Here is a 68,852-nt window from a genome sequence, read left to right on the forward strand (position 1 = left end):
TTTTGACCGTGGAAACGTTTTTGGAACGTGAATATGTATAAAGCAGTACTGTGCTTGATTTCTCTTGTATCGCAACCAGACAAAGAAAAAGTATAAAGCTTTACAAAACAAGGTATAGATTCATATCAAAGCCTTTGTGCTACACTTTTGTGGAAATGGGGGAGAACGGAAAATGATTTCATGGATCTGAGCTAACATGAACAAACAATGAACTAACGTTAACAAAGATGAGTAATATAATAAAAACAAATGCATTATTGCTCATTGTTTGCATTAACCAATGTAAAATGGAATCTTATTCTAAAGTGTTACCAATATATATATATATATATATATATATATATATATATATATATACACACACATAATGACATATACATAAATTCAGAATTGAGAAATGTAATTTTAACTTCAAATTTTTTAAAGAATACTTCTCGTTATAATGTATAAAAATCAACAACATTTGATCTAATTTTCATGATGAGATTGACTGCACTGCACTGACTTTATTATCTGGCCTTTCACAAGCCGGCGTGTTGTCAGTTTTATAGCATGTAAAGCATCTTATAGGGTCTATTTAAGTGGCTGGCAGATAGTTAAAGTGAACACAGCTGGGTCTCCTTTAACCATGCATGTTAAAGGCCCGTCTAGCCTTCTTAAACATCCAAAATGCCATTTCTGTACCAGTGCACCCACAAGCCCATGAGTGATGGATGCACTCACTGTGAACATGTTGCCCCCTCTTATGTTTCGGAGCCTGGACAATATCACGCTCCCCAGATTGCACAGCGCATCGATCCAGTCCTTCCACAACAACACTACATTAAGTGGTGAATTTATAACAGCTTGATGAACCAGAGAGGTCAAAAAAGAAGTGATTTAGGTGATTAGGAGGGGATTCCAGTTCTTTGAAGTGCCCCCTCGGGCCTGTATATAGATGAAACTATGATAGGCTCTTAATTAGCAGGAAATCGCAAATAAGGAAAGAGCTATTTGGGGGAACTCCCTGCGATCCCACAACAGAGAGCTTCAAAAAATACATTATAGCTACAATTACATACAGCACATTCAATACATTTCTCACTAAAGCAAGGTGCTGACCCGTATTTGTGTCATTAATTCTGGTACTACATGCTTTGAAATATAGCAGCAAGCCATCGCTGAGAGTTTTCCCTTTGAAAGCAACCACAGACAGGGTAATAATAGGTTTATCAGGAGCATAAACAGTCTCTCCGGGCAACAGGTTTTACCGGCACAGGATATGAGGGAATGACAGAGCTCTGCCGAACAAACCCTGTAGATAGCTTTGAAAAGATCTACTTTGAAGCAAGAAAACGGCACACTTCTGACACAGTAAAAGAATACAGAAAATAGACTATGTGGTCTCACTTTATTGTACAATTATCACTATTAGTTAACTATTAACTATGACTTTTGCCTCAATAAACTCCTTATTACTGCTTATTAATAGTTACTATGGGTAGTTGTTAAGTTTATGTATTGGGTATTAAGGGATGTGAAACATGGCCAAGCAGAATAAGGCATTAATATGTGCTTTATAAGTACTAATAAACGGTTAACATATAGTACATAAAAATATGCATTCTAATAAGCAACTAGTTAATAGTGAGAATTGGACACTAAACTAAAGTGTTACCGATTATATACGATAGCCCACAGTTAGCTTTAAATCCATGTCTTCAGGTGTATTTCTTTGGCATTGCAAAAAGCGAAGGTAATATTAGCCTAAAACAGGTCCTACTGGACCCATCTGAATTACTTTGTAGCTGCAGGCATGTCTCATAGGGAGGAAAATGATAATGCAATGAGCTCAAAGTTGTAATACTCTACTGTCCTGCCTTCTCATACGCAGTCCTATTGTATTCTGTTCTTGCCGTCTGTTAGTGCGTGTCCTAATTCACAGATTTGTATTCAAATTACCCCAGAATGGTAACTAGAACACAGTAGAAATTGTAAACTGATATACACCAGAAAAAAAAGCTTGAACACCCTTTGTAGTATTAGAAAAATTCTGTAGATTAATGCTGTCTTAAAGTATAGAACAATTTTTCAAGTCTATAACAGGTCAGAAACAAACACATTGGTACAGGGATTCTATCAAATTGGCATATTAATATTAGCTAATATTCTGTCATACTCTGCTGCATGATGGGTTATGATAATTTATGTCAATGTCATTGTCATTGCCCAAAAAAAATGGTTTTACCTTGGTATCATTTTCAGAAAACAAAACAAAAGGGCCTAGCCTAGTATTCAGATGGTATTTTTGTGCATTCAGAGAACTTCAGGTTAGAACATTTCCGTCACAAATAATGCAGGACAACTTAGAATATGACGGAAAATAAATACTGCAGATGAGTGTGAGCAGCTGGTTGGTTCCTGGTGGTCCATAGTCTACCAGCTATCATAGCTAGAAACTATCGCTAGAAACCAGCAATCATGCAGCTACAATAATATTAATGAATATATATTTAGTAAGCTAATAGCCTACCATATGTTGATTACCAAAAACAGGACGTTTGGTCACCCTAATAATACTCTAGAGATTTTCATTGATACCATGCTAGCTTTACTCTTGAATCGTCATCCCGAATCGTATAGTCAATAATAGTAGTGAATGGGAAAAATACAAAAGGTCTTTGCAAATCGACCGAATCATTCAAAGGAACCGGCTCAAATAAACAACTCGCGAATCGGACCCCACTAGCGCTGCAGGTGCGAGAGATGTGGTGTTTTTGCTTCTTTAGATGCGCACTGCTAGGTATAAATTAATATGACATGAATCCATGCAAGGAGCATAACATCTGGTTTGTAATATTGAATATGTGTCGTAATTAGTTATTCCTTAGACTCGGTGTTAGATCCGTTTAGAAAGAAAATATGTGACATGCTATCATATCGCAAAACAACTGAGGGTACTTACAAGTTCTTCTTTGTCTTTTCGGTCTGTTTATGCAATGCAACAGAAAATCCAAATAAACTGCCTTTGGTTTTTCCTTCTTTGATGACCGGGAACTGCACGTCAATGTTAAATCCAGTGTTCGTTTGAATCGCGTAGATTACGAATACGCACCAGTGCAGAGACTTTCCAGCCATATTTAATATTCCCTTCTCTCTCTCTTCCACTAGCACAACCAAAGCCAATAAGAGTGAGTTGGTCAATCACGCGCCATAGGTAAGCGTCTCCTTTCACTCTCTGGCGCTGAGTTGTAAGGTGTTTCTGACTGTGCTCTGTTCCCCGCCTCCACACACACACACACACACACACACACACACACACACACTCACCCTTACGAATTCCGACCTGCCGCTGCCCACCACACTTTACCAGTGCTGGCTGCTTCCACAAATAGAGGACTAAAAAAGAAATGTTCCACAACCCTGATAAGGAGTAAGAGTCCTAACACATCTCTCTCTCTCTCTCTCTCTCTCTCTCTCTCTCTCTCTCTCTCTCTCTCTCTCTCTCTCTCTCTCTCTCTCTCTCTCTCTCTCTCTCTCTCTCTCTCTCGCTCTCTCTCTCTCTCTCTCTCTCTCTCTCTCTCTCTCTCTCTCTCTCTCTCTCTCTCTCTCTCACACACACACATGCATCTTCACTTGTTGCTGCACCAAGTTTTACCATGGTGTGGTAAACATCTCAAGAGAACATGTCCAAGTCACATTTCATAATTTCCATGACAATTAAGCATATTCCTTAATATAATATGACAATTATTTTTTTACCCACAAAAAATCAGTAAGCTATAAAATCAGCACAATAAATACTGTTATATCAAATGATATATGATCATATAATGATATAGGCCTATGATATATGATATACTATGATATATCAAAATAATCAGATTTCTATATTTAGAATCAATATAGAATTTAAAACATTGTTGACATTACGCTAATGACATTTTTTATATTTTTCAGCAATGATTTAATGTGAAAATGCTAATAACATATTACAGTGGAATTTTCAAGCAAATTAGATACAGTTTTGATTTGTCTTTGGCACAAACTTAAAGGGGGGGTGAAATGCTGTTTCATGCATACTGATCTTTTTACACTGTTAAAGACTTGGAATCCCATACTAAACATAGACAAAGTTTCAAAAGTTAAGGTGGACGTTTGATGGGAGAATTTCTTTGTCAAAAATACTACTTCCGGTTAGTCATAAGTTTCGGCAAGTTTTTTTGAGATCATGCGTCCCCATTGACGTTAATGGGGGCGGAATTTCCTTGTATGGGCCTTACGGACAATTCTACCGGAAGCGCGTGAGAGAGAGAGAGGGAGAGAGCGAAAGTAACAGGCTACGCCCATTAAAGCGCTGGCTCGTAGGCTGCTGGACAGGTGATGTGCACATAACAATGTCACCAAAAAAGTGCGTTTTTGGTTGCCAGACCAAGACAGTCCTGCACAGATTCCCCAAAAACCCCGCGGTAAGGCAACAGTGGATGTAATTTGCTTTTCCGGATCAGCAACTGAGTTGCGCGAATGTTTATATCTGTTCGCTGCATTTCGGTGCCGACTGTTTCATAAACAAGGCCCAGCTCGACGCCGGATTTTCCCAATCGCCTAATGCTGAATGATGGAGCAGTCCGAACGTTAGAACCGCAGGCGGTGAGTGAGACTGCTTCAAATGTCAAATCTTCAAATGTTTTTTTTAGTCCGCTTACTGTCTACACAAACCACGCGTAAACACACAAACACACGTGCACAACTGCACTTCCCACATGTACACCTTCAAAGACAAAAATACGACGATATAATTCAAGTATAAATATGTAAATAACACAAGCCGCTAAGCATATTATATAGTTAGTGTATAACTTGTACCACATACAGACGTCCTGCTCTAGTCGTTTTTGCTGCTGCTCCTGTTCAACTGCAGCCTCTGGGTCTGATTCCGGATCATAGATGTATGGCTGTATCTGATTAAAAGCCATATTTTTATTTTGAATAAAGTTTTTTTCCCGCTGTTAGGGATGACACAGCTTTACGACGCACTCGACTCAACATAGCAGCAGCGAGCACACGTCATTATTTAGCTCCGCTCACACGACACGCCCCCACCCACTCTGCTTTTTTCGGAAAGACTCGGAACAGCGCATCTTTCTTATATAATTATTAAAAAAATAAAGACTTTTCGGAGATATGCAGGATGCAATGCTACTCTATAGGTACTCAAGATTGACATGACACTGACTGAAACTGAGTGTTTCACCCCCCCTTTAACAAAAATATATCCCTCTTAAAACATATTACATATATATCCCTATCAAAAATGTTTGAATTTTTTCCCCCCAGAAAGAAGTGAGATTCAATGTAGTTTCACTGAAGAGTAACCTGTTGAATATCAGCCTGCTCGTAGTAAGTGTTAATTCAGCTCCTCGTGAGAATGGAGACTCTTGACTCCCTCAGATGAGCTGATTGGACTGAAGTGTCGTCACACAAGAGTCCTGATAAGAGTAATACTCATACCAGACCATGACTTGACCCAGGTCATCACAACATGAATTGACTGAATGTAGATCGGGGAGGCGGCAGACTGAAATGACTCAACATTCAAATAACATCACCAGAGATTTTCATCTTAGTGTTATGATTACGTTTGCCTGCTTGTGTGTTTGGGACAAGGCTTGATTCCACTTGTGTCAGGGATGTTAAAACGCCACCACCCTCTCACTCTGATGTGCCTTGTCATGCCTTGGAGTTTCTCCTCCCTTTTCCAGGGAGGTGGGGGATGGAGGTGCGGATGGCTTTGGGGGGGAAGAATTCACCCCATGAACTGAAATAATAGCTTTGTAGATAGCAGATCACAGGAAAATGACAGACGGTCCCAGCTTCTGTATCAGGGAGGGAAGACTCCAGCTCGTGGGAAAACAGCAGCAGATTCAAGTCCCCAAGCAGATCCGAATCTATTACAAAAGGCATGGACTTTTTTTTTTTTTTTTTTTGATTTGCTACTAAATTTACATTCCCTGTAGATGTGCTTTTTGGATTATCCTTAAGCCTTGAACTGTATGCCCATGAAAGTCATTAGACTGTTTTAGAATTATCCATATAGGGTAATACAATGAAAACAAGCAAAATGGAAATGGCAAAGTACAGTTGGTGCCCGGTAATGGCAAAGGCCAAGTTGATCACACTACAGAAATCCTCCTCAGCTCCAGAAAATGTGTTTGGGGTAAAGATTTTCATATCAAACAGGTTTTAAAAGGGTCCTATTATGCTTTTTTATTGCTGAGCATGAAAAAGATCTGCAAGGTTACAAAGCTCAAAGGCCGCTCCAAAGGGAGATTAATTATTTAAGAGAATCCCCTTTTCAAGAACTACAACAAATGGCTCGTTTAGACTACAACACGATTTTTGCGGATCTTATGAAGTCACAATGCCCCCCCCCACACACACACACAAATACACACAAACACACACACACACACACACACACACACACACACACACACACACACACACACACACACACACACACACACAGAGAATACACAAAAAGGGAACAAGGCCTGGCTAAGCTTCATTAGAGAAGACAGTGTTGTCGCTATGTCAAAATTTTTCCAAACACTGTAAAAAATTATATGTTCAATTAGGTATGACAGAATATGTTTTTACATTGTTTTAACTCTTAAAAATAAGTTAAGAAATGTTAACGTTTTTTAATAAGTTATACAAGATGTAACTCATTTTTTTAAAGTCATTCTAAGTTCAAATAACTTAAACATGCAAATTGATAGTACTTAAACATTTCATGCTGTGATTTTTAACAGTGTAAGACTGACAAACTTTGTTGTTAAAATTTATTTCAAATGTATTTCCTTAACATGATAACCAACATTTATCTGTCCTCAGCACATTTTATGGAGGACAGTGTATTTTCTGTTGCTTTTGTAAGATCACGCTTTTGTATGATTCGCTGATCCTTAGGAAAAGTAACTATGGTTTTGTGATTGTTTACGGTTTGTATTACCTATAGTTTTCTGACCAATATTACCATTAAATAACATTGTATCTACTGGATACCACTGATACCACTGGATAACATTGTATCTATAATATATAAGAAAATAACACTAAAATGAAATCTGTTCTGCACGACACTCTAGTTCGTTAACATTGTCAGGGTCTGAATCCAGCTAAAATTGATTTGAAATTGACCATCCATATTCATATTTACACTAGAGCAGAACTTGCAGTTATGGAGAGGAGGGACTGGAGGGACTTTCCCAAATGGGCTAAGCACTGCCAATCACAAAACACTAAGACAGCTAACCAATCACAGCACATTTCGTATTTTGGAAAGAAGGGGCTTCATCGAAATCTGCGTGTGTTAGAGACACATTGGGGAGAGAGGTGCTATAATAATGTAAAATATGTAAAAAATAATGCATTTTTATAACAATCGAGCATGAAAACATATTATAGTACACCCCAAAAACAAAATCAAGACTTCGTAAAAGGGTAAAGCAAATTTTTAAACGATATCTCTATCATTATCTTTAAAGTTATAGACCTATAGACATTATGAATTGTGTATAATGAGATTGTGTTGGGAAAATCTAGACCAGACCCGAGCAATATCTAAAATATCCTTGAAACTTGGGACTTGAGAGTCACTACCTAGCAACAATAGGGTGACCAAACGTCCTGTTTTCACATGTCCAAGTCCTGTCCTTATTAATGAGCCAGCAACGTTTCCATTGGCAAGGACCACTCACATTGAATCTTGTTTTAGCAACTGATTGCCTCCATTTTCCCCTCATAAACTGGATCCTCCAGCTTTGCATTTCCAGTGTCTTTGTCAGTAAAGCATACAGGCTTGTCTCAATACACTCCCTCCAGCTCTCCACTGCACCTGAAGCGACCACACATATATATATATATATGTCTCAGTCTATTCAGCCTGACAGATGATGTTACCTGCTTTACTGAGAGCTCTGTAAATCTAGTAGGGGTCTGTTCTCTCTATGGACAGATATTACTCTTGTACATGACAAGAACATTTTTGCATATGCATAAAGGGAATGCTGAGCTGGATCTGTGAGTGTGAATATTACACAGCAAATGAGACACATAGCTTGTGAATTCATAGATGGTAGAGATAAAAAAGTGGGATATTAGTAGCAATATGTTAATAGGTTTACTGTAAATTTCTATAGGTCTCAATTCGGTGTACATTAAGAGTGCTGTAACAATAGACATGTCAGTTGTATTGTTTCCCAGGCCCAGACCCTGAGTAAACCAACACCAGTCCGACTGCTCTCTGGAAACAAAGCCCCCTAGTACCCTAGGGTTTACCACAGTCTAACCACAGTACATACTTGTATGTAATGCGTAATATACCCTAAAGCTCCCTTATTTCTCATTTAATGTCTCTTATTAACTCAAACTTGTTATATCTAAAGCGACGTTCTATTGCCAACTAATTAAAGAATCAATTTCCCCTTAAAATAAAAATATGCAAATTGTACACAAAAGTAGAAATTTGGAAGAATTTTCATGCAATTTCATGCAACAAAGATTTTTAAAAGTGATCATTGATCAAATGAACATTTTAGTGGAACGTAAGTAGGTGGTACGAAAAATGTACAAATGAGATAATGCAAATTAGCACCAGTTTGCCAAATAGTTTCAAATTGCCATGAGTGTTGATGGTCTAACTCTAATCTAAATTAATTTCATAAAAACTAAAATTGTATTTCCTTTCCCCCCCCTCATTCTGACATCAAGAACATATGGTTCTTGAAATTTGGTTTCACAATAATGGTTCATTTTACATCAATTGTTCTAGTGTTCTGCTAATAAAAGTCAAAAAACAAGCAGCACAAATGCGCAATTACAGTTGAAATATATTAGGAAATATATTTGTTCTCACATTTGACATAACACAGCATGAAATATAATTAATATTATATAATCATATGATCTTAGAACACCATGAGGGTGATTAAATAACCCCAGATACTTGGGGTGAACTGTTCCTTTAAATACTACAAATAAGAGAGATACATGACTAGAGGGCGGCCCAAACATCTTCTAGACTGAATGACAATGCATAGACGTTACCTAAGGGCCATTTCTCCGTTTAGTCACTTAAGATAAATGAAGCTGAGAAGGAGAAATCTGATCTCTGATCACTTTAAGGCTTGTTATGTTCTAGTCTTGGCATAGTCCTGTTGACCTTTAAACCCCGTGGCCCATGTCTATTTCTTCAGGTCTTTAAGGGTTATCAGTTGTTAATCCGTTTTAGACTTTGTTAGTTGGCGTAAACAGGGTGGATAAACACTACCCAAACAAAAGAGTATGAATACAGACAAAAGCAGTTAAGTCAGAGCAATTATTCATTGTCACAGTAAATATGCGAGCTAACAATAGAGTGTGTTAGTGCCCACCCACTTTTTCAGCGCTGCTGTTTTTTTCTTCTTTGTTTATTAGTCTTCATTAAAGAGCGATGAACAAAGCCAATCAGCTACAAGAAGAATTATAACACTACAAATTATTTGAAGCGAATTTTTTTTTTAAATCTGCTAAAAAACAAAACAAAGGTACAAGACTGTGTTACCAGCTTTAGTGAGTGAAAGAATTACAATCGCATGAAGCATCATAAAGGGATGCTGTGTTAATTGCATTAAATATTTTTAACTATGAATATAGTTAATTCAGAAAGTCCTAATTTGTGTCTCTATATATAATTATATACATATATAATATAATACATACATACATTCTTTAGAAATGTTGGCTCATATTGATAGGATAGCATCTTGCAGTTGATTTGTGGGATGCACATCCAGGGCACAAAGCTCCCGTTCCACCACATCCCAAAGATGCTCTATTGGGTTGACATCTGGTGACTGTGGGGGCCATTTTAGTACAGTGAACTCATTGTCATGTTCAAACCAATTTGAAATGATTGGAGCTTTGTGACATGGTGCATTATCCTGCTGGAAGTAGCCACCAGAGGCCATGTCGTGAGGTTTTGAGTAAAAACCTTTTACTCAAAGCAAGGGCATTGAAGATGAAACGTAGCTGGGTCTTTCAGCATGACAATGATCCCAAACACACTGCCTGGGCAACGAAGGTGTGACTTCATAAGACGTATTTCAAGGTCCTCAACCCCATAGAACATCTTTGAAAGGAATCTGTGTTGCCCATGACAGCCCCAAAACATCACTCTAGAGGAGATCTGAATGGATAAATGGGCGAAACTACCAGCAACAGTGTAAAAACCTTGTGGGGACTAAGAGAAAACGTTTGAGTTTGGGTATATAACAAAGTATTGAGATGAACTTTTGTTATTGACCAAATACTTATTTTCCACCATAATTTGCAAATAAATTCTTTAAAAATCAGCCAATGTGATTTTCTGGATTTTTTTTTCATACTGTCTCATAGTTGAAGTGTACCTATTATTTATATATATGAGCAGGTCTGACAGCTTCGCAGTGATTGTGAACAAGTCCCTAAAGGTCCTGTTCACCTCTAAAAGGATGTTAATAAAACAACAAAAGACAAAGAGAATATCACTCACTGTTCTTGAATAAAAGTAGTAATACAGTAGCTTTTAATTAATGTATCTTGTATATTGAAGACTGTGTAGGTTTAAATTTAGTCTACATTTATTCATTCAATTTCATACTTAGATGCTACTGTACAGCTCTGAGCTGCCACTGTAAATCTTTATTTGATTTTATATTATACAATAAGAATGTGTACAAGGTTTTTTTTAAGTAAAGTAAAGTTTAAGTAAGGTTTTTCAAGTATTTTAAGTAAAATAAAGAAAGAGTATTACTAATAACTTTCTGTCCACGTCGCCTAAGAACAGAATAAAAAAGAAGCAAAAAAACTAACCATGGTTAAAAACCGAGATACTGTATGTATTGAACATGTACTAACTGTATTGTTGCATCCCCAATAAATATATAATTTATCTACATATAACATATTTTTCTTAAATATATTGCATGTGTGTGTATTTAAATAGAAATAATAATTATGACTAACTAATAACTAATTTATAAAGTACTAATAAATACACAGTACACACGCATATATTATGTAAACACAAACTTTTATTTTGGATGTGATTTATCGATTGCCTAGCACTAAAACATATCAGTACTGTGAAAGAGTGGGGAGATCGACTCGACGTCATTCGCAGTGCTTCAACGGAGTGGGCGGAGCTAAAGAGATATTTTGGAGCATGTTGCTTTTTATGACTTTGTGATCTGTGTCATTTTTGCACAGCATTATTGTTAATGACAAAGCCCTGTTGGTCAAAACGTTGCAATAAATTGGATCAGTTAAAATCAGTGCGCGGACATCACATTAGTTTTTGCTTTAATGTAGTTTTTCACCAGGAATTCAGTTATTTTAAAATGTTGAAATAATGTAGGCTGACTGCAAATATCATCGATTTACAACTTCATAGCTCACAGTAGGTCAGTCTTTAAATGTTTATATGTTTTTGTTCAAAATTATCGATAAAATGAATGGAGTTTTTACTTCCTGAACCCAACTGTTGCACTCTGTATCTAGTAAAAGAAAGACAGACCGCATTTTCCTCAAGCAATAGTAAAGCAAACATTGTCTATATCCATGGAAGAGCAAATAATCCTACTGATAAAACATTACTTGAACATGATCTCCTTGACCTCAGCTCAGATATTCAGAAGCAAACCAATAATAAAGTGAACTGAATCCATTATTGTGCAGATTCACTGAGCAAGTCTGCAGTGTGTAACGCTTTCAGAATTTCGGCCAGTGGATTCACTCCTGTCCGCACCTAGATGACAAGGCCTGCCGTTGTCATGGAGACCCTGGTTGCTATGTGCTCTCCAAATGTGTGTCAGGGGAGGATGACACTGAGTTCTTTTAAAGCCCTGCCAGGTTTTCCAGCTCTAGTGTGACCTTTACCGCTTCACTGTACTGTATCAGAAAAACGTTACATTATGGCAACTTCTGGATTAAAAAAGCACCAGACAGGACAATGTAATAATCCTTGTTTGTGAGTTTTTATGGCCTAAATTGGTTGTTTTAAGATTGTTGCTGAAGGACAATAAATTACGGGCCAGATTTACAAAAAAGAGCAAATTAGCATTAGAGCACAATTTCAAAAAAGCACAGATGGGAATGGAAAGTTCTGTGCATGACCTATTGACAACACACATTAAAGAACACAGACGAAGCCAGATCATTTACATAATGACCAACACAATCTACCAAGAGCAGCGAAATAAATCGTCTGATTAAAGACATGCTTTTGTGGAGGCGGTACATAATATTGCACATACCTGTAAATCGACTAGCGCAAACCTTAGTAAATCACCATGCGTGATTCCTTTAAATACTCTCCTCCCATAAAATCCAAGAGCTTTCTGCCAAGAGACTGGATCTAAAACCACCAGATGACACAGATTACAGAAAACTATAGTTGTCCGGTTCCATTCACAGCAGGGCTTCGCCGAAAATGCAGTTGCGAATCATGCACATTTTATAGAATGCTGTTGTCCGTGCTGCAAACTCCCATATATAGAAATTATTATTTGAAAAATATAATTTATGTGTAGCCAGTATGCCCCTCCCCAGTGCAGACCCCTGCGCTTCAGCCCATGGAAGTCTGTGTGTTAATGCGCCTCTTACCCTGTCCACCCTTTTCAAAGGACAGGTGTGTCACATTTTTTACAAATGACCCATGAAAGTAATGCTTGTACACTTAAGACAGTATGTTTCTCAGCTCCAGTCAGTCTGGGACAAACAAAGAGCTCAGTCCTTTAAGGTCAAGCTCGTCTAATATCTCCACCAAGTTCTCCAAACAGGACTGCAAATACAATGACTGGTTTCCTGAATATTCACCCCGACTGCCAATGGTACACCAGTCAGCCATTCCAACACCAAATTTATGCCATTGATTGAGTCAGTGATCAAATCCATGATCGTGCCGTTGTTAGCTCCACACTTGAGCAACTTTACAGGAACTGAGAATTTGATACCTCACAATTAATAAGTGCACAACCATCATTTATTATGAGCTCTCATGGTTATGTTGGTTATACAGCTCCTGTTCTGGCACGTCTAATCCCCGTCTTCCGGCTTAGTTTATGCTTTTATTTGCGAACAAAAAGGCAGTAAAGTAATGGCAAAGTACAAACCACAAAAAATGTTAGCAGTGTTTTCAGAGCTTTGAAGCTTTCTTGGTGTTCTGCACTGGGAAGATAATTCTCTGTTTGGAAAATAGTTTGTGCTTTTGGTTCAAACATTCTTTATCAGATATTGTTTAAGACAATCAAAGAGAACTGCTCTCGTTTTCCTCTTTGACAAACTGTCCGGACCAACTTACAAAAAGAAAAATTATATTTTATATATATATATATATTAGTGTTGTAGTACTCGAGATCGGTCTCGAGACCACTTTTTAAAGGTCTTGGTCTCGTCTCGGTATCGACCGCATTTTTACTCGGTCTTGACTCGGTCTCGGCCCTTCAAAGTCTTGGTCTTGGTCTTGTCTTGGTCTCGGCCCTTCAAAGTCTTGGTCTTGTCTTGGTCTCGGTTTAGGTGGTCTTGACTACAACACTAATATATATATATATATATATATTAGGTTAACAGCTGCCCTAGCTTTTTCCCACTGGCTGTGAGCTACATGTGTTTAACATATCAGATATTGGACAATAGGGACCTGTTATGTGATACATGTTGTGAGAACTGTGTGAGGAAATCACATCACAGAGTTTTAGCCCTCTTTCCGTACTTTTACGACTCTAACACCCTGTCTGTGTGATCAATGCTCTGTGGGTCGTCGGTTAGAGAAGGACAGAAGTTTAGAAACCGTGAAAGACATGATCTCATGCAAAATTTGACATAATCTAATGATGTAATCTGCTAAAGCCTCAAAGACCCTGAGATAATACAATCAAATAATACAAATATATTTAATTTATTACATGTAAGTACAATGTAAAAACATGTATGTACACAAAAGTGCATTTTATCAAACTATTAATTTAAAGACACATAACATAATGTAGTGGAACTGAATTTAAACAAAAAAAAAGTATTTCATAATGAATTCTTGTTTTTATCATTTCATATGGAATTAATGAGTGGGTGTTTGAGTCATCCTATTTATTTTGATCATTTAAAAAAGATTTGGATCTAATTTAGAATTTAAATTAGAGGTCATTGAGTTTATTTGAAGGGCACTGCTAGAGACTGTATATTAATATAAACCTGAAGGTCATCGTCTGCTGTTTATGACAACAAAGGCAACTGAGGAGATTTTGTCTGACCTTCAATTGGAGAAGAAAAAAAAAACAGTGATGAGATGCAAAACTGTTGGTTTCTTTGCAGTCTCACATTTATAAGGACATTTTCTTGAAGCAGACTCCAGTCACTTATGCAGTTAGATTTGATTTGCTTAAATTCCTTAAAAGGTTCATGAACTGGCTTTTAAAAAAATGTTATACTGTTGTCTGAGGTTAACTTATAATAATTTTTTATGATTTTGCATAAGTTAATGAGCTTCAGCTCCTTTGTCTAGACATGTGGGAATTGTTTTAAAAGAGGCAACCGGAGTGAATTGCCAACAGGGCTCACAAAACATCTTTATCAAACAAACACAATGATTTATCTCTCATCCAACCGCAATTGATTGGAATGTTATTTTTTATTACTTTTTTATTACATGCAACACACACACACATACACACACTAAGTACGTTGCAGACAGCATGATCAAAACTTTCGCAAAAAGTTTTTCGTTCAAATATCAAGTCAAGAGAGTGAACAGACTTACGTTTTGGCAGGCCCGTCCTGACAAGGCAAGGAAACCAAGCAATTGCTTGGGGCCCCGAGCTGGCCTGGGGCCCCAAGACAATGACAGGTTAAGATTAAAATGCAAACTGTGTGAGCGCCCCTTTGATAGTCAATGCAGTAAAGTGCAACGACACTGTTATCGGGATCCCCCTCAAAAGGGGCCCTCTCAGTAGTCGCTGACAGCAGCCAGCCAACCACGTGATTGCTGCTGCCGCAAAATACAAAACCTCCTCGGCAATCATGAAGCGGAATTATGCTTCAGGAAGCCAGAAAAAAGAGAAAGCAATAGGAGAATAAAAAAAAAACAAGATAGTGGTAAGTGATAAATTACAGTGGATAAAATAGCTCTACTTGCAGCAGGTAGGCTAGCAAAAATATGTTTATGTTAGCTAACGTTAACGGCCTGACGGCAAATGCGGCTTGTAATGAACAGCTAGTTCAACTTTTTTTTCGAACGGACGAAATGTGGTTACATACTGAAATATGTTTTTTAACGGGATAAGGAAGATGTAGATCTGTTCCAGAATCAGTTTTTATCGTATTTAATGACATGACATTGCTATAGCTTTGTAATAAGTTCTGATGAAAGTGGCATAGCATGCTATAATAACAATTATTTATGCTATGCATACATAACCTGGAATACCAATATAGCATGCTATATTAACTATTATTATAAACATTATTTAATGAGAAAGAGGCAGAGGAACATTATTTTTTTCATAGCATATCTTAATGTGCTAGTACGGGTTGTGACAGTTTATGAAAAATGACATTATTTTTTATAAGTTACCAATGGATCTTGAACAGTTACTGTATTCTGTGTTGTGATTTTTACACTGTTACATTTTAAAGTACAGTATCAGGACAACCCACGTTTTATTAGTACTGTTTATTAACTATTTAACAAGGTATTACATTCATCTGTTGCAACTTTATAATAACCATTCAGAAAATGTTTATAGACAGTTTACAAACCAAACACAGGAGCAGCAGTGCATTATTTATCATTTGCGCATGCACTGTAAACAATTATTAAAGAAATAAGTAACCTACACTGTAAAAAAAATATTTAGAAAAAAAAGTTACCTGGTTGCCTTAAAATTTTGAGTTAATACAATGACATTTTTTTGAGATTAGACAACCTTTATTAAAATAATATTTTTAAAAGACTTTGTAAGCATATTGGGTAATTGTGAGTGTTTTATTTCTGATGATGCAGTGAAACATGCCAAATTCATGATTTATCAAATTTTTTATGTGGTTCAGATACAAAAATATTTTGAGTTTCTATTTATTAAACACATTTCCTTCATTGTATCAACTAAAATTTTTATTTTCTATAAACTCAAAATTGTAAGGTTACTCACTTTTTTAAGTTAAACCAACAAAAACCAACCAAAATTTTTTACAGTGTAGTTGCCTTAAAATTTTGAGTTCATTGAAATAAAAAATTGAGTTAATGAGATTGAAAATGTTTGAGAATTGACAACCTTTATTCAAATATTAAACGATTTTGTAAGCATATGGGTAATTGTGTGTTTTACCGTATATGTGATGGCGCAGTGAAACATGCCAAATAGTGCTATTTTCTTGTTTTATCACAGTTTTTATGTGGTTTAGATACAATAATATTTGGAGTTTCTATTTATTAAACCAATTTCCTTAATTGTATCAACTCAAATTTTTAATTTCAATAAACTCAAAATTTTAAGGCAACCAGGTTACTTGCTTTTTTAAGTTAAACCAACAATATTTTTTACAGTGTGGGAAAGCAGCTGCAAATCTCACCTCAACTGGTTTGTGTCGGGTAGTAAATGTCATGGGTTAGAGTAAAAAAAAAAAAAAGGTTCAACATACATGGAACATAAAAGCAGATATTTGGCCTTGATTTGAAGTGAGACCATTCCATATTCATTTCTTTAGTGCTGGAGGTAAAATGAGTAGATTTAAGGTCTGGAAAAGCCTAAGGTTTTTGAAGTGTGTTTAACAAAGAAAGACAGAAAGAGTTGAGTGTTAGAGCGAGTCGTTGTTCTCTTTGAAGAGAACGGCGCTCCACAAACCTACTTGTTTCACACTCAATTGAATCTCTCTTACAGATCATTACATGGCCATTTATTAGCACAGCAGACCACAGGCCAAAGCCTGGAACAACAGCAAACACAACAGGGCCGTCTGGGAGGCCAGACCTTATACACTCGGCAAACAACACATTTCATTATTTTGTTTTTTTAGTAAAATGTCTATAAATGTCAAATTTGCTTAAAATCATTGCTCATTTTATTGACAAAATCAGCAACCAATATTCTTATTCTTATTTCCCAATACTGTTTATTTCCTTCATGTCTTAAAATTAAACCTCAACAAAATATTCTAACTGCCATCTTACATTTTTCATATCTACTTCATATTTTATTCTACACAAAGGTTTATTATTGGAATCAATGAATCCATGAAGGACCTTTAACATCCATGGAACCTTTCTATTGTATTAAATAATTCTTTAGATTATTAAAATGTTCCTTCACACCAGACAAACATGGTTCTTTTAAGATCTGTTCAATCAAAAGATTCTTTGGGGAACCAAACACGATTCGTCTATGACTTTATCTTGCTGTTGATTCACACACACTAGTTTTGTTAATTGGTTTATAACATATTTGAACACTGAGATCTTCAATATACAGTTGCTGCACAAAATGCCACCATGGTAGCTGCTGAAGGCTTGAGAGGTGCTAAAGAATGAGAAGAGATTGAATGCATTGACAGAGTTCATTAAGAAACGAGGGACCCCCTTCTCCCCTTTGAGGCTCTCCCACCACAGCTGTTCTTTCCAGCAGTTCAGAATTAGTCAGTCCTGTGAAATGAACACATTCCTGTGAAGCACGCTCCCGTTACCCAGAGGAACCAGCTGCTTCGGTGCCATCTATTCCTACAGACACCCGTTGGAAAACCAGAGAATGGAACAGACGTACACATTGAGAAAACGCTGCCCTACAAGAGCTTCAGAGAAAACACAGCAGATTCTATTCTTGCTGAAGAGAAGCAATGTGATATTTCTTTCTTAGTAAATAGACTCTCAGATTAGTCGCATATCAAATATCTTTAAATAAAATTGTGAAGGCAGTGGAATGCCCTTGAGTGCATTAGCAAATTTTAATCTTTGATTTCCTTGAACAATGGGAAGCAAATGAGGAGAAGTTTCAAGATTCCTCTTAAAAGTGCCCTTGTATCTCACATCTTCTAAAGGTCTGAACAACATCTGAAAAACTCAGCGATCTCAATATGAACTCAAACTTTTAGCATCATCAAAAAATTCCTTTTTCCTAAAAAACAAACATACAGCAATTTTCCTATTTCTGTCTAAATTGAATTTCTCTTAAAGGGGTCATTGTTTTATAATGCTTTCCTGAGATCCACTGATCACAGATCAGGCATTAGGAATGAACACATTTACTTACATTGTTGCTGTACTGTCGAGTCCATATCATAAATGTCTGTTTGCAAAGTCTGCACTAAAATTGGAACTGATTTACCAAAGAATTCACAGAGAAATGTATCCAATGCAAATAAATAAAGCTCAACCAAGACATTCACATTGTTGAAAATAAACAGCCACATTCCTAGCATTAAAATTTGTTGGAAGGTTATGTTATATTTATTCCAGTATTCCTATATTGCTCTTTTCTACTTATTACAGTGGGCGGGGCCAAAGTTGTGATAATGAAGTAGGCGCTGATTTTCTTCTGGAGAGGTCTTTTACTCCACAATGAGTCGTTCTTATATTATGATGACCTCTTATATGTCAAAATCTCAAGGAAATTTTGATTGTTCAGTTCATGACCCCTTTAAGAAATTTTAAGAGAAACATCTGAGTTGATAATTGAAACATAAGTCCATAAAGAGCTCAATTATGTCTTCTAAAAAGACACAAAAAAACACATTACCATTTATGCAGTGTGTAATATCGCTGTTTGTGAATGTAAATGCTCTGCAAAGTTTCAAACATCACAATGTGCAACAAATGGAGTTATTGCCTCCCAAAAGAAAGAACCGATTCTGAACTGCCTGAAATGAGTCGTCAGTAATTCCTGTCGTTCTTCCTGCACAAACTAACATAGTTTCTTCTTAAAGGCTCCCTGCGAACAACAACGCCATCACTACTGTTCGTATCACTGTTTACTCAGTGCTGAGGAAGCCTCTGGAGCTGAAATTCAGCTATGGTAATGTCTTCCAAAACATGCTGTGAGCAGTAGACCAATCACAACAGACTGGGCCATTTGACCAATCAGAGCAGAGTTGGCTCTCGGAAAGGAGGGGTTTAAAGAGACTGAATCCTTCATCTAACCATTTTAGACACTGTGCGAAAAAGGGGTGATGCTGCAAAGTTTATTAGAAGAAAATTAAAGTGTTTTTTTGACTTTGAATGCATGTAAACATATAGGAGACCTCCAAAAAAAAAATCCAATCTTTAAAATAGCATAATATGTGCTCTTTAACAGAAATGATATCTTACAGCATCAAAGATGAGAAATTCAGTAAAATCTTGTCTCTTTTTTATCTTAAAAAAATTAATACTAGCAGAATGTATTTTTGCAGAAGACCATACAGCAGTATATTTGTGTGGACGTGAGTTCCACCTGCTGTGAACTGGGATCCCTTTGGAGGAGAGGATGTAAGGCTAAAGGTCAGAGGTCAGCTGTACTTGCAAAGTGGGTAAAGATGAAGGCACGAAATGTGGAAACTTTATGAGAAATCATTAGATCACTCTTAACAGAAGGAAAATGCTACAGTGAACATTCATATATGTGCATGATGGTAAGAAAGCGAGAGTTTTTGATAGCAAGACATCAATCAAAAGCTTCATTCACCACATCCAGCCACAGCTGGCAGTCATTTGCTAACTGACTCCTTCGACAGCTGTGGTCCTCTGGGAGTGTACTGGGGCTTTTCCTTTAACACCCTGTGCACTGAGCTCATAACCCCAAAACTGCCTCCCACTGCAATCTTTACAACACCCTGCAAGCACTCAAACTACCTTATAGTATGAATAAAACAAAGATGTCAATTAAACGAAATAGAAAAAAACAAACAAAAAAAAACTTTAAAATACATCATTCTTATTTGGAAGCACATCTGAGAATTCCGTGCCAAACACTGAAAGATTCTGCTTCCACATTTAATTTGTCCCTAAAGAAGATATAGTACTCTCCATGTTTTTTTGTTTGTTATTTCAAACATTTTTGGAAGGAAAAGAGTGCTCTACTGTGTACATTTTGTTACCACTGGGTTGCTATACAGTGTTCTGGGTGTTTTTTATGGATACATTCATGCCAATGGACAGCAAATATTAGTGGACATATCCAGCCATATCCAGTCTCGGCCCATGGTCCTTAATTTCACATATTTTACGTTGTATATCCAATATCTTAATTACAGATGTTTTTACCTTAGTGTGCCCTCAACAATTCAATTATTCTATAATAATATTACACATTCAATAATTTTATAGTTTTTTTTAATCATTGGTTTAATTTTAGTTAAAAGGGGTTGGGCAGCATGCTATTACTATTTCTTTTTTGTTGTTGTTGTAGATTTCTCATTTTTAATTCATAATTGAATTCATGAAATAACTAACTGAAAGACTGAAAGATAATCCCTCAGGGATTGTGCTCTTAAAGAAACAGTTCACCAAAAAAAAAAAAAAAGAAAATTCTGTCATTAATTACTCACCCTTATGTCCTTCCAAACCTGTAAAAAAATGTATCTTCAGAACACAGATTAAAATATTTTTTATATGAATTTGAGACCTTTCTGTCCCACAAATAATCCATTTTATTTTTTGGGTGAACTATTCCTTTAAAAATGTAGAGAGCTACTGTTGTTAAAGCCTGCTGTTCAGTCTGTGCTTGAAAGCATGTAGAGAACCTTGAACTTCATTATCTCCAAGTGCTCTCTGATGTTTTTCTCAAAGAAATTGAGTTGGTTTTTCAACGCATGAAAAAGAGGGAAAAAAATCACAAGTGGGAGGGCTGCTATAGCCTGCCACTCCAACCTTAATTAAATTCCTCTTCCTCTCATCCTCCCTTCATTAGTTAGTGTGTGATGTAACAACACATACACACTCTTCACACACATTTTAATGCATATTTTAAAAATAAATGTTGAAAAGGCTACAGATGTGTGCATTAATAATCCCAAATGTAGCCCTAAGGATGAAAAAATTAACATTATACAGTTAGAGACAACCAAAACATAGTCATAGTGATGTCAAATATACACTCACCTAAAGGATTATAAGGAACATCATACTAATACTGTGTTTGACCCCCTTTGGCCTTTAGAACGGCCTTGATTCTACGTGGCGTTGATTCAACAAGGTGCTGAAAGCATTCTTTAGAAATGTTGGCTCATATTGATAGGACAGCATCTTGCAGTTGATGGAGATTTGTGGGATGCACTTCCAGGGCACGCAGCTTCCGTTCCACCACATCCTAAAGATGCTCTATTAGGTTGACATCTGGTGACTGTGGGGGCTATTTTAGTACAGTGAACTTATAGTCATGTTCAAGAAACCAATTTGAAATGATTAAAGCTTTGTGACATGGTGCATTATCCTGCTGGAAGTAGCCATCAGAGGATGGGTACATGGTGGTCATAAAGGGATGGACATGGTCAGAAACAATGCTCAGGTAGACCGTGGCATTTAAACGATGCCCAATTGGCACTAAGGGGCCTAAAGTGTGCCAAGAAAACATCCCCCACACCATTACACCACCATTACCAGCCTGCACAGTGGTAATAAGGCATGATGGATCCATGTTCTCATTCTGTTTACCCCAAATTCTGACTCTACCATCTGAATGTCTCAACAGAACGTCTCTAACGTATATAACAATCGTTGCCTGAGAGGGAACGAAACACTGCGTCGGAATGCTGCAGGAACGCCTCTGCGTCACCGTGTCATAAAGTAATCGTGAAATCAGTCCAATGGCGTGACGGGACGTCATAGGCGGGTAACATCATTGACCAGGAAACTATAAACCAACCCTGACCCAAACGATGTCAGCTTCTTAAATTTTGAAGCAAGACGGTCACAAGCATAACGGGAGTATGGCAAAGCGACGCAGTGTCTCGTTCCCTCTCAGGGAACCATGGTTACATACGAAACCTGAGACGTTCCCTTATCGAGGGAACTCGCACTGCGTTGGAACGCTGCGGGAACTCAATACCAACGCCGCCATAATACCACTATGTCACAAGCACTCGAGACCCCGGAGTCAAAGCCACACCCAGGTTATATAACCATACTCCGATTTGAATGGGCTCGGATCCTCAATGAAGAAGGTTGACCAGCCGACTCATAAGACACTGAAACAGCTTCTGTTATCCATTTGCTCAAAGTCTGCTTAGATGCAGGCTTCCCCTTACTAGGGGACCTAAACCATACAAACAACTGGTTGGTTCTACACCACAGGGCAGTACTGTGGCTGTAAGCATCTAATGCCCATACTGAGCAGAGCAGATTTCATTTCTCCTGGTCAAGATTCTGAAACAGATGGAGCTCTGGAGTGAAGAATAATCTTTACCACCTCAGTGGAAGGATCCGAATCTAGCCTTTAAAGCCAAGTCCACCATTTCCATAACTCTGGGTGGGGGTGAAATATTGACCCCATCCCTTGGAAAATAAGTCCCTCCTGACAGGAATCTCGCACGGATGGCTGTCTAGGAGAGACACTATGTTCTAATGTATGTCCGACCAGAGCGGGGCTATTAGTAACAAACAAACCCCGTCCCGATGTCTCTCTCCAGAACTCCTGGGAGCAGCACCACCAGGTGTCAATCCCTGCCTCAACAGGAAATCTGCTCCATGATTTACTCATGATTGCCCCCCAGCCGGTTAGGGATGCATCAGTCGTTAGCATCAAGCGACGACAATGAGCCCCCGACACCAGTCCTTGGGACAGAGACCAAGGCTTCTTCCACATAACCAAGGCATGAAGGCATCACCGCGTGACCTTGATCATGCAAAAAGGATTTCAACTCGGGGAGAACCCCTTGGTCTTGAGTCACCACTGCAAGGGTCTCATGTACAGTAGGCCAAAAGTTATCACATTGGACGCTGCTGCCATCAGACCTAACAGTTTCACAGTAAGTGACTGGCTTTACCTTATTTATGGCTATGAGAATCGCTTCTACCAGAGCGGGCATGATGAGCCTTCATGGTCTTCAAATCCCAAACTATGCCTAGAAATGTGTAAAAACTTTCTTGGCGTTTAGCCTCAACCCTGACACTTTCATGTGAGCGAGAACAGCACCTCGATGCTGAACTGCTAGTTCAAATTGTCAATCGTCTCTATAGTTCAGAACACAGGTGCCCTGGAGTCTCAGAGGAGCCAGAGTTCCATCCACGCACTTTATGAACATGCGGGGAAATAAATCTAGGCTGAATGGAAGAACCTGATAGTGGTGAGCTTCACCACCGAACGCAAACCTGAGGAACGTCCTGTGTTGAGGGAGGATGGAGACATGGAAGTATGTGTCCTTTAAGTCTATTGTGACAAACCAGTCCTCGGACCTGATTTGACGCACAATCTTTTTCAGCGTGAGCATTTCTTGACCTTTAGTTTTTTTTACCTGCAATTTAACTGATGCAGATATCTAGAATGGGACGCAGCCCTCCATCCTTCTTCAGAACTATAAAGTACTGGCAGTAAAACCTTGACTCTCTGCTGTGGGGAGGGACCCTCTCAATAGCCCCATTTTGCATAAGAGTCTGTACTTCTTGTTCCATAACCAGAGCATGCTCGGGGCTGACCACTGTGGATACCACCCCGTTATATCTGCAGGACCCAATCAGAGATATTTGGCCGAAGTTTCCACCCTGCCAGAACCAGCCTCTCGAGGCCAGCCTCTGGTATTTGTTGAGCGGTCAGCTCGGTGTCCTTTAACGGCGCACCGGCATGGAGCAACCGAACTGACCCCCTTTGAGCCATCCTTGGAGGGCGCGAGTTTCCCCGTGCTGCTACGTTTCCGGGCGGACATTGAGATGTGTGCTCGCTGAAGACCGCTGTGCCCTGAAGCACCAGAGGTGGCAGGGTTGGCAGAACGGCCCCCTGATGGCACCAAAGGGGGACGGGCAACATATAATGTGGTGAACACCGACCCACTCCGAAGGGGACTGCCATCAGAAATCTGACCCTTCTGCTGTCAGGACTTTATTTTATTTTTTAATGCAGTCAAATATCAACCAGACAAGTAAAAACGGTATGGATGAAAGGCTGAATATAATACAGGTAATCTTCTGAAAAGTATTTATCATTTAAATCCTCAGAATTAAATGCAGCCAAATATCAACCAGACAAGTAAAAACGGTATGGATGAAAGGCTGAATATAATGTTTTAATACCGACATTAACTCAGATGAGTATTTAACATTAAAAAAAGGGAAATTCCTGTCTGCTCAGTTCCCCACTTCGTATGTTGCGGGCCCGTAATCTACACATTGCCTCAGGAATTGCGCGATCTGGGGCAATTACATTCCTATTGTAGATGCAGACCCATAATCTACGCGATGCCTCGGCAAACGCACGATCTGAGCCACTAGACTCAACCCCGTGATCTACACACTGCCTTGGCACACGTGAGATCCGAGATCGAGTCAAGAATCTATATTGCAGACCTGTGATCTACACGCTGCCTCGGCAAATGCGAGATCCGACCCAAGGACCTTTGTTGACTTTCTCCCCTCGAGAAGAAAAAACCAACAGGAGTAGAGACTCTCGATAGTGCATGTTGCACGTCAGGAATTTTGTGAATGAACACTGTCAGCTCCTTTTACTAGAGCTGACCGTGCAAGATTCCCCACCCCAAACAAACAAAACATTAATCGCGTATATCCCCACTCGTAATGAAGCGAGGGTAGGGAGGAACACGCAATCAAAAATGGTGTCTGCTCGCCATTATCTTATGCTCGTTCTTTTTTGGACAAACAACAATAAATAGACAAAGACAGTGTCACACAGACCGCTTGTGAAGACATCAGAAGCTGATATCGTTTGGGTAAGGGGTATAGTTTCCAGGTCAATGATGTCACCCGCCTATGATGTCCCATCACGCCATTGGACTGATTTCACGAGTGCTTCATGACACGGTCACGCAGAGGAGTTCCCGCAGCGTTCCGACACAGTGCGAGTTCCCTCGATAAGGGAAATCGAGACTCATCAGACCAGGCCACATTATTTCCAGTCTTCTACTGTCCAATTTTGGTGAGCTTGTGCAAATTGTAGCCTCTTTTTCCTATTTGTAGTGGAGATGAGTGGTATCCAATGGAGTCTTCTGCTGTTGTGCCCATCCGCCTCAAGGTTGTGTGTGTTGTGGCTTCACAAATGCTTTGCTGCATACCTCGGTTGTAACGTGTGGTTATTTCAGTCAAAGTTGCTCTTCTATCAGCTTGAATCAGTCGGCCCATTCTCCTCTGACCTCTAGCATCAACAAGGCATTTTCGCCCACAGGACTGCCGCATACTGGATGTGTTTCCCTTTTTACACCATTCTTTGTAAACCCTAGAAATGGTTGTGCGTGAAAATCCCAGTAACTGAGCAGATTGTGAAATACTCAGACCGGCCTGTCTGGCTCCAACAACCATCCCACGCTCAAAATTGCTTAAATCACCTTTCTTTCCCATTCTGACATTCAGTTGGGAGTTCAGGAGATTGTCTTGACCAGGACCATACCCCTAAATGCGTTGTAGCAACTGCCATGTGATTGGTTGATTAGATAATTGCATTAATGAGAAATTGAACAGGTGTTCCGAATAGGAGACACCTGTTCAAGGTGAGTGTACTTTAGGTGATTGTACTTAGGAGAAAGTTTATATTTCTAAAGCACTCCCAGACACTGGCTGCATCCAAAATCACATACTTCCTTTGTAGGCACAAAAAACTGTATGTGACAAAAAGAAGTAGCCTGCGTCTGAATTCACAGTAGACTACTCAAAAGGTACCCGGATGACCTACTTCTGACAAGATTCTGAGGTGTGCATAGGATGACTTTCCCATGAGGCCACAGGAGAGGATTTGTGATTGGTAGTGAAGCCACGCAACTGATGCAGGTAGGTCACATGGCAAATGTAGTAGACCTACATTCATACAATGCACAAATTCATAATATATAGAACATACTTTTAAAGTGAGTACTTATTCAAAGTTAGTAGAAGAGAGTAGGCTATACGATTTCGGATGAAGCATCTGTTTTCATCTGAACATCGCTGCTTAATTCATCAACAATTTAACACGCATTACCTGCCAAAGGCGGAGTGATAAGTCACTGTGCACATTTTCCAGTGGATTTGGGAATGCTTAATGGAAACTACGCACTTTGAGGAAAGAAGGAACCATTTGTAATCGTCACAACAAAAGAATACGCTCAACCTGGCTGACCAGTGGAACTGTACACTCATCCTGTAATTGCAGGCTTCCCCGAAGGACTTCAATGCTTTGGCCAAGCCACAAATGAGAGGTTTAAACACTTCAAACATCAAACAAAGAAGGTCTACAAGAGCTTCCGTCAAGACCTTCAAAAGAGTCTGTGTCATTTAGAACATCTCTCTTTAAGAGCTGAGCCCTCTGACTTCTCACAGCTTGTGATATATCACAGAAATTCCTTGCGCTGATTTCCCGAGAAAGGGAAAGTGTGAACAATGCATCTTTAATCCTCTGCTAGTCTCATTCCAGGCGTGTGTGTCAGATAACAGTCTTTCCACTGACCAGCGAGAATGAACCATGCGAAAGGAAACTTTCTCACTCATATTGTTACATGTATAGTGGCACAAATGAGAAACAACATATAATAAATGTTCTTAATAATACAAAATAAAATATAACTTTAGGCCTACTTTGAAGTGGTGGTTTTGTTTTAAAATGCAAATATATAAACAAATATTTGCAAATCAAAATTAATGATTTTTTATTATTATTAATGTAATGGTTAGTAACCTTTATTTATAAAGTTTCTGTATTAAAATAGAGGTTTACAGTAACATTAAAAAACAGTGCAGGTGAGATTACAGAGACAACCTGTGTTACAGCGCCACCTGCTGATTATACAAGAGTATTGGATGCAGGAGAAATAGGCACACTGTAAAACAATTTGGTTGGTTTTTGTTGGTTTAACTTAAAGTAACCTGGTTGCCTTAAAATTGTGAGTTTATTGAAATTAAAAATTTGAGTTGATACAATGAAGGAAATTTGTTTAATAAATAAAAAGTCAAAATATTATTGTATCTGAACCACAATTTTTTTTTTTATAAATCATGAAAATAGCACTATTTGGCATGTTTCACTGCATCATCAGAAATAAAACACACACAATTACACAATATGCTTACAAAATCTTTTAATAATCTTTTAATAAAGGTTGTCAAATCAAAAAAAAAAAAAGCCATTTAATTAACTTAAAAATTTAATTTCAATGAACTCAAAATTTTAAGGCAACCAGGTAACTTTTTTTCTAAATAATTTTTTACAGTGCAGAATTAAAGATGAGAGACTTTGATAAGACACAAATTGTTGTGACAAGGCGGCTAACTCAGAAAAGCGTGTGGGCTGCATCGGTGAGAACTTAACCAATGGTCTGAGGAGGGACAATAACCCACAATCCGGCAAATGGGTGCTGGGTGCCCAAGGCTCACCGAAGAACAACGACAAAAAGAAAAAGAAAAAAAAAAAGGCTACTAAAAGGATACTGTTGCCCAAGGCACACAAAATTTGAATGATGTTACGAGATGAATGTGTTACAACACAGTGCATCGCACTCTGCTACTATGGGGCTGTGACACTGACCAATCAGAGTGTCTCTGATAACTGGAACTTGGATAACTGGAACAATCTACAGTAGCCTACTTGAAGAATTTGCTGCTAACATCTTGGTGCCACAGGGCAATAAATAAATAAATAAATAAATAAATAAAAATGTCTTGTGTAAATCTAAAGTCTCATGTAGGCAACAAGCCTACAGTGGAAACTGTATCTATCATAATTTACTCACCTTCAGGTTGTTCCAAAATTGTATGAATTTCTACTGAGCACAGAAGAAGATATTTTGAAGAATACAGGGAACTAAACATTTGATGGACCCCATTCATTTCCATAGTAGAAGGGGAAAAAAATACTATGGGAGTCAATTGGGTCCCTCACCAGTTTGGTTACCAACATTCTTCAGAATAATCTTCTTTTGTGTTCAACAGCAGAAAGAAATTCATGCAAGTTTGGAACAACTTGAAGGTGAATAAAGGACGATTCATTTCTGGGTGAACTATTCCTTAAAGGAGAAATGTTCTAACTAATTACTATCAATATGAATTGTTACATTACGACCACAAGGAGGCAGTATCAGACCAGAAATCTCAGCGCTCATCGCATGCCTGAACAGCTGCTGCACAACTATATTAATTTCACAATAGGCATCAATTAAATGTAGCTTTTACTATCAAATAGTAGACTACATAAAAAAGGTAATTTGATCATTTTAATCATATATAATGTCTAGTAAAAGCCCTGAAGATCCGACACTGACATTGCACGAAATGTCCCAGGTCGGTCTCAAGAATGGTTCGCATGTCTTTCAAAAGACTCCATGGAATTTGACTACATGCCACGACGGTGCACATCAGGTATGTGACAAACCGATGTCTTGCGGCTCAGAAGCTTTTCACTCACGGAGAAGAACGTTTACCGTGGAACTGCGAAACGAGGACATGATGTGCACACCATTTGCATACCGACAATAAATATCACGGAGCAGTAAACAGTTCGCCTCGTCCTCTGCTCCACGTTTTCATTTCTAGGTCAGCTGCTGATAAAGGTTATTTGGGTGTAAGAGGGTAAGACGTACTTCTGGTGCCACGCCTTGCCGTAATAAAGAGGGTACACAAGTGAGAGCCGCGGGGGTGATCAGCCAGGCAGATAAACTCCTCCAGCCCTTCACCGCAGCCACTCTCAATCAGAAAAGAAATGAACTGATGACATCTCCAGTGTAGTGATTGTCAGCCATGCCCTACATTTAAGCTAAACTAGAAATGATTTATGTATATACGTTGTAAAATATGAAACAGGTACCTCTGGCCTTCCACACACTAAACAGATTCCTTTGGTTCAGGAAATATCCACTTTTTTCTCTGTTTTGGGTTCTCAAGTTAGCTAGATGGTCCAAAAAATATCTTGATGTTACGATACAGTTTCTGCAGATAAACTTGCTTCTTTAAACACCAGCAGGTTAGGCTACTCGTTTCATACAACTAGAAGTTTTTGTGGAACTTAAAACAATTTGAACATTTACTTTTAAGTGTGTAGACCTGTCATTTCCTGGCTGCCTCTTCTGACGAGACACTTACGCGAAAAGGAAGAAGAAAAAAAGTGTTAATTTTATAATATAGCCTACTGACTTATCAGAATTAAACCGATGAATGCTATTTATTATTTATATATTTTAATGTATTTAATCATGTATTATTTAATAGCATAGACTACAACAAGAAAACATGCACAGGCCTACTTTAGTTGTACTATAACATCTATATAGCTGCTCTACTATTCATTATCACTAAACAGCTAAAATTCCCAAATGCAGAAGTTTGGAGACGTTAGGGCGCGAGGCGGAGAAGAGTCTTTGCTTCGCCCTCAGGGCTGGAGAGAGAGAAAAAACAGAAGCGATGAGCCAATAGGAGACAAGCGTCCACCCATGTGCCCTATAATTCAGAGTTTCTCATTTAGATCTCTGCCATTACCTCCAGTGCTTCAACCGAGGGAGTTAGAGAAAGCAGCTCGTCGAGGATTTTGTGTTACAGGCATCGTCCTGAACTAAACGTCTGCATGATTCGTTCAAGTCTGCCCTGGAAATAAAGTGGACGATCGTTGTTTTATTTCCCCTAAAGGATGAGTGGACCGACATTTGACAGGAAGATACCCGGTATTTCAACCGATCTTTCAAGCTCTATGAGTTGCCATCCGACTTCTAAGGACTCTCCGACTCTTCCAGAGTCATCGGCTACAGACATGGGTTATTACAGCAGCCATCACGAATACTACCAGAGTCCTCCATACTCTCAACAGATGAATTCATATCACCAGTTTAACCTGTCTGGGATGGGGGCATCCGCCGGACCTTACCCCACCAAGACAGAGTACCCTTACAGCAATACTTACAGACAATACGGACATTACAACAGAGACCTGCAGACGCCACCACAAAGCGCAGGTGAGATATTTCATTCGGAAAAAATGCCAGAGGTAGTAGGCTACTATAAATTGCCTGGATTTGTATTCTTTATTATCGGTATAAAATAAGCGTTTTCGAAATGTGTCTGTGAGCCCACGCTCGTGTTTCTCTTCAGAAAAATAAATATTAATTATAAAAGGTTATTCTATTATTATAAAATGCACTTGTTTGCTTGTTTTTACTCTGTATTATTTTCCCATCGACGACACAATTTAAAGGATTGACACTGTTAAAATAAAATTTATTTCAGAATGCTAGAAAGTTACCTCTAATTTATCACAACAGACTTGCGGTCGCTATAAAACAATTATGACATTTTTATTGGGACTGTAACACGATTAATCATTATTAGGCTCTCGCTCCTCCGGCTGGATGTCATGATATATTTTATATTTAGGGTAGGCCTACAAATGACACGATACGGACATTCTTTTAAGACGTTAATTCTATGCTCAAATTTTGCGTTTAATTCTGCCTACCAGAGCTGATATACATTTCTCGTTTTATTCATGTCGAAGCATTGTTTTAAGGAGAATTTCACAAGAATGTTTTAGTTCTAGGCTACTCCCAAAAATGAAACCAAGCAGTTTTCGGTTTTCTTTTAGGTCCTGAAAAAGATTGCTTTTAGATAACGTGGTCTGTCAATTTGTTCTTTCCAGTCAAAGAGGAACCAGAGACTGAAGTTCGGATGGTAAACGGAAAACCCAAGAAAATCCGCAAGCCGCGGACCATTTACTCGAGTTACCAGCTCGCCGCACTGCAGCGCCGCTTCCAGAAAGCGCAGTATCTGGCGCTGCCGGAGCGAGCTGAACTCGCCGCACAGCTGGGGCTCACACAGACACAGGTAATACTGGAGCTCAGATTCTTTTAAAATAATGTTAACACAATTACTTGTCTGCCACATGACATTGTGTTTACGGCTTAACGCGATTTCTTGCACTTCTGTCGCTGACACTGAGCACACTGAGATAAGGATAAGCAGCAATCTTATCAGGTCATAAAAGCTGGCTCGTGTGGAAATGTTAGCTCGTTTTTGTACCATCATAATTAATAGATTACTAATAGTTTAAAATAATTTGCAATGTTTAGGCGTTAACAAGAACAACAAAAAAATATTTCGTAATCATTTTCGTAATATTTTTAAAATATGCTAGGAAAGTGTTATAGACTAGGCTATTACAAATTGACGGCCTATATAAGATAATAATATGGCCAATAACTGGAAAAAAATATATAATAATTTTAATCATTCAAACATCTTTGTTTCTGTCCGTTTTACAATGTTATTTTAAATCGATTTCTTTGGTTTGTAATCTAACTCAAAGACAATGTGCAAGTTATAGCCTACATGTCTATTGTAAATAATTTTCAGCTTTATAAAATCGGCTAAATAATAGCATAAAGATAGACTAATTTTCGAAGCGCAGTCTGTCGAGGTAAACATCACATAACTAAGACTTTAAAACACTGAAGTGATTGTCATCGTTATTGTTTTGAAAATCTGTACCATATACATAGACTAATGAGCGGCTGTTTTTATGGTTCATTCGACCTCCGATCGGTAGGCCTATAATCTAAATGTCGAAAGTGCATGCTTTGACTTGTCTAACTGTTTTATTACACTGAAATTATAAAACCCTGCTTTGTATTAAATAAAAGTAGCCAATATGTCTTAATTTACCAAGCTTGCTTTGTTCTTTTGTGGGGTTTCAACTTCAAACCTCTAGTGGGGGGATCTGCCCCCCCCCCCCCCCCCCAACCACCCATAGCTACACCATTAACTATAAACTTATGTATTTTCGTTTGGAAACTGTAAGCAATTACATTTAAGTGGTTCGTTTTATCGAGCTAATATTGTTTACAATATCCAAAAGAAAGCTGAACGCGTTTTTCCTTTTTGAACAGGTCAAAATCTGGTTCCAGAACCGGAGATCCAAGTTCAAGAAACTTTACAAGAACGGCGAGGTTCCGCTGGAGCACAGCCCGAACGCTAGCGACTCCATGGCCTGCAACTCCCCTCCATCCCCGGCTGTTTGGGACAATAGCGCGCACTCTAGCCAGGTCAACCGGGGACAGATCCCCCAGCCGCCCCTCAGTTCCACACCCCCCTACATGGAAGATTACAGCAATCACTGGTACCAGCAGGGATCACATTTACAGCATCCAGTGCACCACCCAGGACCGCCACAGAGCGTGGGGGCCGTGTATTAACAGACACTGATGGAAGAGTTTAATATAAGAGGGCGAAAGACTTTTGACAAACTCCACAGAAATAAGCTGAGAGATGCTCCGCGAGTGTCTGGGGTGGGACGACACACTTGTGGTGGCATTCTGCGGACTGTTTAAACGCGTATCTGTCGATATGAATGCTTTGTGTTGAAATATCAGTAGTATAATAACGATGTTTCCATGTGTCCCGGCTACTCAGACCTATTTCATATGCACATAGGTGTAGGTTAAACCATGTAAAGGAAGTTTAGAGTGGTTTTAAATTATTATGTTTTATGACTTCCTTTGTTTTCATGTTTTGTTCATTGATAGATGAATATTAAAAATTACGTTTTTAAGGATGATTAAACCCCAATTGTGTAGTTGTCAGCCACACCACCCACAATGTGGGCTGGTGTCGCGCGCGTCAGAGACTCAGGACATAAGTTATATAGACTTGTACAAAATGTTGAAAGCTGTACATATGTGTTTAAATAAAACAGAACCACTAAAATTCGTGTCACTTCGAAAGATTGCACGGTGGTGCTCGAACCATTTTATATTCCTGTAAGTAGTTTTATTGTTATTCTGTCAAACTGAATAAATGCGAATTGAAAATATTCCCTCATTTACTCTCTTTGCTTGATGCGACAGCTTACCCTGATAATATTAGTTAGTTACACACTTGTGTACACACATTCAATCAGTTCTGTTTTAAATGATTTACAAGCTGCAGTGATATAGGCTTCTATATTTTTGTTCCTGATCTTACAAAAATGAGGAAAGAGTTAAGTCGGACGTGATATTTTGTGTTTGCATGCACAAGCCCTGTAGGTCTGCGTGCAAAGAGACTGTAAGAGGCGACGGGCGAGCAGACATGTTGGAGTCACTGGATTTTATTAGTATTCTTTTGGCAGATAACAAGATAGACTACAACAAGGGAGGGGGTGACTACTGAAATAAAGCCTTGAGCTTTAGAGATAGTCGGTCACAACAAGAATAGACAGGGCAAACAAAGGCATCACACGTAGGCCTAGAAAAACCCCATGAGGTTTACAGGTAGATATGCAAATGAGTACAGCTCGATGGTATTTCAAAGCGGCATTTAACCTGTTCCCTCCCTGATTCAGCCTTCCCGCGGTTTTTTATAGCCTACTAAAAGGCCTAGGTAGGCCTAAATTGCTCGGTATGACTTTCTGCAACAATGTAGGCCTATTAATGTGGAATATGCATAGGCCTAACTAACAGATGGGGAAGATACCCCTTTAAGAACAATATTGTGCGTTTACTTTTAAATTATATCATATTTATAGGCCAATATATTTAGCAGGTGCAGAATGATGATGCATCAGCCACTGTGTGCTTATAAAGGAAATAAATAAAAACATTTGCTAATTTAGTTGTTAGAACAAAATGTAAAATTATTAATTAAATATAGCGTATTCACCAGAAGAGCTGAGATGAGACTGTCATCTATAGTCAGGAGAAAAAGTGAAGGTGGGGACCCCGTCTTACCCTTTAAATATAAGCCTGAGCCATAGTTCTGATGCATTCAAACCTAACAGCATTTTAGCATATACTTTAAATTATACTAGCCCATCGAATGAATTTGATACTAAAAGATTAACGTGCAAAGTGAAGCAATTCCATATTATTATTATTATTATTATTATTTGCTATTTCTGGTGTATCATGAAATAGCCTATTGCCTAAATAGCCTGACCATTCTCAAATCCGCGTAAATAGCCTATGTATTGTGTCGTTTAAACACCTTTATATAGGCTAATGATATGCTCTGTACGCTCTGAAGCAATTCAGAATTAAAGTTGTCGGATATTTAGGCTACAACACTTATTGTTGTATAAGTCATAGGAGGCTAGACCTACTAGCAAAAAAAAAACAAAAAACAAAAAAACAACCACAAACCCATGCCATATATATATATATATATATATATATTGTCTTTTGAAAGCTGCATTCAAATTCCATTTGGCTCAAAAATCGGGTTGAATGGGCACGCCTCTGACGTGAACTTTCGCGAGGTCTCAGGTACGTCTGCTATGGGTTGGTGGGCTTCTGGTGGTCTGGAGTTTACCAGCATCAGATGTTTTCTGGAAGAATTTAATTCCTGTAAGTCCTACTGAAAACATGTGTTGTTGATGTTTACTTTGGACAGAAATCGTCCAGTTGATGCCAAAACACCATGCAGAAATTAGGTGTGAAAAAAATTATATTATCCATCATAAGGCTTTAATACAAAGACTTTTTACGTGTCAGAATTCAAAAAGCCTAATAGTAGGCCTACAATTCAAATGTAAAAATAGACAATCTCGTAACTGACCATAACAGTTGTGTGTAACACTTTATATTAACTTTAATGATCATTATCAGTTCATGCACGCAGGCCTAAAATAATTTATGAAAATGGAAACTTAAGAAGCACGTTTTAAAGACATTTATATTAGGCTATTGTAATGCATAGCCTATTCATGCAATTTAAATCATAATACAATAATGTTTGTTAATGTTTTAAAGATATATTATCAATGTTACATTGACTAAATTTGTTACAATTTGACTAAAATGTCGAAGATCGAAAGTAGCCCATGAAGAAGTATTTCCTGTATTTCTTATGCGCATAATTATATTCACAGGTAAACATGATTCATTCGTCGTTCGTTGCGCTTTTAAAGTCGTCGAACATTCATGTTTTACTTGCGGCTTGTGTTTTAATAACTAATGCCAATTTAACATAATTAAATACAGACATTACGCGTCTCAGTCACTTCAGAAAATTATAATTGTTAGGTGTTGTCTGAAGACCTGGAACACCATGTGCTTTAACAAAGGAACGGTCTCCTAAATATGTAATGAAAGGATTATTAAAATATCCGCATATTGTTTCATTACAGTGCAAAAACAGACAACAGACACAACCCACGTTTTGTAGGTGTTGCAATACGGCCTCTGGTTTTGGACGCAACTTTGAACCACAGAAACCATAAAATGGGTTCATGCAGAAACCGACTGACTCTGAAGTTCATCATCCATTCAATGACTGGAGTCCTAAATAGACCAGCATTTAATATTTTCTGTATGATATTCATGTATAAATCAATAGTACAGAACAGATTGTCTTTTTAAAAATTATTATTATCGTGTATAGGGTTGTTTATTAAACATATAGGCCTATATCGGTATAGCCACCATTCTCTAAAGGGAATTTGAATATGTAAATAGGTCATTTGTGGCAACTCACAAGGGACATGAGGGCAAATAGTTGCTAAAATAACTCCAGTATGAAATGCTTCACATAGAAATCCCCATTCAGTTTAACAGCAACCGCTGTAGCTTTAGTAACAAGAAACAGAAACAGTGTCCAAAAATACTGCTATGAAATTCGAAGCATAGGTGGATGTGGATGCTGACAGAAAAACAAAACGTGAGCTGCCACGGTAGTTAGATTGATGTCATCATGATAGATGGTTACGATGGTTGGTTGTTTGGTTGGTCAACTGAGAGTCATTTCTGGGCATTTCATAGCTGTGGAATTAGTCATGTAGATCTTATAATACCCGCCTCCCTGTAGCACGCGATTGGGTTACTCTTCTACCTCCAATAGAGAAGAAAGAGTCATATTCACACCTAGAACCTGTCAGGCCACTTAGTTCTCTTTAAAACATGATAATCCCGTCATCTGTGTACAATGGCCATAGCTCAAACCCTAAGACATTTTATCCCCTCTAATGTGTTTACCACTTTCATCTGAGGTAGTTATGCCATAGGGTCCATAAAGAAACGGCTGCTATCTGCTTGATACAATATTTGCAGTTGAAGTTGCAGTGTATGTAACATATCTGTTTTCCATCGGGCTTGTTCGTGGTGTGTGGCCTTCAATTACAGGCTATGATCTAGATGGCGTCGTCTTGGGACACATTGCTCACTCAGAGAAACCCAAAAGCCGGGTGTGTGGGCTGACATGGTCACCTCGACGAGAAGCCCACGGCCCTGTGCTCCGTCCGTGCCTGAACTGTTGAACTTGAACATGATACTAAGATTTAATGCTCCGCAACACCTAAATAAAGATAGGCAGGGCCAATCTTTACGTGTTTGACGAGAAACCGTATCCAAAAAATGGCACCGGAGGCCTCTGGGGCGGTTGAACAGGAGGTCAGCTGCGGTTGGGACACGCATATGTTGCCATGTAAAGACAGAGGGCAGCTGCCTGACACCCCGCTCAAAGCCCGAGTCCGCAGGCTTCACTCAGCAGCATCATTCTGCTCCAAATGTAAATACCATCAAATGAGAGAGGTTTTCTTGACAGCTGTGAACCACTGAACTCTCTTTCACCCCAGAAAACCGGGGACGATTTTGGGAACCGCGTCCTTCAGATATCCTCCAGGCTTCTAAATCCGTTCAGAATTACACCGAAGATGCAGCGTTTCGATGCGCCGCGACTAAAACTCATCAGGCACCTCCAAGTGCTGGAAATCTCTTGAACTATCAGCACATCTCATCCCCTTTTACTCCCATCACCCTTTAGTGCTCTCCCAAATCAGCTTCCCACGTAATTGCCCTGTTTGAAAGCCCCCTTTCTCTGCTTGTCCGACTTGAGCACCCATTATTCTAATCTCGAGATGTAAAATTGCCCATAATTTCCCTTGTGAGAGCTTGCTACTTCATTCAAAAACACTTGTCTTCTCTTCCCATGACTGTCATCTGAACGGAGCAACACAAACGCCACAAATCAAACTCAGGGATGGGAGTAGCTATATAAAGAGGTGCATGTTAAAATCATTCCATACTTTTGGAACATTAAGATGCAGAGAGAAGCTTTCCAGTTCCAGAAGTGGTGGATTTTTCAGCGAGGTTTGTTACCTGTCGAGAGAGAGAGGAGGTAAGTGACTTTGCGCCAGGACGTCTCGTGCCGCTGAGATGAGCACGGTTTACTGTGTGAATGAGTAAGAAAATAACAGATTGTGCGACTCGTGTAAATCGCCCACAGATGTTGCAGAAGGGCCTATTTTTGTTCTTGGTGTCTCACGCAGGGAAAGGTTTTGAAAGAATTGAGTCATTATTGCTTATTTAAAACTTCTGTTATTTGCATGTGGCAGGCATTATTTTCTATTATAATACTGCATGTAATAAAATATCCACTCAGCAAATTCATGCAGTTTATGATTGATTAAAAAGAGCCCAACACCACGCTGAATTGGGTCTAAAGAGCTTGAAATGACAGGGATGCTTTGTAATATGCCTGTTTAAACAAGGCTGTTTAGACAAGACCCTGTTGAGTGAGCTGGGTCAAAGTCAGGTCAAGTGGACCCAGCATTCCTCCAGGTGGCATCTTATTACAGTGAAAAACACAACCCGTTATTTTCGCTAACAAATGATCTTAGATTGCTTTTAATATAGATGCGTTTTCCCCCCCGCTGTGCTTTGTAGAAGGCCCAAAAACCGGATTTAGACCTAATGTAGCCTACCTGTAACAAAAACGCTACATACATTGATCCTAAAGGTTTCTCCTGGTGGTAGATTTCTCTTCAGTAGCTATTGCTGCATTTGTTGTCGACCTATATTTAAACACACAATTAGATCTATATGCATCCAATTTTCAATGTCTTTAAACGCAAAATATATCGATACGAACGGTGTCTCCTGTCGGAATAAGCAGGTAATAAATCATCGTGAATCCCATTAAACGAACATCAGCGTAATGTGGGACGCTTTAAATCAACTCAAACGTCGTGTTTAGTTTAAGCACTGAAATCTACATCATTTCCACCCTGCACGTGATTGAATGCTGTAGTGATTTATCATGGTGACATCCCTCTCAATCAGTACATGGGATTATTATACCATTACTTTAAAGGGAGGAAAACATAAGATGTGGAAAAGCAGATGTTTGCTGATTTGATGCAAAGCATCTTGAAATTCGATAATAGCCAAATGATCGCGTATTTATCCTCACATTATTATCTACGATTCTAGGCTATTTGGATAGAAACACGGACCTCTAATTATTATTGGTTATTTTTATATCGAATTCATGTTGTTGGCTCATATTCAGCACGCCTGAATAACTATTCCATTATAAATAACTCAATATTAATAAAATAAATTAATTTAAATTGGACCTCTGCACCTGAAATATTTTTGCGTGGATTTTCTCTTATGGATGCAGCGTTTGTTTCATTGCAGTGATTTTAATATAAAAAAATCCAACAAACAGGCCAACAAGACACAATTCCATTCACATTTGAAGTAAAATAATCAGCGGACAGAACTGAAGCAGGAAAATACATGCGCTTCGTGTAAAAAAAAAAAAAAAAAAAGCTCATCTTACAGTCATTGCCTTGATCATAAATAATTCATAAATCTCAACCTCCAATCTGCCCACACATGCAACGAGATAAAAAAAATAATCTAAATCTCTAGAACATTTACACATCTGGGAATTTATAAGTGATGTCGTGACAGTTACCGTTTCATTCAATCTCAAGAAACTCTCGTTCATTTCGATCATACACTCAAATTTTGTAAGCTTTTTTTTTTTTTTTTTTTTTTTTTTTTTTTTTTTTTTTTAGGTTTACGCATTCCAATTACTTATACTTACAGTAAAATCGTATCAAATTCAATTGAATAATCATTACATATTTTAATGAAATAATTGATTGTTTCATTCAATCCGATGGAATTTGATCGAAATGCGTAAATCTTTAAAGGCTTTTCAGTGTAATTTAGTTCTATTTTTTGCGCAATTTATTCCAGAATGCTATGATTTATAAATATTTTTTAACCATTGTTTATTATTAGTTTTTTACTAAGTGTTAATAATAAGAATAATAATATTCAAACGGCCATTTATATTGTTTTCAATAAGATTTGCATATCATATTATTGTACCAGGGCATGTTTAAAATACAAATGTTATTACCTCCATGGTGACATGGAAATATACACATTAATATTCTGACTATATCTGTAAATCATTCATAGCAGCACATTCCTCCTTTCATAAATCCTTTATTTCAAGCACATTGTAAAAGAACTGAGAAAAGTTGAAAAGCTACTGAAGTGTAATATGTGTGTTCTGGGGCATCTGCTTGCACAGAGAGTAAAACACAGTCCTTTCAAACACACCAAGCAACAAAACATGATGGACGTGGCCAAGGAAAGCACCTTCACAGGTTAGGCAGGAGTCTCTGTTTATCTGCTTTCGATCACATCATCTGAGGTCTGGGTAGAGGATCCTGGTGGTGCGGGGGATACCAGTGCCCGTAATTGTTCATGTAGCCACTTGGGTGCATGGCTGGCACTTTGTTGGCCATGGAGACCTCCCAGAGCTGAGACAGACCTGGAGAGCAAGGGGAGGACGAGGAGGTGGTGTGGAGCATCTCCCCTTCAGCTCCACTGGACCCATGCTTCATTATCTTCTTATACTTGGAGCGCTTGTTTTGAAACCATATTTTGACCTTCAGTAAACAGAATAGAGAATAAAAACGAACATTACAATACAATTAGATGATGCAACTATTGAGGCCACATTGGCGTCAGTGGTCTATTTTATAACACCGTTTTTGACACTCAGAAGGATAAGCCAGGCAGCTTGAACAGTCTCTGCAGAGATGGACTCAGTGACATCGCTGCGTTTCATTACACGCGTACTCAGCAATTGTTCCGCCCTGCCATTTTTATGAAGGCAGTGAAGCATGTGTCTGACAACAACAATCACAGCGTAAAAATACATTTAAATTTAGCTGAACTCAAATGACTTCCAGAGGCCTTGTTTGGCAGATTTTGATAAAAGCACCATTGGAATACATTTAGCATGGAGGTGGAACACATTGAGATTAAGGCACACACCAATATTTAACATGACAGGAAAAAAAAAATTCTTTTGAAGATTTTGGGATATTTCGCTTGTCTTCTTTCTGGAAAGAAAACATCCAAAAATACATATTTAAGCGTTTGATTTATTAGACCTAATCTATTTGCGTCTGAAGATTTCAGAAGTCAGAAATCTCCACAAAGAAAACCAATTTTGAACCTTTATTAATGTTCATATTTCTGTTCTGGAAAGGTCTCATTTGCACACACATATATATGGCCCATATAATATTAAAAAAAACTGTCTTAAAGGGAAAGCTGAAAATTCTGTCATCGTTCACTCGCCCTAATTTTGTTCCAAATCTGTTTGAGTTTCTTTCTTCCGTTGAACACAAAAGAAGATATTTTGATAAATGACTTCCATAGTAGGAAACTAAATACTGCAAGTCAATGGCTGCCCGTCAACTGTCCGGTTACCAACATTCTTCAAAATATCTTCTTTTGTGTTCAACTGAAGAAAGAAACTCATACGGGTTTAGTGCATCATGAGCGTGCGTAAATGATGACAAAATTTTTAGGTGATCTATCCCTTTAATGTACAGTGATTAATCAACAGGTGAAGTGTGGTGATTTATCAGTTGATTATTTTTAATGCTGTTTACCTGTCTTGCCTTGAGCTGTAAAAATTCTCCATTTATGATTTAAATGTATGGCCATAAGGCTACAGTAGGTGTACTGGCATTATTAAGTTATGGCTTTAACTTTGTTTAACTGTAAATACACAAATATTTGAGATGTGTCCTCAATGGTGGAGTTTATTTTAGTTTGTGTGCCAGAATGTGTACTCAATTTAGAAACACATCGCAGAGCGAGACCCAAAATTGTGCTTTTGGAAGAATCCAGCCGAACGGCTGCATGAAAAACACCAGGCTGACTCAGAGCGAGCCCACCTAACGGAGTTTCCATAACCTCAGACAATCAAAATCTATGCAATGGCTTTTTACACAATCTTATTAGTTTGGCTGTCAACAGATTTAATAAACACATGCAAAAAGGATTTTCTTTTTTATTTCCAAAGATCGGTTTGCCAAAGAGCTTTTATAGTGAAGTGATGGATTCCAGACCTATGTTATACGTGGAAGGAGGGACTCAGAAAAGCCAAAAGCATATGCTTGTGTGGCACTTGTTTATGTGCCTTCAATCACATTTATGGATCAAATGGAAACTGGCAGCTATGCTCTGCATTTTAGATTGTTGCCATCAATACTGCAGGTACATTTTGTATCAGTTACGTTGAATTCACAAGCAATGCGTATTCGACCGCTGTCTGAGCTGAATGTGAGAAGCGTTCTTCAGCTGATGACAGGAACACTTTGATGAAAACCGAGGCGTAATCAGACAGGAAACCCTTTATAGCTGTGGGACAGACTGAACTCATTCTCCATGGCCAGAAATGAGGAGCAACCTGTCACACTCAGGGCGGCAAGTGTGTAACGTAGATGAAGAGGGAGGGAAAGAAACGAAGCTGTGAATGAAAAACAGAGCAAGCATAATGGGCAGGCTTACTGTGTGCCATAGGCACGGCTGCACCCAGGCTTATGTTAGGCTTCCATTTTTCTCCACACACACACTAATGCATGTATTAATATGTGCAGTCAGCAGGAGGGATTTATAAAAATAAATCAATGTCCATAACACCACCCTACAGGAACTCATTAACGGGCGTGACATCAACATAACAAGTATAGACACAAGACGACTTATTAATCAATCCCAAAGGGAATATATACAAAAGATACTCCATGGGCAAATAAAAAGAGATATCTAAAATGGGTTCTTGCTGTAAATTCCAGAGTAAATTCATCAGCACAAACTTCAGGCTCATTTATCTCATTCGCTGGCCCACAAATGACCGTATTTCGTCCAATCCATCACTCGTTCATGAGCGGTTGGATATGTATTATTAAGCATAAGGCTTAAGCGATCCAGAATAAATAATACTTTGGATAACCGCTTAAGCACTGGGGAAAAAATACTCTCTCATACTGTAAAGACTAAGAACACAAAAGCTAGTGTGCTAACTAAAAAATGAAAGTAAAGGTTGGATTAAACGAAATCCTCACTTAGCTTTAACAACAGAGAAACAAATCAGCCAACGTGCATATACATGACACAAAGTACATAAATGCTCAGAAACCAGTAACGACCGACTCGTCATGGTCTTGTTTGAATGTCCATCCAGTTTGACACTGCGTTAAAGCCGATAGACTTAAAGTAGCCCTGAAGAGCACTTGAGTCCTTGAGCCTCATCATTGCATTAGATCAAAAATAGGTTTCATTTGTTAACAGTAGTTAACTAATACAAACTAACCATGAGCAAAACATTTGTTACTGTATTTAATTGTTATTTAACAAAACTCCAGCTGTTCATTGTTTGTTCATGTTAGTTCACAGTGCATTAACTAATGTTAACAAATACAACATGAATAGCTTAGCAATTAATTTATTCATCTGCATTATTAATCAATACACAGATTAGTAAAAGCTCTAGAAGTGCAGTTAATTATTAGTTCATGTTAACTAATGTAGTTAACCTTATTGTAAAGTGTTACCAAAGTGTCAAACTCACAGTCATTTTCAGTTAAATTACACTAGATCTTTATCACAGACGTGACTTCACTTTTGAAATGACTTTTAATTAGCTGTGTTTTAGTGGATGTATGACATCAGTCCCCCTCAAGTTCACACAGGTGAACAAGCCTAGTTCATCACATTAATCAACATGGACTACACTTTTCAATGACTAAATCATTTCAAAAGTTTCAGTTCTCTTTTGTATAAGGGTGTTAGCGCTATATTTCCATTTTATTATATATCAAATAAATGCCACTTGCCTAGACATTTTGCTTCTAATACAATGATATTCCTATATTTTCAGTGAGGCTAAACAGACTATTTTACTCTGATCTGAATTGTTGCATTGTTTTGAGTTTTATGTACGTGTTTCTTTTAATTTTAGACTAGCTTAAATTAAACTGAATCTGGGCTGGGATTTCTATTTCCCAGCATGCAAAGCCATTTCACCCAAAAGGACCAGTAAATGACAAAATTAAGTGTTATATTATTATTATTATTATTATTATTTTTTTGGTGCAAGATTAACATTAAGTGTGAGATTTAGTAGTGTGTAATGGTTTGTTATGCTAGTTTAGAAAGTTTTCTGTTATGTTAGTTTTTTTGTAGATACCATCATGTTGACGAGTGGAGCTAGTTGAGAACAGATATATGTTAAATGTGTTATTTTGCTGCCCTCACTCTATGCTAATGCTATAAGCATTGCGTAACCAATTAGCAAGGTGGCCTTTATTAGGTAGTTAAAGCTAGCCAAGTTTCCACTGCAAAAAATGTTTGAGATTACATAATACTTTTTAGTGAAAGGTATGAATTAAGCTTACTCAAATATTTCAAGTTTAGAGCAATTAATATGTATGATTACAAATTCTTTGCAGATTGATTTTTTCAATTTTTTCTCTTATTCGGATTTACATTGTATGTAAAAATTTCGAAATTAAATGTTTCCTGTGGTACACGAGACGAGAGACTCTCACGACAAATTCCACAAAACGACGCCATCTTAACGAGGTGCTCAATAGATCATACACTGCAGACTAATCCACATCTCATTTAATGCACATCTGCTCTTATCAAAAGAAAATGTGCAATTCGTCCTGCCAAATTAACTGAGGAGTCAGGACTAGGCCTCATCCCAGATCAAGAAAAACATGTTGCAGTTGTATATTGTCACAAACAAACATAAGTGATAAAGTTATTTACCTGTGTTTGCGTGAGGCCCAGTTTGGCGGCTAAATCGGCGCGTTCGGGCAGCGCGAGGTACTGGGTCTGTTGGAAGCGCTGGTGCAGCGCCTGCAGCTGAACACTGGAGTAAATGGTTCGCGGTTTGCGGATCTTCTTCCCCTTGCCATTAAGGCGAATTTCACCGTTCTCAATGACCGCTGGCTTTTCGTGGTCTTCAGGCATGCAGACGAAATAAAACGACAGCATTATGACACAGTAAATGCTCTGGCAAAAAGCAGGTCAGCTACTAGTACCAACCCTGCTTAACCGTAAGAAAAATCGTAAATTATGTCACATTAAACAGCTGTAACTCTCTTATGATTTACTATAGCCTATTATGAAATTTATCAGGTGTTTAGAGGGAACATTAATGGGTCATCAAACCATAATTAACCTCGTTTTAAAGTCAAGTTTACAGGTCTGCCGAGCCTAAACTTGAACCTAAGAGCAAACAATGACTTTCTACACAAGCTGTAACATCCTTATATTTGGAAGAATTACAACTGTCAATCTGTTTTTAAAAAAAGAAAGCAAAAAGAAAGACTTCTAAGGGGTATTGCCAAACTGACATCGATTTCAACAGCGCTTCGGTTCACGTACAAAATATTATTTAAGCCTATAGCTTATATTATGCACGTATAACATAACATTGGACTCTCTTCAGCTTTAGTCTACAGAGGTTGTGTGTGTTGCTCTAATGTTATACGCTACTGAAATGTAAACAAATATGTAAGGCAATCGTCGAAATTAATATAAGATATTGGATCGTTAACACATCATGATTGAGTGCATTGATTTTATATTATGAAATAGTTGTCTAAATTAATACTTTTAAATCAAGTTCGAGGCCTACCAGGAAAAATGAGGTTTAACAAGCTTAAACACACAAATCCCTCAATAAGCTAAGAAAGAAAAACAATTTTTGAAAGTAAGTCGTTAAAATAAAAGGTCAGAACCTTGTGTGCAATACTGTTTAACATTTGCAACTGATTTACCCTTGGTCTTTAAAATTAATTAGACCATGTGTGCCCAACTTTTTTTTTTTAAACTAAATCTGGTATTTATTTAAAATACAATGCATTAAATTAGCTACTGGTACAAATGCAGAAAAAAAATTATTAGGCATAATTCACATCAGATATCACATATCAGATTACTAATAATGATGCATGCGTAACGTTTAAGTTTGCATTTTGTATAAATAAATATAAAAACGTGTATTAGCAAACGCTGTGTTGAACTTTAAACAACTGCAAAAGCTGACGTCAAAACCTCACATTCTGGCGTTTTATGAGGATACTCACTCGTCTCCTCAGCCCTCGTGTGCGCCAAAGTACTGCTATGGTTGTTTGGCTGGTAAGGCATGTAAGCACCCGGAGCAGGAGCGCTCACCGGCCCGGGGTAGGCGTATCCCAGCGGCCGGCTGTAATGGGAAGCGGTGGAAGGGTAGGGACCATCGTGCTGGAGGTGTCCGCCTGAGTGCAATCCATGAACTGGGTAAATATTGTGCGCGAATCCGGATAAATGCTGCTGGTTGGTAGTAAGTCCGTGGCCGAACTCTAAAAATGCTGATTTGGAAGGATCTGAACTATTCAGCGTATCAGACATGAAACTCATAGACATCATTAACAGTCAAGTCCATAAAGCCCGATGATGGTGCATTGAACGCTCACTGTGCACGAAAAAGACCTTGAACCGGATCCATCCCAAAACGATCGGGAGCAAGAAAAATAACCACTTTTACAAGATAACGTATTTCCCAAAGTCACTGCAACAAATCTCATAGACGAATACGATCTTATCTTTCTTAAATCATGACAAAACCGCGCAATATCTTAAGTCACCTCGGGCTCGCGGTCCTGTGTGTTTCTGACTGACTCGCGCTCCGCGAGAGCGCGCGCTGATTGGTGCGTCACGCGACACCAGGGAGAGCTAAATGAAGTTGATGAGCATTTGCCATCGAATTGTGCAGAGCCTCGATATCGATAATGTCATACCTTAATGATCTTCAAATTAAGCATAACCTTTACATAAATTATTTTTCAAAAGCCACAGAAGCAGAGCAGTAGCCTAAAATATTGAAACAGTCAATGAGACCCCGGCGTGTAGTCACTCTTTATAATATTAACAACCAAATATTATTGTTAGCAATATTATAATTATTCATATATATATATATATATATATATATATATATATATATATATATATATATATATATATATATATATATATATATATATATATATATAAACAATATTTAAACAGATTGAAAATGTCCACTGTTATTGTAAAGACACAGTTAATAGAAAACTATGTTGCTGAAACTTCCCTTATTGCACGTCCGTGTGTTTTAAGGGGATTATGTGATCTCTCTCCATGTTTCTTGAAAACACTTACACTAGTGACTTAATTTATATACAGTGATTAGGCTACTAAACGTTTCATTAATCGAGTGGATTGCACTCGATGTGGAACGGAGTTCCCCCACCTTCATTTCAGAAAACTAATATGACTGGAAGTTTGTTTTTTCTTAACCCATTCCATTCCTCCAGTCCATTTTTTGTTTGCTCCAGTACACACACCCTGATGCTTTTAGCGAGTTGAAAAGAAGAAACTCTGAATTGATCTCTAATATAGGCTATTGGTGTGATTGATGGTACTCTATTCAATAGAAAATACTAATTGCATATACAGGCCAAACCATAGATATTTAGAAACAACAAATTAGTTGAAAATGTGTTTTTTTAGACAAAATATGTAGCCTATGCAGAATTTAGCCAACCTGATTTTAAGTTTAAAGGTCTGGGAAACGTATAAAAAAATATAACAATTATATAGCGGAAAATATAACAATTCCGGCAAATTTCACTCATTGCGCAAACTAGGAAAATGTAATTAAATCGACACAACTACATCATTTAATAATAGAAGGTTTTTTTATCATCAAGGAGGCAGAAAATATCTCTTAATTGACCGTGAAATCATAATACGCTGATATTTTGAACTGAATAAATTCACGGACAAAGAATTGCAAATAAGACTTTATTTTATAAAGCCTAATCCCGTGACCTCGCGCACTGAGTGAGCCCTCTAAAGCTGACATAAATAATAATGAATCAGAGAATGAACTAGTGATGTAAGAAACAGTGCAAATCCACATTAGGATCAGACTCTAAAATCCTCTAACAATTAAAAGAATTGCGAGCAGAATAAACTCTAAAAGTAAAATTCGATTAGGACAGGCCTATTTGTGAAGAGGACAACAAAATACTTTAATATGAATATAACGAACAATAGAATAATTACAAAGATGCTTTTAAACATGTAGTGACCTGGCGTTGTCTTGGAACAATAAGTCAAAGTGCAGTTGATATTTTACGAGCGTTTATAATCCCGCTCATATTCAGTCAGAGATTGACGAGCCTTCGAGCACACTGACTGACACACTGACGTCAATGAACAATTCATTCACAATGTGGCAGTATTATTTTAAACTAAATGTAAGAGAGATATTTTATATTATTATTATTTTTTTCTTATTGTATTTAAGGCCTGTTAGCGGAGAGCGAGGAGTGCAGACGGGTGAATACAGTCAGTTTAATTACAAATGAACCGCGGGGGGAAATGACTGCCATATTTGACAATTGAGGTGTCAGTGAAGGTCTCAAAAAAAAATTGTCTGGTTTAAAATTTGATTTGTGATCATGACAATGTGTGTTATGACAGAACTGCTGTTGCGTTTGTTTCGTTTAGCCTTACATCCGCAGAAGAAAAATAGAAATATAAAATATCATCAGGTATGTTGTGACAGTTACTACTGGACCCACACACACATAAACACAGACCAGTATATTTTTTGACGCTAGAGCATGTTTTTGTCCCCTGTTGTGTTTGCTGTTTTGAATTAAAATCTTTATGTTTACTTTTCTGAATTCAAATGAAAATAGGGTGGCTGAAAATAGATGACAGAAGAACATGTGATTAGGCTACTACAACAAATTAATGCACAAAATGTATACACATTTTAGTGATAAGTGGTAGATTTTGTAGTATACTAAAATAAAGTTACATTTCTAAAATATATCTTAGTATACTAAGATATATTTTAGAATTTTCACTTTATTGTTAGACAATTATTTGAGAAATTACAGAGCGTTATAGTTATTTGCAGTGAATTATTATTTTTTCTTTCTGGATATTTAAAAAAATGAAAAACAACATGCACCATCCAAAATCAGTAGCAATAATGACTTAATAATGACATAAACGTACAGTAAATGCATGCAATACTAGCACCAGGCAAAGTAAGCAAAAATGAGATTAAATAAGCAAAATCATTCTCTTTGCTGTCGCTCTGAATAGCCTGTAAAGACCTGACGTCAATTACTGTATTGCTCAAGATCTCACGTCCTTCTAAAAGGACCTACAAGTGAATTTTAATCACACCCTGAAAATCCCAGCCATCATAACTAACTCACTGTGCAGAAATACCTCCCTCTTCATCTGTCTCAGGGTATGATCATTAAAGCAAAGCAACTTCCATATGCTGCTAAAGTGCTGGTGTGCCACTTGATCATTTTGGTCATGTTTCACTTTGCAACCGAGTATTCCGGGGCCGTAGGGGACCACAATGGGCTGAGAACCAAGCCATGGCAGCTCATGGTCTTCAAGCCCGGTGGACCATAACATACCCACAAATTATTGTCATGGCTAAACCACATTCTCAGAAATTACAGTGAGGATGCAACATGACAATTTCATTCAGAGAAGACTTTTATCGCTTCTGTTGCAAGTAAATGTGAATCATTCTTTGTTTTTGGAAAAAAAAGCTGTATTTATTTGATCAAAAACGCAGTAAAATATTGTGAAATATTATTAGAATTTTAAAGACTGTATTCTGTTTGAATATATTTTAAAATGTAATTTATTCCTGCGATCAAAGCTGAATTTTCAGCATCATTACTCACACATGATCCTTCAGTAATCATCTGATATAATGATTTGCTGCTCAACACGTATTATCATTATCATGTTGCATCATCATTTTGCTGCTTCATATTTTTGTGGAAACTGTGATACAACACCATGCAAAACCTTGGGGTAAGTTGTCTTAAAAAAAAAGAAAATAATATTTTATGCAGAAAAGAAAGACTCAATAACTGAATTAAAATTGACATTATACACAAAAATATCTATTCATTAAAGAATCACCAAAAATGTTAAGCAGTTTTAATAATAACTGATAATAATAACCATTATTAATAACTGAGCAGCAAATCAGAATATTAGAATGATTTATAAAAAAAAAACAGCTTTTTAAGTTGTAAAAATATCTTACAATATTGCTATTTTTGCTGTATTTTTGATCAAATAAACGCAGACTTTGTGAGCAGAAGATATTAGTATATTCATATATTAGCATAAGTTAACAATAAATAAAACTGGCCTCCTTTAGACAACAAAACAAACCCTAATGATATAGCAAATTGCGATTTTACGAATAACATGTACGAGTACAATGTGGCAAAGTGAACTTGAGATTAAAGTTGTAGTCGGAGCAGGTCCTGTGAATACCTGTTGTTATGGTCTGGGGTGTGGGATAGAGTGGAGAGGGTGAGAAGGAAAGGTAGACGCTCTTTAAGGCTATAATTATGCCTGTGTTACGGAGAAGAACAAAGCGGAGCCCTGGAGTCATAGTGCAGGGATGTGTCCTCACCGTGCCTTAATACACACGAGACCGAACGGTAATAACAATACAGCAGAACGTGGCCCAGACAGGCTGGCGTCTGCTGCCCTGCACACGTATGTCTTTATGAATGTGCGTGTGTGAGACACGAGAAAGGATCGAAAACGTTCCTAGGTTCATGTGTGAGTAAGTGTGTGTGTGTGCGTGCATTTTGGACCGTCCAGAAGTCCTGTTAAGTCCATCATGTCCAGTGATGCGGACTGACAGCATTCCTTTTACTCGGATCAGTCGTGCGTTATCCTTCTGGGCTGGCTCCATCTTTCCACCAGTTCTCACCTCACCTTTTCACAACTGTGTCACAACATCAGTGTTCTATCACTGGTGAAAGATTGCTCTGAGATTTTTTAGAAATTATTTAGAACAAACTAATCTTTGTAACTATTAGTAAATTTGTCCCTAAAGTGTTTATTACATTTTGTTTTATGCAGCTACATCTGTTTCTTCAATATTTCTTGTCAAAAGTTTTGAATATTTAAAATTATTTTTATGTTTTTGAAAGAAGTCTCTTTTGCTCACCAAGGCTGCATTTATTTGATCAAAATACAGTAAAAAACAGTATAATTGTGGAATATTTTTACAATGTAAAATGACTCTTTTCTGTTTGAATATATTTTAAAATGTAATTTATTTCTGTGATCAAAGCTGAATTTTCAGCATCATTACTCCAGTCTTCAGTGTCACATGATCCTTCAGAAATCATTCTGATATGATGATTTGCAGCTCAAGAAACATGTTTTATTATTATCATTGTGGAAACCATGATACACTACCATTCAAGTTTAAACAAACAAAAGACAACTTGATACTTTTGAACCACAAACGGTTCAAAAGCGACACAAAATATAATAATTTCAAACAAATTATGTTCTTTTGCACCTTCCACAAAAATGTTAAACAGCAAACACTGTTTTCAACATTGATAAATAATAAGAAATGTTTCAGCAAATCAGCATATTAGAATGATTTCTGAAGGATCATGTGACACAGGAGACAAATTACATTTTTAAAACATATTCACATAACAAACAGTTATTTTAAATTGTAATAATATTTCACAATATTAGTGTTTTCCATCAAACAAATACAGGAAGGTGAGCTTAAAAGGCTTATTTCAAAAACTTAAAAAAAATCCGGATTATTTGACTTGCATGTGACCGGTAGTGTACGTGCTTGTGTCTTGCAAACAGCAATGTTTACAACAGGATTTGTCTTTTTCCACTCATGTTTTGGCCAGGGGGGTTATGGGTCAAAGGAAGAGGTAGGTGCGCTTTGTAGAATAAAGACTGTTAATCTGTGCTCCGGGCCATTGCAAGACTTGAGACTGTTTTCAGTGGTCCACCCTCAGGTCTCATTCCTTTTGCGTAGACAGCTTAAACTCTACGGCCCCTCGCCGTTTCATCCTAAAGGTCATCGATGTTGCGTGCGTGCATTTGTATGTTGGCAGGGACCTTGGCATGGGGTTTGCATGTGACCGCTCGTAGGGAGATCTTGAAGATCTAGAAATGATATTTCAAAGTTGTGCAAAATATGCAGTTTAAGCTGACAGCACTCCCTAAGCGAAGTAAGAGATAATTACACTAAAATCATCAAAAAACTGCCTTCTGCCACACCTCAAAGCATAACTGACCGATGCGCAAAAGTGACTCAAAACGGATTAAATTATTAAAAATGACAGTGAGACGATGACTGAAAAGAATCTGAGAATAATTATAAAAAAATGTCTAATCCTTTTGTGAAATAGAAGCTAAAAGAGATGGGTAGAAAACAGTAGCACTGATACTGTTGACAAGTTAAAGTCTGTCTAATCCAAGTATTTTCATCACTGATTAACCATTAAAATACATTTTGGGGAAATTTTGCATTTATAAAATTTAAGACTTCAAGATACTTCTGATCAGTCAAATATGACACCAGAAGGTCTTCAGTCTATTTAGGGATTGATGGTCTATAATTCTGTTACTTTTAAACTTTCTGAAGTGCATTTTGAGTTAGACAACTTTCCAAATTCTAAAAGATGATTAAGAAGTAATTTGGGTTTTGGCTTAGAAAAAAAAAAAAAAAATACAGGTAAATCTGGGTACCCTAAAACTGTGTTCACTTACTTTATATGTTCACATACACTACTAATCAAAACTATGGAATAATATGTTTTTTTATGTTTTTGAAAGAAGTCTCTTCTGCTCACCAAGGTTCCCTTTATTTGATAAAAAATACAGTAAAAACAGTAATACCGGTAAAGTCAAAATTACATTCTAATATATATATATATAAAAAAAGAATAATCCTGATAAATTGTGTTACTGCAATGAAATATTTTAATAGTTATATCAAACTCCTTAAATTCATATTTTCATTGCATTCATTCACTGAAGAAAAGCCAACGGACACCTGCAGAAGTAGAATAAAGAGTAACATACACAGAAGGAAATCTTTCAGGCATTGAAAAGTAACCTCTCTGCTTTTTGCGGGAATTGCAAATGTGTGTGTGTGTGTGTGTGTGTGTGTGTGTCTGGTTTTTGGCTTGCGCTCTGAATTCATCACCAGAGTAATTGCTGCCAGACAGAAATGTGAGGGAAGGCGCTAGAATCTCTCTGCACGAATGACTTGACCAACTGTTAAATGACTGTCTGTGTGTGCGACCGCACCGTTTCAGAGATTTGATAACAAAACAGAGAACCAGGTGTAAGATAGCTCGCATTCACACATATGGTAACACTGTAAGTGGCCAATTAGATTATGTCATCATGAAAGTTAATTAATATTCCACATGTCTATGACATCAGTATGACTTGCCTCACAATGACTTCTGATTTTTATTTTGAAAAACACAACCCATTTAGTTACATTATTTTGAGTAGGATTTAAATAAATTTTGTTGCTATTAAACCATACAAATTTTAATTTGTTATAAATACACACTTCTTTTTAAATTCCAATTCTCACTATTAACTAGTTGCTTATAAGCATGCATATTACTAGGATATTGGCTGTTTATTACTACTTATAAAGCACATATTAATGTCTTATTCTGCATGACCTTATTCTACATCCCTTGAATATATATGTGTCTATATATATATATATATATATATATATATATATATATATATATATATATATATATATATATGAAAAAATATTTTTTATAAGCTGCAAAACAAAATTTAATCCTACTCAAACTTAATTTTATTATCAAATTACACAGCAGAAAGGACAGAAGAAGAGAAATAATGGGGGAAATATCAGAACGATATTGACAGACAGACCGAATTTTATTCAACGTGCTAAGCATTCACATCTGGACGGCAGGAAAACTGAATTCTAGCGAGTGCAGAAGCACCATTGAGCTGTTTTCTGACACTCAAGCAGAGCAAAAGACACATTCCAGAGGACGAGACAACACTGGGGAGGGGGGTTTGGGCTTTTTCCACTGTAAATGTCACCATGGACCACAAAAAAGAAAAGTGCTCAGAAATGAGCTCAGATCAGCTAAGAGCTGTGATGGGGCGTTGCGGCGGCTGGGGGCGTCTAGGAGATCTGGGACGCTTTGGTGCAGATGGTGGAGATGGGCACAGTTCAGCTGAGGTCACTGAAAACAGGGCGGCAGGAATGTTGTGGTACGTACTGAGACGAGAGGAGGCCACAGAGCACTGGGAGAGCTGCTAGCTGTCACATGACCCAGATTAATTTGACATATTCAGTTTGGGGTCAGAATTATTGGCACCCCTGGTAAATATGATCAAAGATGTCTTTAAAGATAAATCTGCATCGTTTATCCTTTTGATTCACAAAAATCTAACCCTTCGTTAAAGTAAAATAATTGAATTGGTAAATCACAGTATGAAATAAATGCTTTTCTTCAAAACACGTTGGCCACAATTATTGGCACCCCTAGATTTTTATGAGTAAAATATCCCTATATGATATTCCCTAAATGATATTCCCATTAATGTTTAATTTTTTTAGCACAAAAACCACAACCACCCATACAACCACGTTACTCACCGCTTAACTACCATAGTACAATGCATCGTTGAAGAAATCAACTAGCTAGTCACGACTGTTTCCCAAAACCGTACTGTCGCAAATATGTCATTCAACCACATTGGTTCCCTTTCGAGAGAGGTTCCTCGTATTACGTATGGGAAAAACTCCTTTTCTCGAGAATGTGAAGCAAAACTTTTAATAAAGGTATCTATGTAAAGCGCAGTGAGCTGCACGGCCATAGCCCAGCGCGAGGAGCGCTCTGATTGGCCGGGCTGCGGCAACTGCAGGAACCTATGGTGAGGCGGCTGAGAGGAACGAACCAATGGGGGGCGTTCCAGAAGCCCGCCGAAAAAGGTGCTTATATTTGCATACAGGAGGCTATATAAGACCCTAATTCGCCATAGGTGTCAGATTTTATCTCCTTCAGCGATACCTTCGCTGGTCTCCGGAAGAAGCACCGCCGTTGAAAAGGCACCAGCGGAACCTGCAGCTGAGGACGACGGACTCCCTCTCCGCCTTCTCTGCCGTTCCAGCTACGCCATCCGGCGTTATATATCCTTTAAACTGTGTCTATGTTGAGTGTTATATGTGTTTGTGTGTGTGTTGCCGCTGCAACGCCACTTCTAGAGCTTACAGGCTTGTTCTACTCGAGGACTCTCTCGTTCCGCCGCGTCGTTAAGCGCCGCGGAAAGACGGAGCTCTTCTCACTCTCCCTCTGCTCTCGTCCCGTCGCGCTGAATAGCGCCGCGGAAAGAGAGAATGTTAGAGGACATGAGCACACTCAAGCCGAAGCTCTCTTCACTCTGCCGCCGCCGCGGCTCTTCTTCCGCCGCTGCCACAGAGTTGTTCCCACTCTTCTCTCATTCCGTCGCGCTACAGCCGCGGACAGAGAATACTAGAGTGAATAGGCGAACTCGAGCCGAAGCTCTCGTCACTATACCGTCGCGCTGAGGAGGCGCCGCGGACAGACGGAGTTTTTCCTCAGTCTTCCTCTTCTCTCGTCCTGTCGCTCTATCGCCGCGGACAGAGAATACTAGAGTGAATAAACAAACTCGAGCCGAAGCTCTCGCCGTGCTAGAAGCGCCGCGGACAGAGTTTTACCTCACGCTTCCAATTCTCTCGTCCTGTCGCTCTATCGCCGCGGACAGAGAATACTAGAGTGAATAAACAAACTCGAGCCGAAGCTCTCGCCGTGCTAGAAGCGCCGCGGACAGAGTTTTACCTCACGCTTCCAATTCTCTCGTCCTGTCGCTCTATCGCCGCGGACAGAGAATACTAGAGTGAATAAACAAACTCGAGCCGAAGCTCTCGCCGTGCTAGAAGCGCCGCGGACAGAGTTTTACCTCACGCTTCCAATTCTCTCGTCCTGTCGCTCTATCGCCGCGGACAGAGAATACTAGAGTGAATAAACAAACTCGAGCCGAAGCTCTCGCCGTGCTAGAAGCGCCGCGGACAGAGTTTTACCTCACGCTTCCAATTCTCTCGTCCTGTCGCTCTATCGCCGCGGACAGAGAATACTAGAGTGAATAAACAAACTCGAGCCGAAGCTCTCGCCGTGCTAGAAGCGCCGCGGACAGAGTTTTACCTCACGCTTCCAATTCTCTCGTCCTGTCGCTCTATCGCCGCGGACAGAGAATACTAGAGTGAATAAACAAACTCGAGCCGAAGCTCTCGCCGTGCTAGAAGCGCCGCGGACAGAGTTTTACCCCACGCTTCCAATTCTCTCGTCCAGTCGCTCTATCGCCGCGGACAGAGAATACTAGAGTGAATAAACAAACTCGAGCCGAAGCTCTCGCCGTGCTAGAAGCGCCGCGGACAGAGTTTTACCTCACGCTTCCAATTCTCTCGTCCAGTCGCTCTATCGCCGCGGACAGAGAATACTAGAGTGAATTAACTAACTCGAGCCGAAGCTCTCGCCGTGCTAGAAGCGCCGCAGACAGAGTTTTTCCCCACGCTTCCAATTCTCGTTCTGTCGCGATATCGCCGCGGACAGAGAATACTAGAGTGAATAAACAAACTCGAGCCGAAGCTCTCGCCGTGCTAGAAGCGCCGCGGACAGAGTTTTACCTCACGCTTCCAATTCTCTCGTCCTGTCGCTCTATCGCCGCGGACAGAGAATACTAGAGTGAATAAACAAACTCGAGCCGAAGCTCTCGCCGTGCTCATTCTACCGCCGCCGTGCTGAAGCGCTGCGGACAGAGAATACTAGAGTAAGTTAGACGAGCGAGCTCGGGCTGTTGGGGATGTCAAGAACAATGTCGCTGCAGCGCGCGCTTACTGTCAAGGAAGTTGTAATGGCTGCCTTGTCATGATAGCGCGCGCCCCTTCCACAGCGCGTTGCTGACTAGAGCGCGGCTTACGTCATAGCACGCGCTCACTGTCAGAGCATAAGGGCGTCGGAAAATGGCTGCCAAGCTAAGCCCTTTTTTCACTCTATCACTTCCAGTCCCCTTTATTCAGGCGGCTGGAAAGGTTTTTACACTGTAGACAAAGTGTCCACTACACAGTGTGCACCCCTACATAAGCACTGTTAATTCAGCCTCACAAAATCACAAATAAATCCCGCCGCGGCCGGATTACACCATATAAAGTCAACTAGCCTTATTGCAGTCAACTAGCCTGTGGTCAAACACGCTTGTCTGCATGCGCGCTTTCAGTCTAGACTAGAGCATAACGGCATTGTGGAATGGCTCACATACCACCCGCACTTCCTTACATTCTCCCAGTTCCCTTAAGTTAAGTGACTGGAGATGAAATATTGCAGTCAACTAGCCTGTGTTAAACACGCTCGTCTGCACACTAATGCTGTGTGCGTTTACCCCTGTGGATTTGCTCACTGGTTTGCACCGTGGGTATTCTACGTAGGTTGTGCGCCACTGCACATTGTTTACACTACACACAAAAGAGCTTTCTATGTAGGAAATGTGCCCACTTTACAGTCTGCACTCCTGCACCCAAGCACTTTTCACAAAGTTCGCTCTCGCACACACAATATAAATGTGAGGCGTGCGCCCACTGCAAAGCCTGCACCGCCAAAACTAACACTATCCCCACAGTGTTACAAGCAGTGTTACAGCACAAGCAACCCGGCTAACAGGCCCCTATTACTAAGCGGCCAGCCCCCGAGTCTAATTCAACCCCTGGCTTTACGAGCCAGGCCTGGCAGGCCATTCCTGGTATATAATATTGGGTGTTGAACATATAAAACGAGGCTCTCGCTACAGTTTTGCTCGCAGACCCCGCGATTCAAGCCCGTGGTCGAGCCCTCTGTAAGAAGCAGTGTCAGTCACGCGCTTCTCGCTGAGGCATTGAGACTGTTAAAGGAGAGAGCGGCGAAAACAGTACACCCGACGCTAGCGAGTCAGGTTTTTACTGTCGCTAATTCCTCATGCCGAAAATGGGTGGCGGTCTCAGGCCCATTTTCCAGGCATCTGAACAAAGCACTTATGACACGCTCGTTTCAAGGTGCTGACGGTGAAACAAATCCTCGCGCACATTCGCCCCGGGGATTGGGTTTTCTCAATAGATCTGAAAAACGCATACTTCACGTTACGATAACCCCCCACCCCCACTACAGGCCATTCTTGAGATTCGCCTTCGAGGGGCAGGCTTATCAGTACAGTCATTGTCATAGACTCAAGACTTACGGCATAAGAACCACCACGTCTTGATAATGTACATAAAATCGCTAGGGCAGCCGAGATCAGACTCTGTTCACTGCATGGCTAAGCATCTCCTTTTATGGGCAGAGCACAATCTGAGCTCCCTAAGGGCGGCTTACATGCCAGGTATTCTGAATCAGGGTCCGGACATGTTATCCAGAGGACCCATGTCCCCAGGGGGATGGTCCCTTTACCCGCAAACAATTCAGCTCGCACAGCACACGCTGCCCAATATTTTTTCTGCAAACGCAGGGATGCCCTGGCCCATGTTGGCCCAGACTCCCTCTATATGTTCCCTCCGATCGCGATCCAGCTGCAGCCTGTGCTTTTTAATAGCCCCACTTTGGAAGAACCGCACATGGTTCTCCATACTGTTTCAGCTGTCAGACACAGCCCCATGCCTATTCTGCCAATGAAAGGGAAGGTCTGGCATCCCAATCCCGAGCTGTGGGCCCTCCACGTATGGCCCATCAACGGTATCCGGGAACCTCTCTGACAAGTTATGAACACTATTTCGGAAGCTAGAGCCCCTGCTATCTGGCAGCTCTGCTTTGAAGTGGTCAGTGGTTTTCTAACCAATGTGCTACGCGAAACATCGACGCACACTCATGCGAACTGGCGGAACCGCTCGCTTTCTCCAAGAGCTAATGGATGCGGGTCGTCCCCCCTCCATACTCGGGGTGTGTGTCTCCGCCATAGCAGCTAGCCACGCTCCTATCGCGGCACATTCACTAGGGAAAAGTGATCTTATTGTGTGTTTTCTTAAAGGGGCCAGGAGATTCAGCCCTCCTTGCCCCTACCTCGGTCCCTATTTGGGACCTCGCCATGGTTTTGGAGGCCCTGAAGGGTTCCCCCTCCTAACCACTTCAGAACACGAGCTTGAAGCACATATCACTCAAAACCGTTTTTCTGCTGGCTGTGGCCTCGGTTAACCGAGTGGGTGGCTTACCTGCACTCTCCGTGAGCCCTTCCTGTCTTGAGTTTGGGTCCAGCAACTTCAAGGTTGTGCTCAAACCGAGGCATGGTTTTATGCTGAAAGTGCTATCAACCCCTTCAGTATGCAGCTCTTTGCACTGCTTAACCCGCGTCTCAGAGAGAATAAGACGCAAACATATTCTGCTCAGTCAGAGCATTGAGATTGTATCTAGAGCGCTCCGCCCCCTTCAGGCAGTCGGATCAGCTCTTCATTGCTTCGGTGGCCGCACTAAAGTTTGTGCTGTCATGAAACAGTCTCTCACACTGGATAGTGGATGCAGTCCCACTAGCATATAGGTCCAGGACCTAACCTGTCCTACAGGCATTTAAGCCCACTCCTCTAGAGGCATGGCCTCATCTTGGGCTTGGTCGTGTGACATTTCTTTGGAAGATATCTGTGCGGCGGCAGGCTGGGCCTCTCCGTCCACTTTTATCAGATTCTACAAGTTGGAGGTTCCAGCTCTACAAGCAGGGCTTCTCTCCATCTAGGCTCTATCTTGACCCTGGCAAACAGATTGCCTTACATTTTGGCCTGTACACATTAGTCCTTAAGCACTATTCATTCATCATAAGATCCGACTATGTCCGATCAGCTGTTCAAACGAACCGACTCTTCCGGTTCTTCATTCCCCTTATAAGCCGCCTCTGTCGGTGTCTCGGGGGTTTATAACATGTGCTTTGGGTATACTGGGTCAGTCAGCACACACGGCGCTTTACATTGTGTTCCCATACGTAATACGAGGAACCTCTCTCGAAAGGGAACGTACTCGGTTACTTTCCTAACCTCGGTTCCCTGAGAGAGAGGAACGAGTATTACGTTCCGTGCCGTGTTTATGCTTCTCAGGTATCGCTTCAGTCGATCTTAAAACCTGACACCTATGGCGAATTAGGGTCTTATATAGCCTCCTGTATGCAAATATAAGCACCTTTTTCGGCGGGCTTCTGGAACGCCCCCCATTGGTTCGTTCCTCTCAGCCGCCTCACCATAGGTTCCTGCAGTTGCCGCAGCCCGGCCAATCAGAGCGCTCCTCGCGCTGGGCTATGGCCGTGCAGCTCACTGCGCTTTACATAGATACCTTTATTAAAAGTTTTGCTTCACATTCTCGAGAAAAGGAGTTTTTCCCATACGTAATACTCGTTCCTCTCTCTCAGGGAACCGAGGTTACGAAAGTAACCGAGTACGTTAATAATGCCACACAGGTGGTGGAGTAATAACTGCTTTTAATTAATTCTTTTGAGAACAAATTCATGCAAGATTTTTTGCTATAAATTATGGACATGTCACCTATTATTTTTGTATTCGAAATAAAATATATAGATTGTACTAAATGTCAGCTTGTTTATTTTGCTCAAGATAAGAATTTATTAAGTCCACATGTCATACAAACAAGAAACTATGCTTCTAACCACAGGTCAAGAGCTGTCGTTGCAACCACGCAAGTTTGCGACGCTGTTTGCGAATGTTTGTTGGAACGATGGTTTCGGGGAACACCGACTGGTTAAACTATGTTGATAACAATGAAACTTGCGACCATAGTTGGGTAACGATGCTTTTGGGAAACGCACCTCAGGTTGACTAGGAACATGAAATTGTCCAGGTTTTGTTCCACAGGAGGATTAATATGAGGAATCACAAAGGCCAAATCCCCTTAATCATTAATACCAATGAGTATAGCCAAAGAATATAGTTTTGATGTGCAAAAGATTGTTGAAAGATTGTAAAGTTTTGATCTCTCTTCAAAAAGAGGGAGTGTTGCTTTAAGGAAACAACTAAAGCGTAAAAAATTCCCATTTCCACCATCCGGAAATAATTAAGAAGTTCCAATCAACTAAATAATGTAATGTTACAAATCTGCCTTGAAGGGGACGTGTGTCGTTCTTGATGCAAGTCGAGGAGGAACATTTGAGTGGACAAAGACTCTCCAAGGATCACAGATAGAGAATTGCAGAGATTAGTTGAGTCTTGGGGTCAGAAAGCCTAAAAAATAAATCAACACTACCACCACCAGATGTTGTTTGGGAGGGATTCAAGAAAAATCCTCCTCACTCATCCAGAAACAAACTCCATCATATTCAGTTGTCAGACACGACTGGAACTTCAGACAGGAGCCGGTTCTGTGAAAGTCAGATGAAACTATAAAAAGAGACTTTTGGCAGCAAACCCCCCAGATGGGTACAAACAGGGATACAAAATACCCCAGCCCCCAGTGTTAAAAACACAGCTGGATCTTTAATGTTGTGGGCCTATTTTTTTGTTGTTGGAGGTCCTGGAAAGCTTGTTCAGATATATGGCATCGTGGATTCTAGTTCCATGAAAAAAATCAAAACCTGACGGCCTGTAAAATCTTATAATGGGCTGTGGTTGGATCTTCCATCAGGACAATGATCCAAAACAAACCTCAAAACAAAAATGTGTCACTGAGCACAAAATGAAGCTTCTGCCGTGACCGTCCCAGTTCTCCGACCTGAGCCCTATAGAGAATGAGTGATGAACTGAAGGGAAGAGCTGGGAATCTGAAGGAGAAATTCTGTATGGAGGATTGATCTCTGATCTCTTGTCAGGTTCTCCAAACTCAACAGGCATTACAGAATAAGACTCAGAGACTCGTATACGATGAGCCAACATTCTGACCTGTCATAGGAGAAGTGAATATTATTGATCATCTTCTAACAAGGCTGCCAACCCGTTCTCACTCCCAAGGCGTCAAAATCCGAAGCATGGTCAAGTGCCTTCCGCGTCACAATTAAGACGCTAAAGGTGCCCCTGGGCGTCATTTTGCGACGCGCTGGGTGCTCCATTCATTACAATGATAAACCTTTGGCGTCATAAACAGACGCATTTAATTATTTGCGTTTATAAAAGCAGACATGATTTTATTAATATTTAAAGGCTACTTTCATATTTTGGAGCAACTAACTCCACTCCTACCCTAAACCTACCCATATCTAAACAATATAAAAACACATAACAGGCAAATAAATGTACAGTCACAGGTATTTATTGCAAAAACTGACCAAAGCAGTATAAAAGTATTAACTCATGTTGCATTCCAAGTCTTCTGAAGTCATACGATATCTTCATGTGAAGAACAGAGTCGATCTTGATGTTTTAATCGCTGAAATGATGATCCCGCTGCCCCGTGAACGAACTCATTCATATCTCATTCAAATAATTCAAAAGACTCCTGAGCATGACGCAATCGGTCACAAGACACACGAGAGCCAATGACATTTTACAATCAATGCTGACGTAATGACGCAATTGGTCACAAGACATACGAGAGCCAATGCAATTTCACTATGAAATCTCACGTAACGGGCGCCAATATTTGAAATTTGATTGTGTTTGTTGATGATCTTCTGCGGATGGAGATGCTGATCGCTTTTGGGGATTTTCTTCATACAAATCAATCGTTTGGCCTCGGAAAACTTGGATTATTTAACTTTTTTGAATAACTCGTGGATGCAGTCGTATGTTATATATCCTGTGTTTTATATCATGTTCAGACAAATGGGTAGGTTTAGGGATGGGATGGGGTTGGGTTACATGTTAAGCATGTCTAAATAGCGTAAATAAAATAAATTTAAATAAAATTATGCTTGCTGATTAAATTGAAAAACACATTCCAACATGTCATAATGGCAAAATTATAAACTAATACAATTTCACCATGACGATAACATTACTAATACCCAGCGCGTCTGTGTATGACGCCAAAGGTTTCTCACTGAAATGAATGGAACACCCAGCGCGTCGAAACATGACGCCCAGGGGCACCTTTAGCGTCTTTATTGTGACGCGGAAGGCACTTGACCATGCTTCGGATTTTGGCTGCATATTAAGGTCTGGGTAGATTAAATCGTAAGCAAACAATCAGTTTTCGTAATCCATGTTTTGGATGTAAGAGAAATGGGCATAACATAGAAAAGATCTGAGTGACTTAGACAAAAGCTAAATTATTATGGTAAGGCGACCGGGTCAGAGTATCTGTGAAACGGCACAGTTGGGTTGCTCCGGGTCAGCGTTGATGACAATTTACCAACACTGGCCTGAGGACGGACAAACCACAAACCAGCAACAGGGTGTTGGGCGACCAAGGCTCATCGAAGCACGAAATAACATCACAACATTTATTTTCATCAAGAGATTTGGTCCAAAATCAACAGATTTAAAGCCGGAAACTCAAAAGCGGTGTCAACTTTCTATAATATATTACACGATTTGGTAGACAGTGACACAACTACAATCAGGAAAGCTTGGGAGGAGGATTTTGGTTTCACTATTGAGGATGTACAATGGGAGGAATGTCTACAAAACATACACAACTGTTCGATTAACACCAAGCACAACTTAATCCAGTTCAAATCTTTACATAGAATATACATGTGTAAAATTAAACTACATAAGATTTTCCCTGAGGTATCACCGGTATAAATGCAAAGCTGCAGAAGGTACACTTCTTAACTCATTATGGACATGCTGCAACCTCCACAAGTATAGGACTGACATTTTTGACCTACTTTCTAAAGTATATAAAAAAGAGATTGTTCCTGATCCGATGATTGCTATTTTCGGGGTGACTTCTGTACCATCTTTTAGTAAATTTTAAAAACAGTGTATTTCTTTATTTATGGTTCTTGCAAAAAGACTGATTCTTCAAAGGTGGAAACTGGATTTTGTTCCAACATTCGATGTGCTACTGAGTGAGCTAGTGAGCATTATTCATATTGAGAAGTTGCGATAAATTAATTATGACAAGCATGATATTTTCTTGAAAATTTGGAAGCCTGTATTAGAATACTTGAGAATATGATCATTATATACTGGGTCTCATACTACATTACATATTTGTAACGATTAATCTACTTTCCTGATGTTACCACTGTGATCTGTTTGGAACCCCTTTATTTTATGTATCAGAAATACTTATCCTCAACTAGAATTGCTTAACTTTTATGTATTCGGTATACCGTACCATTGTTTCCTTTGTTGGACCTTTGTTCTGATAAAACAAATGTCATATCAGAAAATTAAAAAAAGTTATAAAAAAAAAAAGAGATATTTGGTCCAGATCTTGTATTGATAATGTAAGAGTGAAGTACTCTTATCAAGTCTTCTCCAGCACATCGCAAAGACTTTCGATGAATTTAATTCTGGACTCAGAGGAGCCGATTCATGTGTGAAAATGATCCTTCATGCTCCCTTCCCAACCATTCTTTCACAGTTGATGAATCTTCCATTGTCATCCTGAAAGATGGCCATAATGTGTCTTCCTATGGTTGTATAAGAAATGAAAAGCTACACACTCCATTAAATAGGATTAGAAGAACTGTTGTCAAACACATAACATGAAACAAAAATCACTGCAATAATGATCCAATCATTGACTCTTAATCATTTGCCTGTTTATATACAAACAGTATTTTTTTGCCGGGTAGAGTATTTTTAACAATAATAATGAACATGTAATGAATGTAAGAGGTCCATTGTTGTTTGGTCCCCCATTGCATGGACAAAACAGTAACACCATTCTTTAAAATATCTAAAGAAGAAAGCAAGCAATTTATGATGATATGAATTATGTGCCTCTACAGTTCACAACAGTTTCCAGCTGAAATGAACACTATAGTGGCAGTACAACACCAACAACTTTAATTAATTTTCATACAAATTAATATTATTATCGATTAATAAAGACTAATTTTTGTGCAGTTCATTGTAAAATGCCATGCTTTGACCTCATAACACTTTTTAAACTTGGTTCATTATTTGTAATTTAATACATTTTGATGTTTGCCTCACAAAACCAGCTCTGTATGCATGACTTTTCTGATGTAGTAAACTTGCTTGGTAGCTCAACTGATACAAAATCGCACTTGTAAAACACAAGTCATAATAAAAAGCTCAAAGTCTTGTAGAAGCAAGCTAAATTGTCATGGATGCTTCAGCAAATGTGTTTTGATCTCGTGCTTGCTTTTGTTAACTTATTTTATTATTTTTTTTGTTAAATGGTAATATGTACAATCAACACCAAATTCCTGTTCATCTGTTTTGGATAAAGCCGAACGTGCTTTTAGCGCCACTCACTGGAAATTTCACTTCGAGAGTGTCCCGAATAATGCAAGAAGCAACCTAATATCGTTTAGCAGAAATGTCGCCACAGGCACATTTTTCCAGTGAGCCTGAACTAAAAGAAAGTCATACAGGTTTGGAACGACAAGTATGATGACAGGACTTTTAGGTGAACTACACCTTTAAGAGGCTCTGTTTGAACCAATATGCTGTCCATTCCAGAATGAAGGACATGAGGATGACAGACGGGAGGAGAAACGGTCCAGCCTACAGTTGAAGGCTTATCCCAAGGGAGTGGAGCAGAGCACATGCACATCCAATCAACAGACAATGGTGACAAGGCCTGAGGTTTCCAGGTATAGACAGGGAATTTCTAAAGACCGGTTTACCAGGTCCAGGGATTATCCTTCTGAGGTTACCTTACCCCTCAGTAACGTGACCTCCCCTAGCCCGTGGTATTGTGGTCTACTATGCCCAGAGCATCCGCTGAGCATTATGATTAACCATCTCGGCTTAGTCCATCTGTACGGACAGCTTCAGCGGACCTGACATCTGTCTAAGCAAAACAAGAGCACTTCCTGCACGGGAAACTTGAGAAAGACATTCTCACTTATTTGAGTTTCAACAACGAACGCCTCTCCATGACCGACTGACACTTTAGACATCTCGAGACACCCTTCGCTCTTGCCACCTAATCGACGAATGTGATTTTTTTCCATCCTTTTCATTCCCACGAATCAAATATTGAGAAAGCTCCTGCCCCAAGGTCAAATCCCTCTCTCCAGAGCTCCTCAATAGAAACAAACCACCGGGATCAAGTTCAGCTCCTGACAAGAAGTCCCTCGGCCCTGTCAAGTGTTAAGTTCCATTGTGACCTACAATGGCACACAATGGCCCTCGCAGCACCCGGGCTGTCCCTGCTGCCTGATGAATAACACAGAAGCCCTGGATGTGGACAGGTTATCAGATCACTGAGATATGGAACGACATATCTATTCCCGTTTTAAAAAATAGCAACATTTTTACTTTTTATTTAATCAGAGATGATTGAATAAAATAGAGATGTACTTCACACAAATGTACCATTTTATTTTCTGTTTACTTAATTAAGGTTATGATATTCTATTATCGCTCATAACCAGAGCATAAATCAGTACTGTATGTTTAAAATCAATAGGGTTCAGTGTAGACCCCAACTCTTTATGCCAAAAATGTTCTATATAAGGAGAAATGTCTTCAATGATTGAATTGTATTTTCATGTTTAACAGGTTATTTTTTTATTTTTATGATAAAGTATGTTTATGAGCTGTTTAATTAATAACATTTCATTGAAACATTTTTTTTTTTTTAAATGAATGAATTAAAACTAAATCTATAAAATAATGTCAATGAATTCTATAAATTAAGTCCCCGACAGAACCCAGACAGGTTCTATATAGATTTTTTTTCCCTAATTGCTTAAAAAATATATTATTTCAAATATATAAATTACTTTTTTATGCATGCATAACTTAAAATCTGCAATAATGAACATCCCCACCACCATTTAGAAGTACTTGAAGTTTCACTTTCATGTTTTACAGATGTATTTTTTAAGCATGTTATGATTTTTTTATTATTATTATTATTTTAAATCTTTTAAATCTTCCATTCCATTTTTAAAATTGTGTATGATTGTGACAGATTGACAAACATGACAGTAAAACGGACTGCTGTCGACTCTAGGTCAGTTAAATTATAGTCAATAATATTTCTAAATTTCTAAAGATACATTTTGTATCTATGTGATATGAACTATTGAAAAACCAAAATATATAATGTCCTAATAGAAAGAAAAAATTCAAGTTCACAGCTGTGTTTATATTTTGTTAACACCATCAGACATTTATAAAAAAAATCATGTATTATAAGTTATTCCCTATTCTGAAGGTCCATTTTTGTAGCTCTGGTGAGACTTACATATAATTGTATGTAATCATGCTTTAGGTAATTATATTTCATGATGTCAGCTCCATCATTTAAGCAATTATTTGGGATTTTTAGATTCCCAATAGTATCTATAACACCAGAAAAATGACCAACAAATGACTATGATGTAATATATGCAAAATAGGATTAGTCTGCATTTCACTGTCAGAACTTCTTTAACAATGGAGCTGACAGTGATTCTTCATTCATTCTCAAAGCCTAATTTTGTCAATATTTATAATGAATTTTTGACATGACAGCATATGCGTTTGTTGTATCTGACGGGGTTCACATACTTTAGTTCTGGGAATCAATTCAACGTTCAATTCAATTTACCAAAGGTGGTAAAACAATGTCCAGCTTTTGCTATGCTACATGACACGTGAAGGCATTCTGTAAACCACAGGAGAACATGTGCACCATGCTAAATGCAGAGGCAAAATGTTCTTTCAACATGTGAAGCAGAACAATGACAATAAATCACAATGATAAAGGTTTCTCCTGTGACCTTAGGCATCTTTGTGATGGAGAGTCCATGGGTGTTGTTGAGCTTGTCATATTTGAAAGCTTGTTGCCGGGCCCTGGGCGGAAGAAAAGAAGGAAGGAGAGAGGTGGAGCTATTCCCCACTCTCTGCTCCTCTCTCTGTGTCTGCTAAGCGTCGGATTGTCTGCCATTTGAGGGACAACCGCTGACTTCAAAGGATCCACATTTTCTGCTGCTGTCATATTTGAATGTCATAAGACACGCTTCAGACAACTTCCAAGACAGAACAGAGACATCCGCCTCTTCCCACTTGTAAATACACACTCTTTAAAACTTCAAGCACTACAGTCTAAGAGCATATGTACACTCCTGGGCAAAAACATGGATCAAGCCCAAAATGGCTAAAAACACTATAAGCTTTTAATTGTCTTGACCACAACTTATTGGTCAGGAAATTAGCCAAATTTAAGCAACTGCACAATGTAAATAGCCATTACTCTCTCAAAGACAGAATGAAGTTTTGGCAGAATATGAGAATTTGTATGTGGAGTAATAAATCACAATGAAAATGCATCGTGATTCTCCAGAGTAGTATCTCTGAATGATCAAATGGTATTTTACAACAAGACGATGTTCCGGCCCAAATTGCAAAGACAACCAAGAAGTGTCTTGGGAACAAAACAAGTCCATCAGGCTCATGTTTGGCCTCCAGATTTGATCCCTATAGTCAATATTTCGTCTTACATTAAACTCAAATGAACAGTGTTGGTGAGTCGGTGTTGATCGGTCTGTTGGCGAGTATATGAAATGGTGTCAATTGCCAATCCTAACAATGTAATGTTGACAGAACATGAACGCGGACATATGAGAACAATGCTCAGGACAGTTGACGGGCCAGTGCTGCATCTTCACGAAAGTATAAGCCACACTGTAAAATTTTTTGGTTGTTTTTTGTTGGTTTAACTTAAAAAAGTATGTAACCTGGTTGCCTTAAAATTTTGAGTTTATTGAAATTAAAAATTTGAGTTGATACAATGAAGATAAATAGAAACTCAAAATATTTTTGTATCTGAACCACATAAAAAATTTGATAAATCTATTTGGCATGTTTCACTGCGTCATCAGAAATAAAACACACACAATTACCCAATATGCTTACAAAATCTTTTAATAATATTTCAATAAAGGTTGTCGAATCTCAAAAAATGTTCATTGTATTAACTTAAAATTTCAATTTCAATGAACTCAAAATTTTAAGGCAACCAGGTAACTTTTTTTCTAAATAATTTTTTACAGTGCAGGGTTCCTCAAACTCAGTCCTGGAGGGCCACTGTCTTGCAGAGTTTAGATCCAACTCTGATCAAACACATCTTCCTGTGATTTCTAGGGATGCACCAAAATCAAATTTCTTGGCCGAAACCGAAAATGAGGAAACCATTAAACAGACAGCAGTAAAAGCTACTGCCCCTTTAAGACCTAATGCAGGGATATGCTCGTCTTTCTCGACTGTATAAATTTCACTTAAGGCATAAACAGACTATGTCTGCTTGGATACTCATCAAGATGGAGTGTGAGTTTGTCCGTTTAATTGCAAGACTTGAAAGTGAACTCAGTATTTGCGTGCTGTGAGACGAGTGTGCGCTCTCGGATGATGTACAGAGACAGATCTCACAGCGTGCATGATTCAAGCATGATTACATACAGTTATATGTAAGTCTCACCGGAGCTACAAAAATGGACCTTCAGAATAGGGAATAACTTATAATACACGATTTTATTTTATAAATGTCTGATGGTGTTAACAAAATATAAACACAGCTGTGAACTTGAATTTCTTCCTTCTGTCAGGACATTACATATTTTCGTTTTTACGTTATTTCGTTAAATGTATCTTTAGAAATTTAGAAGTATTATTGACTATAATATAATATAAGATATAGGTGACT

At 38.8% G+C, this 68,852-nt stretch overlaps 3 protein-coding genes across 4 annotated transcripts in view; 1 reads left to right on the top strand and 2 right to left on the bottom strand.

Annotated features, from left to right (window-relative positions):
• Positions 1-3,287, bottom strand: part of itga3b (integrin, alpha 3b) — a 58,883-nt gene extending 55,596 nt beyond the window's left edge. For both annotated transcript variants that reach the window (XM_067430145.1, XM_067430146.1), the window contains exon 1: positions 2,945-3,287. In XM_067430145.1, coding sequence (XP_067286246.1) covers positions 2,945-3,117 — 173 coding nt within the window. In that variant the 5' untranslated portion in view covers positions 3,118-3,287. The remainder of the gene's footprint in view (positions 1-2,944) is intronic.
• A 26,342-nt stretch (positions 3,288-29,629) lies between these two features.
• On the top strand, positions 29,630-32,927 carry dlx3b (distal-less homeobox 3b). Its single transcript, XM_067429796.1, has 3 exons — positions 29,630-30,093; positions 30,774-30,958; positions 32,020-32,927. The coding sequence occupies exons 1-3, from the start codon at positions 29,772-29,774 to the stop codon at positions 32,323-32,325; spliced, it is 813 nt and encodes a 270-aa protein (XP_067285897.1). The 5' UTR covers positions 29,630-29,771; the 3' UTR covers positions 32,326-32,927.
• Positions 32,928-39,337: 6,410 nt separating this feature from the next.
• dlx4b (distal-less homeobox 4b) lies at positions 39,338-46,094 on the bottom strand. Its single transcript, XM_067430429.1, has 3 exons — positions 45,312-46,094; positions 43,987-44,180; positions 39,338-39,797 (listed from the first exon to the last, which is right to left on the bottom strand). Exons 1-3 carry the CDS (start codon positions 45,631-45,633, stop codon positions 39,546-39,548), a joined length of 768 nt encoding a protein of 255 aa, XP_067286530.1. The 5' UTR covers positions 45,634-46,094; the 3' UTR covers positions 39,338-39,545.
• Between the last annotated feature and the right edge of the window lie 22,758 nt (positions 46,095-68,852).

The sequence above is a fragment of the Pseudorasbora parva genome, chromosome 21, assembly GCF_024679245.1.
Source record: "Pseudorasbora parva isolate DD20220531a chromosome 21, ASM2467924v1, whole genome shotgun sequence".
NCBI lineage: Eukaryota > Metazoa > Chordata > Actinopteri > Cypriniformes > Gobionidae > Pseudorasbora > Pseudorasbora parva.

Excerpts from the sequence above, each read along its gene's own strand:
- dlx3b (XM_067429796.1), top strand. The coding sequence starts at position 29,772 with ATGAGTGGACCGACATTTGACAGGAAGATACCCGGTATTTCAACCGAT. Across the intron at positions 30,094-30,773 it reads GACGCCACCACAAAGCGCAG|TCAAAGAGGAACCAGAGACT; the intron begins GTGAGATATTTC and ends TGTTCTTTCCAG. Across the intron at positions 30,959-32,019 it reads TGGGGCTCACACAGACACAG|GTCAAAATCTGGTTCCAGAA; the intron begins GTAATACTGGAG and ends CTTTTTGAACAG.
- dlx4b (XM_067430429.1), bottom strand. The coding sequence starts at position 45,633 with ATGATGTCTATGAGTTTCATGTCTGATACGCTGAATAGTTCAGATCCT. Across the intron at positions 44,181-45,311 it reads CACGAGGGCTGAGGAGACGA|ACCACGAAAAGCCAGCGGTC; the intron begins GTGAGTATCCTC and ends GCATGCCTGAAG. Across the intron at positions 39,798-43,986 it reads TGGGCCTCACGCAAACACAG|GTCAAAATATGGTTTCAAAA; the intron begins GTAAATAACTTT and ends TGTTTACTGAAG.